The sequence below is a fragment of the Schistocerca piceifrons genome, chromosome 2 (genome assembly GCF_021461385.2).
Source record: "Schistocerca piceifrons isolate TAMUIC-IGC-003096 chromosome 2, iqSchPice1.1, whole genome shotgun sequence".
Lineage (NCBI taxonomy): Eukaryota > Metazoa > Arthropoda > Insecta > Orthoptera > Acrididae > Schistocerca > Schistocerca piceifrons.
This window is the reverse complement of record NC_060139.1, coordinates 1,008,986,609-1,009,058,697: the sequence shown is the minus strand read 5'-3', so window position 1 is coordinate 1,009,058,697 and position 72,089 is coordinate 1,008,986,609. Positions and strand designations below refer to the sequence as shown.

General features: G+C 44.1%; 1 protein-coding gene and 1 non-coding gene across 2 annotated transcripts; both read right to left on the bottom strand.

Annotated features, from left to right (window-relative positions):
- Positions 1 to 15,403: 15,403 nt before the first annotated feature.
- Positions 15,404 to 15,475, bottom strand: Trnag-acc. The gene has a single exon. It is a non-coding gene; the product is annotated as a tRNA-Gly (tRNA).
- Positions 15,476 to 30,648: 15,173 nt separating this feature from the next.
- On the bottom strand, positions 30,649 to 31,266 carry LOC124776055 (jerky protein homolog-like). Its single transcript, XM_047250897.1, has one exon. It carries the CDS (start codon positions 31,264 to 31,266, stop codon positions 30,649 to 30,651), a length of 618 nt encoding a protein of 205 aa, XP_047106853.1.
- Positions 31,267 to 72,089: the final 40,823 nt, after the last annotated feature.

Sequence of the window (72,089 nt, the reverse complement as noted above, 5' to 3'; positions counted from 1 at the left end):
ATATCGGACCAATGACGATATGGCACACCACACAGTCACCCTTTAGGATGCATTGGTGAGACGACACTGAGATGAGGGTTTTCCATACCCCAACGGCGCCAGTTTTGTTTGTTCACGTAAGCATTCAACTGAAAATGGGCCTCATCACTGAACCAAGTCTTGTGGTCTCTGATAGCATCGTTTCCAAGTTTCTCGATCATGTGGTTTGCGGAGTCTCTCCACCGCACAGTGTCCGCCTCATTGACTGCCCGGCACATTTGGATCTTGTACGGACGCAACAACATCGCATTCGCGAGCCTTTGTAATAATATTTTGGATATGCTTAACTGTTCGCACGCCTGTCGAGTGGATGCGGTTGGCTGATTCTCAAAGACTGCGCGGACATGCTCCCTGTTGTCATCGGTAACGACTGTGGATTTTCGTCACGACGCCTTGCTTCTTGCATCCCAAACACTCCCGGTAGATTTAGATCTGGCCATCAACCTGTCAACAAAGAAAATCATTATGAGATGAGGACCAGAACGTCGACCATCTGATGGCTTCAAAATTACTGCGACTTTCGAGTGCTATATGTTACCGCGTGATAGCCACTTCACTAGGTGCTCTTTTCTTTCCGAATTCTGAGAGACATGTCCGTCGAACGGTGACATTACTGTGGCTATTCTCACAAAAAAAAAAAAAAAAAAAAAAGAAATGATCGTATGGCATTGTTGGCCGGGAGGCCCCATCCGGGGAAGATCGGCCGCCGAGTACGAATCTTATTCCTGTGGACGCCACACTGGACGGCTCGCATGCCGGTGATGAAGATGAAATGATGACGAGGACAACAAAACACCCAGTCCACGAGCGGAGAAAATCTCCAACCCGGCCGGGAATCGAACCTGGGCCTGTTGCATGGAAGCGAAGTACGTTACCATCCAGCTAAGCAGGGGGACTTTTCTCATAAAATTTTCTTACGATAAATAATCGTTCCTTCAAGGTCAGTGATTCCATATTGCTTCCCCTTTATTTCTGATGATCATACATTTACCTGAAATGTCAATATATGCGTTAGTAAAATATGAAAGAATTATATCAACACATGTGAACTCAGGGACTTAACATACTTTCTATTATGTTTTTTGGACCACCCTGTACGTTCTAAGTGAACTCATGTGGCATGGAACTAACTATAGGTTGTACTACCACCAACTATTCTTCAGTAATCCGTTGTTGGAGATGATAGCTCAGAGCATTTGACTTGTCCTGCATCATGAAATATTTCAGTTCGTTTTGTTGTTGTGCTGTAGTGTATAGCACCATTTTAAGAAAAGCAGTTACACTATGATGGGTAGTCGTAAAGCTCTGATTATCACCTCACCTGAAGATGGCATTAAAGAGATGCCGAAACTGGTCGTGTAAATAAAATAACAATTTATGAAAACATACGGTGGTTGGTGATTTTTCTTTGGTAAATATCTGACCGGCCACTGTCCTGAACTCACGTTGGATCAACAGAGATCGAAAAAAATCAAGCTACAACCATAAAAATTGCTGATGATCAGCCCTTCTCCTCATGTTCACTCTTCAATGTGATACACTTTCTTCCAACGGCAGGTGACTTGGCGGCGACCTTTGTTCTGTAAGTCTGCATTTTGCCTGTTCGAGAAGCGTTACGCGTTAAAACGGACTCGTTCTCAACATGGAAATATCAGTCATGCAATGATTTCTTCATGCGAGGAAAGTGGAAGAAGTCACTGGGGGCCATGTCTGGAGGACACGGTAGCGAGGCAAAATTTGACAGCTCAGACAAGCAGCATGTGCGGCTGTGTACGTGCATAATGGGCTGGGGTTTGTTGTCGAACACAAGGATCACCTTCGACAATCTCCCGTGAGTCTTCGTCTTGACAGCCTCTCCTATTTTCGCCAGGGAATTCTGGTAGTATGCTCCTGTTTTCGTTTGCACTGGCTAGCATAATCTGTGAGCACCACGCCATAGACGCCCCAAAAACCACTCAGCATTACCTTGCATGATAATGGTTGATGCTGTGCTTTTTCCACGGTGACTCAACATGTTTCCACTACTTGCTTTGTTTCTTTGTCTCAGAGCCATAGTGATACATTCAGTACTCGTCCATGATGAGTAGGCGACTAAAAAAAGTCATCTGGATTGGCCTGACACAGCCACATTTTCACTGCTGCTGTGGATCGCTGGGCTTTCATAATAGGTGTGAGCAGTCACGGTACACAAATGACAACAACCTATCCATGATCAAAATGTCATGCCAAACACTGAAAACTTACCCTTGACTGATTTCCTTTTTTCCCACTATTACCTCGATTGTGATACACTGGTCTTTCAGCACCTGGGCATCAACTTCTCCGCAAGGAGATGGTCTGCCACTTCATTATTCGTCCTTCAGACATGTCTGACCATACTGGAAACGTCTGCGGCGCCATAGTAGGGTGTCATATGATGACGTATTGTTACCGTACGCTTCTACGAACTCGGTATGGATATTTGCTGTGTTTTCCCCTTCTGATACAGAAACCAAATCACCGCACAGTACTCCGTTATTTCAATGGGCTGCGCCCGGTTTGTTACACTACTGGCCATTAAAATTGCTACACCATTAAGATGACGTGCTACAGACGCGAAATTTAACCGACAGGAAGAAGATCTGTGATATGCAAATGATTAGCTGTTCAGAGCATTCACACAAGGTTGGCGCCGACGGTGACACCTACAACGTGTTGACCTGAGGAAAGTTTTCAACAGATTTCTCATACACAAACAGCAGTTGACCGGCGTTGCCTGGTGAAACGTTGTCGTGATGCCTCGTGTAAGGAGGAGAAATACGTACCATCACGTTTCCGACTTTGATAAAGGTCGGATTGTAGCCTGTCGCCATGGCGGTTTATCGTATCGCGACATTGCTGCTCGCGTTGGTCGAGATCCAATGACTGTTAACAGAATATGGAATCGGTGGGTTCAGGAGGGTAATACGAAACGCCGTGCTGGATCCCAACGGCCTTGTATCACCAGCAGTCGAGATGACAGGCATCTTATACGCATGACTGTAACGGATCGTGCAGCCACGTCTCGATCCCTGAGTCAAAAGATGGGGACGTTTGCAAGACAACAACCATCTGCACGAACAGTTCGACGACGTTTGCAGCAGCATGGACTATCAGCTCGGAGACCATGGCTGCGGTTACCCTTGACGCTGCATCACAGACAGGAACGCCTGCGATGGTGTACTCAACGACGAACCTGGCTGCATGAATGGCAAAACGTCATTTTTTCGGATGAATCCTGGTTCTGTTTACAGCATCATGATGGTCGCATCCGTGTTTGGCGACATCGCTGTGAACGCGCATTGGAAGCGTGTATTCGTCATCGCCATACTGGCGTATCACCCAGCGTGATGGTATGGGGTGCCATTGGTTACGTGTCTCGGTCACCTCTTGTTCGCATTGACGGCACTTTGAACAGTGGACGTTACATTTCAGATGTGTTACGACCCGTGGCTCTACCCTTCATTCGATCCATGCGAAACCCTACATTTCAGCAGGATGATGCACAAGAGCATGCTGCAGGTCCTGTACGGGCCTTTCTGGATACAGAAAATGTTCGACTGCTGCCCTGGCCAGCACATTCTCCAGATCTCTCACCAATTGAAAACGTCTGGTCAATGGTGGCCGAGCTACTGGCTCGTCACGATACGCCAGTCACTACACTTGATGAATTGTGGTAACGTGTTGAAGCTGCGTGGGCAGCTGTACCTGTACACGCTATACAAGCTCTGTTTGACTCAATGCCCAGGCGTATCAAGGCCGTTATTACGGCCAGAGGTGGTTGTTCTGGGTACTGATTTCTCAGGATCTATGCGCAATCCAAATTGCTTGAAAATGTAATCGCATGTCAGTTCCAGTATAATATATTTGTCCAATGAATACCCGTTTATCATCTGCATTTCTTCTTGGTGTAGCAGTTTTAATGGCAAGTAGTGTAGTTTTCGCTACTGGCCTGCTGCAGTTTTGTGTCACAGCGGTTTAAAAGTGTTCCACTACTGCAGACTTTTTGGAGATGATAGTAAAAACATCATGACTATATATGTACTCTCACGGGGAGATAAGGGTATGAGTGGCATAGAATACGGTGCTGTATATCTCAGTACCATCATTAGCCCGCTGCTCCCAACGAAATGGCATAAATACGGCCACCCATAACAAGTATTTCTTACTATACCGTCTTCGATCCCATTGTATAGACTAGAAAAAAAATTCTAGTTCACTGTTTCCTACCTTCTTATCTCTATACTTTGAGTGGAGACGTACCATGTGCAACATAGTCACTTGCCGTTGGCGACCTCTGCGCAGAGTAGCCAGAATACTGCCGTCCTAGCTCCGCCTGATGCATATGCAGCCAAGTGGTTACCTGTGGCTGCCGGATAGTCTATGCACTAGAGGTTGTGATGTGGGTCACAATTTTCCTCCCTTCCCCTCCCCCCACATTCCCCCTAGGGAGAGAGGCAAAGCCTGTTCTTCTGCAGCCAGTATGATGCGCAGATGAGGTCCATTTCCATCCCGACTTCAGAATTATCCCGGCTAGGCTCCAACACCATAAATTCCATTCATGGTGGGCAACAGCAGTTATTGATGGCTGCAGTTCTGCGAATCCTTCTTCCCCTTCAAAGCATATGTGATGACTTCACAAGGGACATCGCCATCTGCAGCCAGTTTGCAGATGACAGTCCCAGGATACCATTCTATTTTCCTGACACGCACCTCAGAACAATATCGCTTCCTTAATCTCGACTTTATGCCAATAGTTCTTCCCTGTATTTGAGGTGCAGTGAGGGAATGGCGGGTCCTCGTGTTCCTATCACAAAGCATCTCAGTGGAGCAAGTTTCAGAAGACTTTGGAATGTCCTTACGTTTCAGAATTATATGTACTTGTGAAAGGCTGTCCTCATGTGAGAGCCCTCGTACTGGATGGGAAATTAATCTCAGGGTCACTTGTTAGATTTAGCTACTGGCTCTAACCTATTGTTGTAGCAAGACGTGGCTAATGTGCACTCTCTTCGGTAGCTCGTGTGCCAACCCTTGGCAATAGGTGGCATGAGGAGGCCAGTAAAATGATTATATTGAATTTCTGTAGCCCAATGGATAATGACTTTACAACGCGTGAATACACTATGGGCATACAGGCTCAAATGGAAGATAATCTCGTGAGCAGTGCAAATAATAGTAACAAGGTGAGGGGACAATCCTCCTTCAGTTATCAGTAACTACAAAGCTCATGATCATTGTTATTCTCATTCGGGATTTTATTAAAAAGACTGGGACAAAGAAATGGCGAAGAAGTTTAGCGAACGTTTACTAAATTGCATGATTATATTGTTGATTTATTACTCCACACATCATGATCCTCTCACTACTTCACAAATATCTATTACTAGTGTCAAGTGGACTCTATCATTTACCTAAAACGACATATACATTTCGGAATGAAACAGCTGGGCTATAAATTAATCAGATACAGGTCGATTTATCAGAGTGTCGATGACGAGGCGGATGTCAGGATCAGAGCCACACGTGTGACAAACACAAGAGATGCATGCTTCTGTGATCTGACTAAATTGGAACTTATGATATGACCTAGAGCACACCGCGGTGCAACAAAGAGGTTTGCGTTGTTCGCGAATTTGTCACTGACACATACTGAAGTACAAAAAGGGCACGAACCTTCCACATATGTGCGTAACCAACTTCCTACTAGCTCTTCTTTAAAACATGGCCCGATTAATATTATGGGAACGGGCACACTTACCATAGGGCACTTGGTGGTGGATGGACAAAATGCACGTCACGTAGAACTCATAAATCCGTCAAAATTCGATTTACGTGGGGCATATGGGGATTCATTGACCGCTGAAAATGTGGGTCCGCGTAAGAAACACTGTTAAAATGACATAGCGTGTAGTTGGAGTATAAACGGTGTTTGATACCCAAAATCTTTCAGGTGCGTAAAAATATTACAGCGCCGTCAAAATGCGATTTAGATGGGTATACGGGGACTCACTGAACTCCGAAAGAAAATATCTGTCTTATAAACTTAGTTAAAAGGAGTTTGCAGGAATCTTGGGAACATGTGGTGCTGATGGCCAGAACCTATCAGTTGCATAACATCATATAAAATCGTCAAAATTCTTTTTAGGCAGATGTGCAGGGACTCAATGAATCCAGAAAGAAAAGATCTGTGGGACAAACTTAGCTGAAGTGGATTAGCATGAACTCTGAGTACGCGCGATGGCTGATGGCTAGAATTGGGACCAAACGAATGAATAATAATGCAATTTGCAATGCAATGCACTGCTACATCTTTACGCTGCAGATTCTAGCACAACCCTTGGGTCTAACGGTCACTTCTTACAACAAAGCATGATACGATCAGTCATATGAATTTACACCGAAAATGCCGAATAACCACGATTCGCGAATAGTACAAATTTTCACAATGAACGACTTATTGAACGACTTATACGAACTAACTGAAATACCAAGTAAGATACAGTGGGCGTACAAAAGTTTGGAAACACTAAAAATACAACACATTACAACCCATAATGTGGAGCAGGAAAACCGTTGGCATTCAGAACAGTTTCCAGACGCCTCGGTTAAATGCAGGCCTGATGCCTTTCAAGGGAATTTTATACCATTCTCCCTGCAAAACAGTGACAATTTCGGAGAACGATGATGGACGTAGACAGCGATTACGCACCTCCCTCTCCAAAGTAGACCACAAAGACTCAAAAATACTGACATATGGGAGTTATGATGGCCAGAGGAGATGGGACAACTCACAAACCCAGACCTGGATTATGCGAGCTGTGTGAACAGCTACTCTTTCTTCTTAGAACAGCATCACCATGGGGGAACAAACATTGTACCATGCGATGGACCTGGCCAGCCAAAATGGACATATAATCCTTGGAAGTAATGTCATCTTTCTTCTGAGAACACAGCATCACCATGGGGGAACAAACATTGTACCATGCGATGGATCTGGCCAGCCAAAATGGACACATAACCCTTGGAAGTAATGTCATCTTTCTTCTTAGAACACAGCATCACCATGGGGGAACAAACATTGTACCATGCGATGGACCTGGCCAGCCATAATGGTCACATAACCCTTGGAAGTAATGTCATCTTTCTTCTTAGAACACAGCATCACCATGGGGGAACAAACATTGTACCATGCGATGGATCTGGCCAGCCAAAATGGACACATAACCCTTGGAAGTAATGTCATCTTTCTTCTTAGAACACAGCATCACCACGGGGAACAAACATTGTACCATGTGATGGACCTGGCCAGCCAAAATGGACACATAATCCTTGGAAGTAATGTCATCTTTCTTCTTAGAACACAGCATCACCATGGGGGAACAAACATTGTACCATGCGATGGATCTGGCCAGCCAAAATGGACACATAACCCTTGGAAGTAATGTCATCTTTCTTCTTAGAACACAGCATCACCATGGGGGAACAAACATTGTACCATGCGATGGATCTGGCCAGCCAAAATGGACACATAATCCTTGGAAGTAATGTCATCTTTCTTCTTAGAACACAGCATCACCATGGGGAACAAACATTGTACCATGTGATGGATCTGGCCAGCCAAAATGGACACATAATCCTTGGAAGTAATGTCATCTTTCTTCTTAGAACACAGCATCACCATGGGGGAACAAACATTGTACCGTGCGATGGACCTGGCCAGCCATAATGGTCACATAACCCTTGGAAGTAATGTCATCTTTCTTCTTAGAACACAGCATCACCATGGGGGAACAAACATTGTACCATGCGATGGATCTGGCCAGCCAAAATGGACACATAACCCTTGGAAGTAATGTCATCTTTCTTCTTAGAACACAGCATCACCATGGGGGAACAAACATTGTACCATGCGATGGACCTGGCCAGCCAAAATGGACATATAATCCTTGGAAGTAATGTCATCTTTCTTCTTAGAACACAGCATCACCATGAGGGAACAAACATTGTACCATGCGATGGACCTGGCCAGCGATAATGGTCACATAACCCTTGGAAGTAATGTGATCATGCAGAGTAATCATGGGGCCCATGGGATACCATGATATGGCTGTCCAAATCATCACCGAACCCCCGCCATTGTTCACTCTCAGGATGCAAACTCGACCAGAAGATGGAAACAGTGTGAAACAAGACTCATCCGAGCGACTTTCTTCCATTGCTCTATAGCCCAAATTGTACAGCTTTGAACCACATTTCCTATTACCAGCTATTGCGTTACTGATGTCTGATTTTAGAAAACCAGGCGAGCCTGCAATTATCTGCTTATGAAGCTCTCTTCGTGTTGCTTTTGTGCTGACAGGGTTTGTGAGTGCGTCATTCAGTTCTGTAGCTAATTTTTCAGTTTTCATCTTACTTTTCGTCACAATTGTCTTGAAAGATCATCTGCAACAAGCGCGTAAAAAACACATTCGACCTCATTACGACTTAGCGGACGATGTTTTTCCAGTTTCCCAGTATGTGTTACAAACATTTGATATGGTTTCTTTTGATATACTGAACACTTCAGCTAGTTTGGTTATGGGACCACACACTATAAGAGTACCAACAATTCGCTCACATTCGAATTCATTTAGCTCCAACATAATGCACAGAACAGTTACTACGACGGACACTTGAAACATATTGATAATATTGCACAGGTGCTGTTTGTGGTCAAATGGAACAGTACAAAATGAAGGCTTGGGTAGATTCTGCGTTTATGTTCAAGCATGTATTTCTCACAGTGTTTCCATAATTTTGTCCAACCCCTTTAAGTTCACAAAATACCTTGTTCATGATCTGAGACCAGAGCAAGCCAAATACATCCGTTACTTGTCAACCCCAGGTGTACAGTGAGTTATCAACGAGATGACGAAAACACAGCCATTGGCCGTTATTTCGTCTAGGTGAAAAGAGATTTACACACACACCCACACACACACACACACACACACACACACACAAAATGGTTCAAATGGCTCTGAGCACTATGGGACTCAACTGCTGTGGTTATCAGTCCCCTAGAACTTAGAACTACTTAAACCTAACTAACCTAAGGACATCACACACATCCATGCCCGAGGCAGGATTCGAACCTGCGACCGTAGCACTTGCACGGTTCCGGACTGCGCGCCTAGAACCGCGAGACCACCGCGGCCGGCACACACACACACACACACACACACATATATATATATATATATATATATATATATATATATATATATATATATATATATATATGACCTGTGTCTCGCCAGACTACACACATTTTCTTCAAAGTCCACACCTTTGCGAACCATGTGCGGAAACATTTCGCAGTATTCATACTTCGGTCCGAATCGTCCTCGTCCATCGTGTGTAGCAGTCTTGGAATTCACAGGTTCCACTTTGCATCCTTAAGAATGCTTCTTACACTTGGCTACATCATGCCACTTTCACGAGCCCCGTTGGTTCAACAATTTTTGTGATGATGAGATATAATTTCTGCAACATCGCATACTGGACGCTGGAGTTGTACCTGTTAGTAATCTACCACGTGTTGGCTACTGGACAACTGTAACAGCTCCGTCGGCTTCGAGGTTGTCATGAATAGAGGCAACTATTCGACTTGTTAGTGGCCGTGTTAGAAACTTTGTTCTGCCACTGCCGTTCTACGTCGTGAATGTCCTAATCCTTCCAGTACCGCTTCAGTATAGCCCTGTGTTTGGCAACTACAACCAACCTAAGCCATTATTGCCACTCAGCGGTCTCCCATAGTTGCGTCATCTCTCACCACCCTCACATATGAGGCGCAATTTGTCAGCACCCATGGAATATTTAATAGTTACACTGCACTTGCGCATGAGATTAGTTACTGTAGGTAATTTTTATCCGCAATTTTTAAATTACAAGCAATGAGTACATTTACGCTGATCCTCCTTCCACATCTTCTGAGTGAAATTGATCTCAAGAATATGGAAAACGTAAAACACTTCAAACATTTTTTTTTCGTTTAAACATTAATCAAGAAGTTTACTATAAACGTCTAAATATATACATTTTAAAGTTCATAATATAACTCCTAGCCTTGCCAAGCACCGTCGAAACAGGAGGTGTTTGCAAGACTTGCTTGAAAACGTTACATTTCTGCATTGCATCTCTGGTGAAGTCAGTCATAACACATCTTTCATATCACGCGATATAGTGAACGTGCCTGAATTGATTCTGCTAAGAGAGATATCAATAGAGTACAGAGACTCAGCAACATATATTAGTGGCTAAACTATTTATGGTTGCTGACAAATAACTAAGAAGTGTATTTCTGGATAATGGACACTTTCCTGGACTGATGTAAGCGTTTGAAGATTGTACATACTTATTATGATTGTTGTTGTTGCTGTGGTCTTCAGTCCTGAGACTGATTTCAAGCAGCTCTCCATGCTACTCTATCCTGTGCAAGCTTCTTCATCTCCTCGTGCTTACTGCAGCCTACATCCTTCTGAATCTGGTTAGTGTATTCATCTCTTGGTCTCCCTCTACGATTTTTACCCTCCACGCTGCCCTCCAATGCTAAATTTGTGATCCCTTGATGCCTCAGAACATGTCCTAACAACCGGTACCTTCTTCTTGTCAAGTTGTGCCACAAACTCCTCTTCTCCCCAATTCTATTCAATACCTCCTCGTTAGTTATGTGATCTACCCATCTAACAGTCGGCATTCTTCTATAGCACCACATTTCGAAAGCTTCTATTCTCTTCTTGTGCAAACTATTTATCGTCCTAGTTTCACTTCCACACATGGCTACACTCCATACAATTACTTTCAGAAACGACTTCCTGACACTTAAATCTATATTCGATGTTAACAAATTTCTCTTCTTCAGAAACGCTTTCCTTGCCATTGTCAGTCTACATTTTATATCCTCTCTACTTCGACCATCACCAGTTATTTTATTCCTCAACTAGCAAAACTGCTTTACTACTTTAAGTGTTTCATTTCCTAATCTAATTTCCTCAGCATCACCAGACTTAATTCGACTACATTCCATTATCCTCGTTTTGCTTTTGTTGGTGTTCATTTTATATCCTCTCTTCAAGACACTGTCCATTCCGTTCAACCCGATCTTCCAAATCCTTTGCTGTCTCTGACAGAATTACAATGTCATCGGCGAACCTCTAAGTTTTGATTTATTCTCCATGGATTTTAATACCTACTCCGAATTTTTCTTTTGTTTCCTTTACTGCTTGCTCAATATACAGATTGAAAAACATCGGGGAGAGGCTACAACCCTGTCTCACTCCCTTCCCAACCCCTGCTTCCCTTTCATACCCCTCGACTATTATAACTGCCATCTGGTTTCTGTACAAATTGTAAATAGCCTTTCGCTTCCTGTATTTTACCCCTGGCACCTTTAGATTTTGAAAGAGAGTATTCCAGTCAACATTGTCAAAAACATTCTCTAAGTCTACAAATGTAAGAAACGTAGGTTTGCCTTTCCTTAATTTATTTTCTAAGATAAGTCGTAAGGTCAGTATTGCCTCACGTGTTCCAACATTTCTACGTAATCCAAACTGATCTTCCCCGAGGTCGGCTTCTACCAGTTTTTCCATTCGTCTGTAAAGAATTCGCGTTAGTATATTAAACTGATAGTTCGGTAATTTTCACATCTGAAACACCTGCTTTCTTTGGGATTGGAATTATTATATTCTTCTTGAAGTCTGAGGATATTTCACCTGTCTCATACATCTTGCTCACCAGATGGTAGAGTTTTGTCAGGACTGGCTCTCCCAAGGCCGTCAATAGTTCTAATGGAATGTTTTCTACTCCCGGGGCTTTGTTTCGACTTAGCTCTTACAGTGCTCTATCAAACTCTTAGCGCAGTATCATATCTCCCATTTCATATTCATCTACATCCTCTTCCATTTCCATAATATTGTCCTCAAGTACATCGCCCTTGTATAGATCCTCTATGTACTCCATCCACCTTTCTGCTTTCCCTTCTTTGCTTGGAAGTGGGTTTCCATCTGAGCTCTTCATATTCATACAAGTGGCTCTACTTTCTCCAGAGGTCTCTTTAATTTTCCTGTAGGCAGTATCTATTTTGCCCCTAGTGAGATAAACCTCTACATCCTTGCATTTGTCGTCTAGCCATCCCTGCTTAGCCATTTTGCACTTCCTGTCGATCTCATTATGATTATACATACTTATATTAATGGCAAGCTGAGTACTCAGCATTGACTGGGTATGTATTTACTCCAGTCTGCTATTAGTTCGCCTCCTACTTTCCCCCCTCTGTCCGTCTCCTCCTCCGCCCCTCTCTTTCCACGCTATCATGCTCACTCCAATATGAGGCTGATGTTTCTAATCCCATAGGATTTCTTTCCACACCATAAATAAATGTGTGCCAAATTTGACTGAAATCGTTCCAGAGGTTTAGGATGAGCTCTTTACCCATGGATTTTCCCGCGTACCCACACATCAAATGTATTTCATGTGTAATTATAATTAAAATATTTCATCCTGCAATTTTGTTTTCAGGTACCTGAATGTTTATGACGTGATATTTCCTGAAATGAGTGCTGCACAAATGGTTCAAATGGCTCTGAGCGCTATGGGACTTAACATCTGAGGTCATCAGTCCCCTAGAATTAGAACTACTTAAACCTAACTAACCTAAGGACATCACACACATCAATGCGGCCGGCTGTGTGCTGCACAATGATATCATTTTGCAGGTACATCCAGTGGTACATTTGGCTACTGTTGGCGAAATGTGTTGCGAATAGAGTTATTAGTAAAGAAATAATAACTTAAATCGTCACTCCCACCCTTGCCCGTGCTCCAACCCCTTTGATAGGTAGGTGGTTCTTAGCGCCACAGAGATTATTTCCAGACAGTAAGTGATGTGGGTCCCGAGTTTAGTTGAATTCACACCATTGGTTTAGGAGGACATGTAGAACATACATACATACATATATCCACTTTTATAATATGTGTGGATTCTGTGAACTGAGCTATTTATTTGAAAGAGAGATGATGATGTTTGAGGGTGTTGAAAGAGAGAGATACACCAACTATTGCAAATTTCATTAAGGAAGAAGTACGAGGGCCTGCAGAAAAGTAATCTTTCGGAATTTGTTATGTGAAAACACATACGACTCATTACATAAAGAATTTTTGCTATCGTTCTATAATATATCTTTGTTGTTCAGTTCTATATATTTCCAGTCCTCTACCGCTAGAGAGCTCCGAACTGTAGCGTGTAACATGGCGGTGTGTAATGAATCTATGTCGGGTCGGTGCGCGAGGAACAGCGTGCTGTAGTTGAGTTACGAACACGAAGAGTTCGTCCACACATGGAAGACCCTCAATTTCAGCATGGCAATGCCAGACCACGCACGAGCGCTATCACATCGGCAATAATCCGACGCTTTCGGGTCATTATCTTCGATCATCCTCTATACAGTTCCGACTTGGCTCCATCCGATTTTTATCTGTTTCGAGAAGTTAAATGGTTCAAATGGCTTTGAGCACTATGGGACTTAGCTTCTAAGGTCATCAGTCCCCTGGAACTTAGAACTACTTAAACTTAACTAACTTAAGGACATCACACACATCCATGCCCGAGACAGGATTCGAACCTGCGACCGAAGCGGTCGCACGGTTCCTGACTGTAGCGCCTAGAACCGATCCAGAAGTTAAAGGACGCCTTCGAGGACTTCACTTTGATAGTAAGCACAGGCGAGGTTGTGACTCGGTCATCAAAGTCAAGCATTCTGCAGTGATAGTATTAGCAAACAGATATCTCGTTGTGAGAAATCTGTTCGTCGCCAGGGTGACTATGTCGAGAGACAAATATGTAGATGTGAGGAATAAAGATGTAAATGTTAATAAAATTTGTTTCATTTAAAAAATCTTTACGAGTTTTCACATTACTTTTCCGCTGGCCCTGCTAAAATTAAAAGCAGTAGTTAGTGTACCTAGTTATTTCAGTACGTTCCTGAATTCAAAATCCAACAGATGAGACAGGTTCAATAAAACTACATTTTCAGCACAGAGAGACATGTCATTGATGCCACAGCTCAAATTACAGGAATGCTTAATTGACCACAATAAGACCTATTACATGAATCAAGTGAGTCAAAGGAGGACCACGTCACTTAAGATCTTTGAAGGAAGCAGTAGAGTATCTGTTCTTTTGTAAATTTATATTACGTAACTTTTTTATGACATGTTCTACATTCCTGTGAATCTATACATGTCATGGATCTATAAAACGAGAAGTCTTTCTGTCTACCTCTCTACAGTTAGTTAGAGATGGTACTTTTCACTATACGACAGCATCAGGATCAGTCTGAGGCTCTTGATGATCAGACCTGATAACTTCTATATGTACACTGTTACGTTTTGTTGGAGTACATGCAATATTGCTTTCGTTTGTGGTCGACATTCGCATCTAGTCAAACTTACTGGCTTTGAAGAGTCAAAAGTTCTTCCAAACAATTATAAATTTCAAAAATTTCTCCATATGATCAGATTTTCATTATTAGACGCCAGTGTGTCGCAACGGAAACGCCTTTGAGCAGTGTACGCAGACGAAACGTAGCTATTCTGTTTGAAAAATGATGCGCGTGAAAAAGCTGTGTTTCCTGAGTCAAAGCTGATTCTGTCAGATGTGGCCGAGCGGTTCTATGCGCTTCAGTCCGGAACCGCGCTGCTTCTACGGTCGCAGGTTCGAATCCTGCCTCGGGCATGGATGTGTGTGATGTCCTTTGGTTAGTTTGGTTTAAGTAGTTCTACGTCTATGGAACTGATGACCTCAGATGTTAAGTCCCATAGTGTTTAGAGCCATTTGAGCCATTTTTTTTTATTTTGTCAGAGGAGGGACTTCTTTCAGAGCAACACCATTAAACTTAGAATAAGCTCTAGGATTCTGGAAGAAATATACGTTTGGGTATATGTGTTTCTTTGTATACGCCCTAAACTTTTAAACGTAATGCACCAGCGTTTTTTTCCAGTTGCGTTAGATTGTTTGCTGCATTATAGATCTTTGATGTGCCTGAGTTTGGAAAGGGGCTAATTCGACATCATGTTCGATTATAGAAAGTAATCGAAATTATGTCGTACTGGCGCCTTGTTAGCCCTGAGCAGTCTAAGCAAGTTTTTTGTGAATAGAGAGAGATGAGACGATCGTATGGCATTGTTGGCCGGGAGGCCCGATCCGGGGGAGTTGGGCCGCCGTATTGCAAGTCCTCTTTATTTGACGTCACATCGGCGACTTGCGAGTCAATGATGATGATAATGATGAAGAAGGACACACAACACCCGTCCCCTGCCGGGAATCGAACCCGGGCCCCCTGCGTGGTAGGCGGTAACGCTACCGCTACGCTACGGAGGCGGACTGTTTGTCAATAGTAATTGACCTTATTTCAGTATTTCCCATTTGAGAATGCACGTGGGACTCGATGTATGTAGTGGTTGGATCGTTATGGTTAATTGCATTTTCAAACACAGAATTTTTCTTTCTATTTCTGACCCAGTAAATCAACCTAAGTCTCGCAACTACGGGAAATCGCCATTTTGCTGTGCTGTAATGTGCAACTGAACTAACTGAGACTGGTTTTCATGTGGTAAAAAGACAAGAGCGTCGAGATGGACAAAATGTCATTCACCGGCGCATGATGAATTTAATCACACAATTTCTTTCTGGCAAGTTCGGTAAAATTGTCAGAGATCTGCCATTGCCACGGACATGCAATTCACCGTGTGCTGTACAAGCTCTTTCCGAGATATAAGCCGGTCCTTCAGTCGACGATGTTTCCCGAACACTGGTTTTGCTCATGTGGGCAGTTTTAGAAAGAGCGTCAGGCCCCGAGGGAGTCCCATTTACATTTAAACTACGATTCTCCGCGATCCCTTTCTACATCGCATAAACGATCTAATTCAATTTGTTTCTGACTTGGCCCTGCGGCTTAGCTTATTCTTTGAAGATGCGGACTTGTTTACACTTGGCTGCCCGCCGGCGATTCGTCGGACTGCGCGAGGGCCGGACGATAGATGGAAATTGAATTCAGCTAAACGATTACTTGGGGTTTTATCTCTTTGTGCGCCGACTTCCACGGAATTAATCACGACAGACGAGCGAGCTCGCATCCGAGTGGGCGTTCTTTCTGCTGCACTGGCTTTGACACAGAAGAGAGCCGTCCATGCAAAGAGTGTAAAGGTAGAGACACTCAACTCTCGCCATGTGCTGACGTTTGCAAAGTGTGATACGATCTATGCGTTACCTGTTAAATTGTCTTCCAAGTTAATGATCTTTCCTTCGTGGTGGACCACATTCATGTAGAATTTTTTTGACAGAAATTTCCGCCATTTGGCTTTTAATTGTTCATTTGTTATACACAATCATGATTTTAGCTTATAGCCATTCGCAAGTGCACATTGAGAAGTCAATATAAATCTGACCCGTCTGCAACATGTCATCGTTGAAAAAAACAGATTTATGGTTTTATAGACCAGCTGTCGTATTACAGGATGTGAGTACATATCTAAGATACGTAATATGGCTGACATTGTTCACAGTATAGCGTATTTAACAGCCAATGCATTCTCGTGACCTGCATTTGTCACTCTTTTCATCAACTGACAAATATGCACCTGGGAATGGCTACAAATCCGAAAACATGATTGTGTAAAATAAATGAAAAATTAACAGTCAAAGGCAGAAATTTCTTTCAAAAATTATCTTTTGAGTGATTGCTTGCTTGCTTGCTTGCTCTTGAAACATAGTTGCGAAATTCACTCTTTCATGTAAACAACTATAGTTCGTTTTTTGGGTATAAATGAAATATGACACATAAGCTGTTGTCAGAAATTTAATAAGATTTTATACCAATTCAAGACTAACACTGATAACGACACTACAGGGAATAAACACAAAGAGAAAGGAAGTAGCAATCAAGTTACACTGAGTGACACAAAAACTTCACGAGTTTGGAAAAGAAAGTTTACTGAAACAATAAGGATAAAAATGGAAAACATGCTCTAGTCACAGTGAAGGTGATATCACGAGAAATAAGTAGGAGAGGCATTCTGGTATGTGAATTACATTATGGTGTGGTTCTGCTGGAACTCCTATACTTTTTTGCTGTGCAACACTGTCCAGGTGATGACAGCCACTGCAGAACACTTCGTTTCCTTATTCCAACAACAAACTGTGACAGGTTATATGACACATTTTTGATAACAGAAGTAAAACTGCAAGAATTTAATGGAAAATGAAACTGACCTCTCATTTACAAGGCATTAAGCAGTAATGAAGTAAAGAAATTAATTTTTAACTATTTAGGTAACTGGAAAAAATATTTCTTGGATTTATACTTTCTAAAAACCCTTGCTTTTAACATAATCAATAACCTACAAAAAATGGTTTATGATTTTACTGTACAGCAAGAAACAAGAAATATTTTTGTTTTATATGCCAAACCACTCTAAAATCATACAACAAAAATTGTAACAGAGGATGTATGAGCTGAATTGGCATGGAATTTTTACCTTGTCTTGTATCATGCTCATGAAGATCCAAGTTCTTTTTTTTTACTCACTTGTTTGCTATTGCACAAATGTGCAGAATCAAGTGATCTATGCTGGTTTCACTTTCTTGAAAATGATGTATTGCTCTCAATACTGTCTTCTTTATTCTTACAAAATATCTAGCCTAGTTGGTATTCTTCCCAACAGTATGATTTTGAGGTTAAAATTTCATGCTGAAAAACACTGGGCAAATGAGCATGGTAAGCAGTTTTAAGAGTGTGAAAGGTTGTTTCATTGGAAAGATATGTAATAATTAGATTGGAATCCGTATGGTCCCATTACATGCAGCGATCACTGAATGTACACAATAGAGAGAGAGAGAGAGAGAGAGAGAGAGAGAGAGAAAAACAAAACAAAACAGCTATCGATCGCGAAACCCGTCGTTTTATTACAACAGATATATATTTTATCTTCAGTGTTAAAAATTACACAACAGGAGCATCTGGAACAAATATAAGATAGTGAGCAACGAAACTTAAATGCAAACATAAGCACGACATTGTGGAATATTGGTTGATGTAGATCGTACAGGAGTGTAACAGGAACTAAATCTGATACTAACATCACTAAATAGGAAGAAAATGTGATGTCAGAGATGTGTGGCGCCCTCTATTGAAGGATTGGGGAATAGCTAAATAACAGTGGAATTATGGCGTTAATATGTTTTTGCAATCTGTATGATTATGATCAGGGAGGGCGCATGATGTTTTATTGTACTATCTTATTGCCTTTATTTTACTTATTTGCTCATTTTTATGCGCCACTGGCTAGCCAGACAGCTGCAGTTATTGTAGTGTTTATACTGTAAGCTCACAGATGGTGATAATGTATTTTTACGATCTCTATGATGTTAATTTATGCCCAGGAAGGGCACAACGTATTTTATTGTGCTATTTTCATTCCTTTAAATTTTAATTATTTTGGTACACTATTTTTAATATTGTTCTTTTGGAGTGTATCGAATTGTAAATGGATGTTCTTCCATTAGTTTGTAATGCAAAAATAAATTACATGCTATCCTGAATTAATTGTTATTGAGCATGCTATACTTGTGGCTCCACATATGTGATTTTTTCCCCATAGTTTAACCATTATTTGTTGTTTTATTGCCCAGAAAATTTTAAAAAAATTTAAAAGTTATATCACTTTACTAGTATTTAATTATTCACCGGTGTCTCAACAGAGGGCACCACACATCTCTGACGTAAAATTTTTTTCTGTTCAGCGATGAAAGTAATAGTTTCCATTAATATTAGACGCCCATATGTTCTACATCGACCAATATTGTTTACTGTGTGACGCTTGTGACTAATGTCACCTGTTTTTATGGATTGTAACGGTGTGGTGCTCATATTTGTACTTACGTTTTGTTGTGTGCCAGTGTAAAACCAAGTGTAGCTACATACTGTGTTTATTTGTGTAAGTAGCTTAATAATGGACGTTAAGAAGCAATCTGATGTGAATACACAAGGCAGTGCACTCATCAGAACTGTATACAGGGTGCTCCATTGATAGTGATAGGGCCAAATATCTCACGAAATAAGCATCAAACAAAAAAACTACAAAGAACGAAACTCGTATAGCTTGAAGGGGGAAACCAGATGGCACTACGGTTGGCCCACTAGACGGCGCTGCCATAGGTCAAACGAATACCAACTGGTTTTTTAAAAAATGGGAACCCCCATTTTTTATTACATATTCGTGTAATACGTAAAGAAATTTGAATATTTTAGCTCGACCACTTTTTTCGCTTTGTGATAGATGGCGCTGTAGTAGTCACAAACATATTGCTCACAATTTTAGATGAACAGTTGGTAACAGGTAGGCTTTTTAAATTAAAATACAGAACGTAGGTACGTTTGAATATTTTATTTCGGTTGTTCCAATGTGATACATGTAACTTTGTGAACTTATCATATCTGAGAACGCATGCTGTTACAGCGTGATTACCTGTAAATACGACATTAATGCAATAAATGCTCAAAATGATGTCCGTCAACCTCAATGCATTTGGCAATACGTGTAACGACATTCCTCTCAACAGCTAGTAGTTCGCCCTCCGTAATGTTCAAACATGCATTGACAATGCGCTGACGCATGCTGTCAGGCGTTGCCGGTGGATCACGATAGCAAATATCTTTCAAATTTCCCCACAGAAAGAAATCCGGGGACGTCAGATCCGGTGAACGTGCGGGCCATGGTATGGTGCTTCGACGACCAATCCACCTTTCATGAAATATGCTATTCAATACCGCTTCAACCGCACGCGAGCTATGTGCCGGACATCCATCATGTAGGAAGTACATCGCCATTCTGTCATGCAGTGAAACATCTTGTAGTAACATCGGTAGAACATTACGTAGGAAATCAGCATACATTGCACCATTTACATTGCCATCGATAAAATGGGGGCCAATTATCCTTCCTCCCATAATGCCGCACCATACATTAACCCGCCAAGGTCGCTGATGTTCCACTTGTCGCAGCCATCGTGGATTTTCCGTTGCCCAATAGTACATATTATGCCGGTTTACGTTACCGCTGTTGGTGAATTACGCTTCGTCGCTGAATAGAACGCGTGCAAAAAGTCTGTCATCATCCCGTAATTTCTCTTGTGCCCAGTGGCAGAACTGTACACGACGTTCAAAGTCGTCGCCATGCAATTCCTGGTGCACAGAAATATGGTATGGGTGCAATCGATGTTGATGTAGCATTCTTAACACCGAAGTTTTTGAGATTCAGGATTCTCGCGCAATTTGTCTGCTACTAATGTGCGGGTTAGCCGCGACAGCAGCTAAAACTCCTACTTGGGCATCATAATTTGTTGCAGGTCGTGGTTGACGTTTCACATGTGGCTGAACACCTCCTGTTTCCTTAAATAACGTAACTATCCGGCGAACGGTCCGCACACTTGGATGATGTCTTTGGGCATTTTGATCACAATAGCCATACATCAACACGATTTCGACCTTTTCCGCAATTGGTAAACGGTCCATTTTAACACGGGTAATGTATCACCCAGCAAATGGCATCCACACTGACGGAATGTTAGGTGGTACCGCGTAATTATACGTTTGTGACTATTACAGCGCCATCTATCACAAAGCGAAAAAAGTGGTGCAACTAAAACATTCATATTTCTTTACGTACTACAAGAATATGTAATAAAAATGGGGGTTCGTATTTAAAAAAAACGCAGTTGATATCCGTTTGACCTATGGCAGCGCCATCTAGCGGGCCAACCATAGCTCCATCTGGTTTCCCCCTTCAAGCTAGACAAATTTCGTTCTCTGTAATTTTTTCGTTTGACGCTTATTTCGTGAGATATTTGGCCCGGTCACGATCAGTGGACCACTCTCTGTAGCTACACTTGGCCCACAAGATAATGTTTCTGTAACACCTCCATCTGAAGATGAGCCTGCAGTGGCTCGAAAACATGTTCGTGGTTGAATAAATCGCAAAAAAGCTACTGGTAGCATATTTATTATCAGATAAACGCCAATATTGAGTGAGGTCGTATCGAAAATCTACTAAAGGTATTTCAATTGACACTGTTATCAAAACCAAAACTGTATACTGACACGATATAAACTGAACTGCTGTAGCTAGGCAGTGATTCCTATTTGCCGGATCACTTCCTCAAAGTTAAACCTCAATATCACACGTGAATTACGTGGCTGACATGGATACGAGCGAATGCAAATAATTACTCCAGTGTAATATGGACCTGAAGTACCCTTCGACATTAAACGCCTGAGGAATGCGTCATTTACCTTTCGCAGAATGCAGCGATAAACTCGGCGGCGGTCGGTTGTTACGTGAGTCGCCTCTCGTACCCGCTGACTGAATTTATAAAGTCTAAAGCGTCCGGGTGTTTTCGTGAATCGGAAAACTGTATGCGTCCCCGGCTAAGACAAATGGTTTTGTACATTCGTCAAGGTTGGACGACGTTCACTATGTTGCCCTCAAAAATGCTCACAAGAACGTCAACAGCTCTTCTCGTGTCCTCTACTGCGGAGACGTACGAGGAATCCAGCACAAATTCCGATGGCTCAGAGCTTCGTGAATCAGCAAAGTGTTCACAGAAAAATACCTCTGTCGGCGTCACAACAGAACGTGAAGTGCTCCGTGGAACACACGACACCCCCAGAGAGAGAGAGAGAGAGAGAGAGAGAGAGAGAGAGCCCTCAATTATTCCTACGTAATTGACTATATTGTCGCTAATTTCCCTCACTGTACTGCAGCTTCGCTTCTTTCCACAACTGGTATCGGCCAATGACAGTCATCACTTACTCGACCAATGAGGATCTCTGAAACGAGGCCAGATGCTCAGCCTGCGAAGCACACGCACTATCCTCGGTAGTATAATGTGATTTTACTGTTTACTGAAGGCCCATGACGCTGCAATTTTTGCCTTCGTCTCTCACAAATCCAAGGGCTGCGTCCACTGTCCATTAATTGGTCTCCTGCTGTGAGAATCGCTGTGTTATGATTCGCTGAGTGCATTTCCCTGTCGCACTACTGCATTGTCAACTGGCAAAACCTCTTTCACTTCAGTTCCACTTTATAACCAAAATGTTACGTATTTATCTGCATACTAAAGATGTAGGAACTGTTAGTACTGCATACATGCAAGCCACATATGTTCTTATTACACTTCATACTAAGCAAATTACCTGATTGCGTTCAAAGTGTGGCTTGTGGCACATCAAACAAATCGGCTTAACGAGTAGAATCAACCTAACGAGACAATTAACACGTTGGGTGGTAAATATTACCCTTCCACATTACAGGTGGATGCTAATTGGTGCCCAGACACTTTTGATGAGATAGTGTATAATTAGAAATATTCTATTATATTAGAGCTTCACCAACATTCCTTCACAGAAGTTATTGAATCCCCCATTACTTTGAAACGTTGTAGGAAATGAAGGTAAGTGGGAGTACTGCAATATATCGAAACAACATGGTAATATTTTGATCAAGGTCTCACTTATAATTGTTTTCCTCTGACCTGTTTTACAGTGCTAAGAGAGTATCTTTAATACTAATACAGATACAGAGAGTATCTGTAATACTATTAAAATGTGCTAACTTGTCCATGTTATATGGATGAGGCTAAAATGACAAAAATAGGGAGGATGAAACCCAGAGTTGGTACATAACGTACTAATATGGAAAAATGATAAGGGAACCTCCAATCATTACCTAACCATCTGATGAACTGAACACTCTCCCCCGTGTTTCCTCATCCTCTGTAATCAACATAAGGTAATGTGTAGCTATTTTTATCTGAACCTTTGACAATGTCGTAAAATATGATTGAGCATTTATGAGTTCTTTCCCACAAGATTTCTTCATACCTCGATGTCGAACCAAGTCTTTGGGCGCATTATTACACTGAAGCGCCAAAGAAACTAGTATAGGCACGCTTGTTCAAATACAGAGGCATGTAAACAGACAGAATACGGCGCTGCGGTCGGCAACGCCTATGTAAGACAGCAGTGTCTGGTGCAGTTGTTAGATCGGTTACTGCTGCTACAATGGCAGATTATCAAGATTTAAGTGAGTTTGAACGTTGTGTTATAGTAGGCGCATGACCGATGGGACACAGCATCTCCGAGGTCGCGATAAAGTGGGGATTTTCCCGCACGACCATTTCACAAGTGTACCGTGAATATCAGAAATCCGGCAAGACATGATATCACCGACATCACTGGGCCGGAAAAAAATTCTGAAAGGATGGTACTAACGACGATTGAAGAGAATCGTTAAACGTGACAAAACCGCAACCCTTCCGCAGATTGCTGCAGATTTCATTGCTGGGCCATCAATAAGTGTCAGCGTGCAAACCATTCAAGGAAACATCATCTGTATGGGCTTTCGGAGCCGAAGGCCAACTCGTGTACACTTGATAACTGCACGATACAAAGCTTTACGCCTTGCCTGGGCCCGTCAACACCGACACTGAAGTGTTGATGACTGGAAACATGTTGCCTGGTCGGACGAGTCTCGTTTCAAATTGCATCGAGTGGATGGACGTGTACGGGTATGGAGACAACATCGTGAACCCATGGACCTAACATGTCAGCAAGGAACTGTTGAAGCTGGTGGAGGCTCTGCAATGATGTGGTGCGTGTACAGTTGGAGAGATATGGGACCCCTGATACGTCCAGATACGATCCTGACAGGTGACACGTACATAAGCATCCTGTCTGATCACCTGCATCCATTCATGTCCATTGTGTATTCCGATGGATTTGGGCAATTCCAACTGGACAATGTGACACCCCACACGTACAGAATTGCTACAGCGTGGCTCCAGGTATACTGTTCTGAGTTTAAACACTTCCGCTGGCCACCAAACTCCCCAGACATGACCATCTCTGGAATGCGTTGCTACGTGCTGTTCAGAAGAAATCTCCACCCCCTCGTACTCTTATGGATTTATGGACAGCCCTGCAGAATTCATTGTGTCATTTTGCTCTTGCACTACTTCAGACATCAATCGAGCCCACTCAACGGCGTGTTGCGGCACTTCTGTGTGCTCGCGGGGGCTCTATACGATATTAGGCAGGAGTACCAGTTTCTTTGGCTCTTCAGTGTATGTTGGTGTCTCCAGTAGGCGACCTGGATGGTGAGGTGTTCCAGTAAGGATACCAGAAGTAATTATTAACTGCTATTTCCAAGTTAACTGGACGACCCACATTATCTCTACACAGTTTGATAACTGAAGCATTCCTATTTATTTTTTCCTTGTGAACAATAAGTTGATGCTTTGTATGAAACCATTTTACTGAGAATACTTGTACACATTATGACGTTGCCATACTTTGGCCTGAGCACCGACGTTCGTAGGGTAAGTAGAGTTTAAAGAGAAATTCGAAAAATGTTGTATCTCACACACAAAGCAATGTCACAGATTAAAATCACGGGAACCAGTCTATTGCATTAGCAGTCCTCAGGTAAAAAAAAATGTATTTGAAGTCTAACCACTAAAAATTGCATTAGACTTCCTCATTATGGCGTGTAGCGCAGATAATGTTTACCTTGCAACTTAAACACTTGCATCGAAGGATATGAAAGAGCTCACGCCACAAAAAAAAGAAAAACAGTGTGTAGATAATACCTCCTCCATACTCAGTGGGACTGCTCAAATAGAAACCAATTTTGAGCAGATACCACTAAAAGGAAAAATCCGTGACAATATCGAAAAATTACAAGTCGTTGTGTTGTTTATATTTGTGACATACTATCTGCTTGTGAAAAAAATCTTCAGTTTTCCATCTCTACTACAACCATGCTGTACTTTCGGTAACGCAAGCATGCTTTTGAACACTCAGAAAAATCTATTTCTCGGTTATTATTAATTAGTCTTACAGTTAGTTTAACGTTTCCTTATATCCACTACTGATTTTTTAGTCTGTGGTAGTTTAATGTTTCCTTATATCCTGTACTGCTTAGTCTGTGTCTTTGAAGATCGGTTTAGTACATTCCAAACTTTGCCACTACCTTCAGATTTCTCCATCTCCAAGTCTTAGCATGGGTTTGTGAAAATTTCCCTTACAATATGGACGCTCCACAGAATTCTTCCTTTGTCTACCTCTTCAGCACTCAAATCTCCCTGTAGAACCCTTCTACGACATCAGAGATGTATCTTCTTTTCCTTCCCCAGTTCTTAAGTGTTACATATTCACATAAATATTCAATATTAATACTGCGCCATATGTATAATTTGCTCAAGTAGTAAAGGAAACAAAAGAAAAAAGGAAACAAAAGAAAAATTCGGAGTAGGTATTAAAATCCATGGAGAAGAAATAAAAACTTTGAGGTTCGCCAATGACATTATAATTCTGTCAAAGACAGCAAAGGACTTGGAAGAGCAGTTGAATGGAATGGACAGTGTCTTGAAAGGAGGATATAAGATGAACATCAACAAAAGCAAAACGAGGATAATGGAATGTAGTCGAATTAAGTCGGGTGATGCTGAGGAAATTAGATTAGGAAATGAGACACTTAAAGTAGTAAAGGAGTTTTGCTATTTGGGGAGCAAATTAACTGATGATGGAAGACGTAGAGAGGATATAAAATGTAGACTAGCAATGGCAAGGAAAGCGTTTCAGAAGAAGAGAAATTTGTTAACATCGAGTATAGATTTAAGTGTCAGGAAGTCGTTTCTGAAAGTATTTGTATGGGGTGTAGCCATGTATGGAAGTGAAACTAGGACGATAAATAGTTTGGACAAGAAGAGAATAGAAGCTTTCGAAATGTGGTGCTACAGAAGAATGCTGAAGATTAGATGGGTAGATCACATAACTAATGAGGAAGTATTGAATAGGACTGGGGAGAAGAGAAGTTTGTGGCACAACTTGACCAGAAGAAGGGATCGGTTGGTAGGACATGTTCTGAGGCATCAAGGGATCACCAATTTAGTATTGGAGGGCAGCGTGGAGGGTAAAAATCGTAGAGGGAGACCAAGAGATGAATACACTAAGCAGATTCAGAAGGATGTAGATTGCAGTAGATACTGGGAGATGAAGAAGCTTGCACAGGATAGAGTAACATGGAGAGCTGCATCAAACCAGTCTCAGGACTGAAGACCACAACAACAACATGTATAATTTTTAGAGACATCTTGCTTAATTTATGGACGATGTTCGATGTTCATAAATATATTTAATATATGAATGTTATTTTTCTGTTATGCTAGTCTGACGATAATGTCTTTCTTACTTCAGGAACCTTTTTCTCGCATTTTCCTCTGATCCTTTAGTTCAGCTTTTGCTATTGCACAATTTACTTCTCTCCTTAATGATGCTCGCCATATCTGAACTTGGTGAGATGACCGTAACTATAGGTGTTCTTCTCTAGGCTGTTCGATAGTTCGCATCTTTCTCTAGTCCATTCGAGTGAGTGATCTCACGGAGATACTTAAAATTAAGAACTGTGCCAATTGCACCTATTAACGAGGGCGAAATGTCGGTAGTTCTACCAATTTTTGACGCGGTCACACACCCAGAAGAATTTAACTGAAATGGACTCCGTCGGGTCCGTAGGCGACTGCAAGTGGGTAGGGGCGATGGCAAGAAATGGCTGGGGGAGGCACTTCCCTCGTCTGGAATCTGGAGGTACAGATTTTAATTGTTAACAGAGTTCCCAAGTACATCTAGGAATAACTGAGTGCAATTCCACTAAACGGTAGGTTCAACATTGATGAGCGGAACGAGCAATACGGTGGCTTCAGTAATCACTTGATAAATTAGCTTTGCATATCTTTTAGGGTATCCACGAGAACTTGTGCAGTTTCCTTGCTGCGATGACACTTTCAACGCTTTCTTACGGTTAAGACTGTTGAGAACCTTCACGCAACTGTGCCGAAATAGTGTCCCCCAAAGTTTCCTCTGTCAAGTCCTCCGCAGAAAAGGACCGGTCGAATAACTGTATCCTGTCTGTTCTGTGACTTGGATGCCGCCTCGTGGCAGTGAGTTGGCTCACGAGTGGCTGCTTGTCCGCAGCTGTCTAGCAAAACATCACATACCCATCGTGCCCCATCCACCATATTGTCTGGACCTAGCCATTTCTTAAACTTGAAAGGACGTCGTTTCCAAACCAGAGGAGGTTCAGGACAATGCGACCAGTGAACTGCGCGCTATCGCAGAAAATGCGTTGCAGGAGGCTTTCCAGAAGTGGAAGCAACGAGGGGAACATTGGAGCGCGGGATTAGCCAAGCGGTCTGAGGCGCTGCAGTCATGGACGGTGCGGCTGGTCCCGGCGGAGGTTCGAGTCCTCCCTCGGGCATGAGTGTGTGTGTTTGTCCGTAGGATAATTTAGGTTAAGTAGTGTGTAAGCTTAGGGACTGATGACCTTAGCAGTTAAGTCCCTTAAGACTTCACACAGATTTGAACATTTTTTGAAACATTGGATTGCAGGTAGAGGTGACTATTTTGTGGGGGACATTGCTTCAGATGTTGTACGATAAGCAATAAGGGCGTTACAGCAAAAGCTCGGTTTCTTTTTGAACAACCCTCGTATGAATAGCAATATAATTTATGAATATTTTGTAGCTCTATTTCCTAACTCGATGGATACTCTTGGTTTAGTGATACGAGAACGTAATTTCGAAACATTGACTCAGAAAATGGTGACATCCGGAATCATATGTAAAATACAGAATGATATACTGTGCGTAGAGTTGCACTCTAGCAAAATTAAGTTTCGGTAGTTTTGGTACACCACATAAATGACATTTTAAATGGTAGGATTACCGATTTTGTTGGCAGTATTGGTAGGTAATGAAATAGAAATGAAAGTGTAAGAGAGAGAATTGGAGCCACCGACTATGTTTTTTTTTGTTTTTGTTTGGTAGGTTGTTTGTTTTGCACATAATTAGAGCCGCACGTCGTTCAGTGTAAGTCCATTGTGTATTTCATATTCTTACAGAATATGAATTGCCTTTTATAAGTAATAAAATTTGTTGATCACGTAACTTCTGCGCTTTTGTACAACCAAAGCAATTACTTTTAATGCCAGTACAATTTACATGCACAGACGTTATGTATATTATTATTATTATTATTATTGGTGTTTTCCCTTAAAGAGCGCAGTTGGACTAAACTACGTGGCAAATTCCTTTTGCTGCCTTCCTTGCTGCCCAACTTCCCTCATTCACTCGCTGTGTTTCTGTTTCCGGTCCTCTGTCCATGCTTCTTGTCGGCTTCGTGTCTTCGGCTTCATCTTGGTTTCCTTTTTGGTTGTCCATATTTCTTTCATCTTCCGGCTGTGATCTTGCTTGCGTTCTATGGTCCATTTTACGCCTGTTAGTTTGTCACTGTGTATCTCATGTAGTTTACTTTTCTTAAAGATGTTTCTGAATTTTATTCTGTCGTTTATTATGTCTGGTGTGATGCTGAGTTCGTTCAGGTCGTTTTTTTACCTCTGCCACCCATTTGTTGTTTCTAGTGGTTACCCAGTCAAAGATCTGTTTGTTCAGTCTGAGTGATGGCATTCTGCATAGGTGTCCATAGAATTGTAGTATGCGTTTACTAATCTTTTCTGTGATTGTCTCTGTATGTTTGTGTAGTTCATCTGTAGATTTCTTGGTCCATCTTTCATTGTTGTTAGTTGCACCAAATATTATCCTAAGTACACTACTGGCCATTAAAATTGCTACACCAAGAAGAAATGCAGATGATAAACGGGTATTCATTGGACAAATATATTATTCTAGAACTGACATGTGATTACATTTTCAGGCAATTTCGGTGCATAGATACTGAGCAATCAGTACCCAGAACAACCACCTCTGGCCGTAATAACGGCCTTCATATGCCTGGGCATTGAGTCAAACAGAGCTTGGATGGCGTGTACAGGTACAGCTGCCCATGCACCTCCAACACAATACCACAGTGCATCAAGGGTAGTGAGTGGCGTATTGTGAGGAGCCAGTTGCTCGGCCGCCATTGACCAGACGTTTTCAATTGGTAAGAGATCTGGAGAAAGTGCAGTCGAAGATTTTCTGTATCCAGAAAGGCCCGTACAGGACCTGCAACATGCGGTCGTGCATTATACTGCTGAAGTGTAGGGTTTCGCAGGGACCGAATGAAGGGTAGAGCCACGGGTCGTAACACATCTGAAATGTAATGTCCACTGTTCAAAGTGCCATCAATGCGAACAAGAGGTGACCGAGACGTGTAAACAATGGCACTCCATGCTATCACGCCGGGTGATACGCCAGTATGGCGATGACGAATACACGCTTCCAATGTGCGTTCACCGCGATGACGCCAAACACGGATGCGACCATCACGATGCTGTGAACAGAACCTGGATTAATCCGAAAAAATGACGTTTTGCCATTCGTGCACCCAGGTTCGTCGTTGAGTACACCATCGCAGGCGCTCCTGTCTGTGATGCAGCGTCAAGGGTAACCGCAGCCATGGTCTCCGAGCTGATAGTCCATGCTGCTGCAAACGTCATCGAAATGTTCGTGCAGATGGTTGTTGTCATGCAAACGTCCCCATCTGTTGACTCAGGGATCGAGACGTGGCTGCACGATCCGTTACAACCATGCGCATAAGATGCCTGTCATCTCGACTGCCTGTGATACGAGGCCGTTGGGATCCAGCACGGCGTTCCGTATTACCGCCCTGAACCCATCGATTCCATATTCTGCTAACAGCTATTGGATCTCGACCAACGCGAGCAGCAACGTCGCGATACGATAAACCGCGATAGGCTACAATCCGACCTTTATCAAAGTCAGAAACTTGATGGTACGCATTTCTCCTCCTTACACTAGACATCACAACAACGTTTCACCAGGCGACGCCGGTCAACTGCTGTTTGTATATGAGAAATCGGTTGGCAACTTTCCTCATATCAGCACGTTGTAGGTGTCGCCACCGGCGCCAACCTTGTGTGAATGCTCTGAAAAGCTAATCATTTGCATATCACAGAATCTTCTTCCTGTCGGTTAAATTTCGCGTATGTAGCACGTCATCTTCGTGGTGTAGCAGTTTTTATTGGCCAGTAGTGTAATTTCCGTTCTACTTTTTCTAGTTGTCTGATACGTGTATGCCCTAGGATTAGTGTAGTCTGTGCTGCATGTAGTGCCTCGGGGTGCACCACCGTGTCGTATTGGCGTAATTTGGCTTTTTGTGAGATAGACTTCTTGTTGTAATGATTCCACACTACAGTGGAAACTCGATTAACCGTCATCTTCGGGACCGTGGTCGTGACGGTTGAGCGAATAGACGGATAACAGAAACACTGTATTCCTCCAAAACATAACCTCAACCAATTATTTTATGTATAGACACATATCACTCTCACAGTAATATAATAATATTTCGGAGCGAAAACAAATTAAACACGATTGTAATAGCAAATAAAACTATTTATTACATGGTGAAAACATCCGTAGAGTAGCTACAAAAGTTGCAAAATACGTAATGTACAGTACTGTACTGTACTATAAACTTACAGGTGAAGTAGTTTATCTCGCTTGGAAATAGTCAATTTCTTCTGCCCTTTTGATGTTCGAGCTCTCACCGCGGCAATATTTCGTATTTTTCGGAGCAGTAGTGCCTGCGTTGCATTAGCCTCTTCTTGACTTTCAAGCCATGCTATACACTTGGACAGCATTGTTTCGGCCTCTGAATGGCTAATAGTTTGTTTTTCTTCATGGTTTGAACACTCGTCTTCATCAGCCCCTTCTTCTTCTTCTTTCGTGGCATTTACGCTGGCAACAATTTCGTCATCACTCAAAATTTGAAAACCCCCGTCCACTTTGTCATACTCTAACCACTCTGATACTTCTTCTGACGTCAAATTTGTGCTAATTTGTAAATTATTGCACAAATTGACCATCTCGTCAACTGTAACACACTCAGGTTCCTCCGATTCTTCACCTCTAGGTTGAGGCCAAAGTTTATTCCAGCCGTTCTTGAGATTTGACACTGACAAATCACTCCATGCACTGGCAACATTGAAAATGGTATCTTTAATATTGTAAGACCTCCAAAACTGTTTTACAGATGTTGATTCATCAGATGAGAGCAAAAGTTCGATAAATATTTTTCTATAACGACGTTTCATGTTTTCGATCATTCCCTGATCCATGGGCTGTGAAGTTGTGTTTGCTGGAAGGAAGAGACATGTTATGTTGCTGTCATTACTTTTCATTTCACAAGTAGGGTGCGTTGGGGCATTGTCTAACAGCAATAGCGCTTTCTGTGGCAAATTTTTTTTAGCCAAATCTGCTCTAACTTGAGGTAGAAATTGTTGGTGAAACCAGTCAGAAAAAATTGATTGATCCATCCAAGCACTCTTCTGGGCGTAGTATTGTGCAAGGAGAGCATTCAAATTCAAATTCTTGAATGCACTAGGTTCTTTTGATTTCCCAGTCACAAGCAGGGGTAGCCTATGATTGCCGGTCGCATTTGCGCAAACCACAGCAGTGATGCGATCTTTTTGTACTTTGGAACCTGGAGCAGCTTTTTCAGAGAGTGATGCTAATGTCTTTTGTGGTAAAGCCTTCCAATGAAGCCCAGTTTCATCACAATTGTAAACTTGCTCCCTAACAAGATTCAATTCAGCCATTTTTTCTTTAAATTGTTCCCGGAACTCAGCAATTACTGAGCTATCCGCGCTGAGTTTTCCTCCACTGATAGCAAGTTGGCGAATGCCATGACGAAATTTAAACTTGTCGAGCCATCCGATACTTGCTTTAAAAGACGAGTCACCATCAAGTTTGCTGTTCATTTCAACAGCCTTGGCCATTATTATAGGCCCTGAAAGTGGAATCCCCTGACTTCTTGCTTGTATAAGCCATCGGTACATTGCAGTGTCCAATTCATCATATTTTGCAGGTTTCATTGTCTTTCTTGTTCTCACATCTCCATCCATGCTCTGCATTGTTGACACATGTTGTTCTATTTTATCAGCATCACGTTCTATATCGTTAACTGATGTTCTTCCAATACCATAAATCAGCGCTACACTTAGTCGCAGTTTCGCTCTTTCTTCAGCGTTTTATAATTTCAAGTTTCTGATTAAGTCCTAAAACAACACGTTTACGGTTTTCAGACATTTTATCAAGTCACTGTACCACACACACCTGCACTACATGCGGTAGTGTAAAATATTAGTCAATAAAGCTTATTCAAGTGGAAAACACGTAACACGGCACAGCCCGCTAGATACACTGCGACAATTACAGTCTTCTCGCCACAACTGGAAACCGATCCAGTGGTGATTGTTGACTCACAAGTGAGACAAAGACAAGAAAAGGGGGAGATGTGTTAGCACGTCGACTGAAGGTCATATTTTATGTACCATTCTACGGCGGGCGGGTACATTCACTTCCCACCAAAATAGAGTAAACAAACAAAGCGAACGTGTCACTGCACCTTAGAGCATTCTGTTATTACAGTATCATTATGCTGTTACAGCAGTGACGGTTTAAAGAGTGACGGTTGATCGAGTTTTTACTGTACTTTGTATGCCTTGTCCAGTTTAGTTTTTCTTTCTTCGTTTGAGTCGCTGTTATGTCCGCTCATTTGTAGTGCCGTAGACAACGCTTACTCATGTCAGTCTTCGGTAGCCTATGGTAGTTATACAACTCTTAACTCTGCATATACAAATGAAATATGCTCACCTTGTAGATACTAACGTAATTTATCTTGAAAAACATATTGAGCGGCTAACTATCACTCGTTTAAGGTAGAATAAGTTTGGTGCAATTCGTGTTAAAGTTCTAGGCGGCTGATGACCTCAGATGTTAAGCGCCATAGTACTCAGAGCAGTTTGAACCATTTTGAACAGTCTCGTGTGTAAGCACGATGACATCTAAGTTGGGACGGAAGCTTTTTCAGCCACTGTCAGAGGCAGAACCGTGACGTCTTGCTCGTGTCGCCGCTCAACTGTAGGGCGACCTTTCCCTCTGCAGAGGTACGTCACCCGCTGGCCGCTCCCCCCCCCCCCCCCCCCCCCCCCTTGATCGCAGTGAATTGGCCGGAACTGCCGCAGCGAGTGCAGTGAGTTTTTCACCAGACTGGCTCCGTGCGTGACGTCGCGGGGGCACGTCCGTGCGATTCGGCCCGTCTCGGGGCCCAATTGCAGGGCTCGCAATTTATGTGGGCCGGCAGCGGGCTTACACCACGCTCCCCCTGCTGCCTGTGGTGGATGTCCGTTCCTCGGCGCTCGCTGAAGATTTAGAAGCGTTCGAAACGCAGTGAGGGCGTAGGGCGCTAACCCCTTGTTCACCCCCTCCACTCCGGCCGCGAAAAACAAAGCGGTGTAAATTATCGATGACTATGACGCATGCTATCCATTTAGCCCTTTTTAAAGTGGCAATTTCCTAAAATTTCTGACCGGTAGGGCGCATATAGGCGTGCTTTGAGACTTAAGGGAGGGGCGGGGGGGAGCTGTTACAGGCTTGCGACTCGCTACATAGCTTTAGCAATACGATATCTCTTCCGTGCGAGAGCCAGGGAACAAGACAAGGGAAAAAGAACAGAGCACAGACTAGATGCATTACTGTAGGGCAGGGCCGGCCACTCTGTGCCAAACTTCAAACGGGCCGAGTGAGTGGAAAGCGTGCGAGCCAAGGCTGTTCCTATCTTGGCTTTGCTCGTTCCCTTGCGGAAGTACACGGTACAGCGCGACATTTCATTTAATACTGCGGTGTGGCTGGCTCTGAGCACTATGGGACTCAACTGCTGAGGTCATTAGTCCCCTAGAACTTAGAACTAGTTAAACCTAACTAACCTAAGGACATCACAATCATCCATGCCCGAGGCAGGATTCGAACCTGCGACCGTAGCGGTCTTGCGGTTCCAGACTGCAGCCCCTTTAACCGCACGGCCACTTCGGCCGGCTGCGGTGTCGCATTTTTCGATTGGCACAATTCTCTTCAGATCGACAGAATGGTAGTTTCAGTGCTGTCTGCCGCGCGGAGTGGCCGTGCGGTTTGGGGCGCCACGTCACGGATTGCGCGGCCCCTCCCGCCGGGTGTTCGAGTCCTCCCTCTGGCATGGGTGTGTCTCTTGTTCTTAGCATAATTTAGTTTAAGTAGTCTGTAAGTCAAGGGACTGACGACCTCAGCAGTTAGGTCCCTTAGGAATTCACACACATTTGAACATTCAGCGCTGTTTACCTCACCGGTCTACTGGCTGTTTGCACAAAAAAGACGCAATCTAGCGATACACTATGTGATCAGAAGTATCAGGACACCTGGCTGAAAATGACTTACAAGTTCGTGGCGCCCTCCATCGGTAATGCTGGATTTCAATATGGTGTTGGCCCACCCTTAGCCTTGATGACAGCTTCCACACTCGCAGGCATACGTTCAACCAGGTGCTGGAAGGTTTCTTGGGGAATGTCAGCCCATTCTTCACGGAGTGCTGCATGAGGAGAGGTATCGATGTTGGTCGGTGAGGCCTGGCATGAAGTCGGCGTTACAAAACATCCCAGAGGTGTTCTATACGATTCAGGTCACGCCTCTGTGCAGGCCAGTCCATTATAGGGCTGTTATTGTCGTGTAACCACTCCGCCACAGGCAGTGCATTATGAACAGGTGCTCGATCGTGTTGAAAGATGCAATCGCCATCCACGAATTGCTCTTCATCAGTGGGAAGCGAGAGGGTGCTTGAAACATCAATGTAGGCCTTTGCTGTGATAGTGTCACGCAAAACAACCAGGGGTGCAAGCCCTCTTCATGAAAAACATGACCACACCATAACACCACCGCCTCCGAATTTTACTGTTGGCACTACACATGCTGGCAGATGGCGTTCACCGGGCATTCACCATACCCCAACCTGCCATCGGATCGCCACATTGTGTACCGTGATTCGTCACTCCACACAACGTTTTTACACCGTTCAATCGACCAATGTTAACCCTCCTTACACCAAGCAAGGCGTCGTTTGGTATTTACCGGCGTGATGTGTAGCTTATGAGCAGCCGCTCGATCATGAAATCCAAGTTTTCTCACCTCCCGCCTAACTGTCATAGTACGTGCAGTGGATCCTGATGCAGTTTGGAATTACTGTGTGATGGTTTGGATAGAGGTCTGCCTATTACGCATTACGACCCTCTTCATCTGTCGGCGGTCTCAGTCAGTCAACAGACGAGGTCGGCCTGTACGCTTTTGTGCTATATGTGCCCCTTCACGTTTCCACTTCACTATCACATCGGAAGAAGTGGACCTAGGGATGTTTAGAAGTGTGGAAATCTCGCGTATAGACGTATGACATAAGTGATACCCAATCAACAGACCAAGTTCGATGTCCGTGAGTTCCGCGGAGCGCCCCATTCTGCTCTCTCACGATGTCTAATGACTACTGAGGTCGCTGATATGGAGTATCTGGCAGTAGGTGGCAACACAATATACCTAATATGAAAAACTTATGTTTTTGGGGGTGTCCGGATACTTTATATCACATAGCGTATATCGTCTCAAGACGTTAAAAATGAATGGAAATGCCAGAAGAGATGGATGAGACTTTTGTATATACATTACGCAGTTACATAAATGACAAGAACTGCAAATCTGCTAAGAAACGATATTTCAGTATCATACAGAAAGAATTTAAATATTAAGTTGACAATCAAAGAGCAAAAAATTACAGTGATCGACGGATAGGATTCGTTGTTCAGTACATCAAGAAACACTTTGTGCCAAATTTGCAGGCATGCACCACGTGAAGATATTGGTGGTAAAATTGCTGAAGTTGCAGGCATTGTTCCACTGTTGCAACAGTTTCCAATGAAGCTGAACGAATAGCATGGAGACCCTAAACGCTATGAGAACACCGTCAATCTGACATCCGATTTCGATCTGTTTGCGAGACCATTTGCCGTTTCAGTTGGAAGCACCCCTGTGCGTGTGTAAGTGTACCTGACTGAACTGCAACGTAATTCCTCTTTTAATGACAAAGCCTTGTACGCTAAAACTGTCCAGGATGTCTAACAACAAGTGGATCAGGTAAAGTTTCCACGTCTCCATAACGAGGTTGAAAAAGTGCTAAAATATTCCAATCGGAAAATTTCCATTGTAAAACTACTATAAAAAAGTCACAATTATGTGGTAATTTGAGTGCGAAAATGTTTGAAATTGTCTACGTCTGTCCGCATGCCGACAGTTTGTACCAAATGAAAACTATATTATGTCTTTAGCGAGCCAAAAATAATTAAATAATACTGATTTGTTTCATTTGTTATTTGTATTGTTGACAAATGTGAAATACAAAATTAAGTGGTGGGAATTGTGTCTGGTTCAAATGGATCTGAGCACTATGGGACTTAACTTCTGAGGTCATCAGTCCCCTAGAACTTAGAAATACTTAAACCTAACTAACCTAAGAACATCACACACATCTATGCCCGAGGCAGGATTCGAACCTGCGACCGTAGCGGTCGCGCGGTTACGGACTGTAACGCCTAGAACCGCTCGGCCAGAATGTGTCTGCATTTGCCATTTAAATGCTATGTGTTCGCAGTCCCCCCCCCCCCCCCCCGCCCTTCCCCCCTTTACCCCCTTCCTCTTGCTGAGACAGCGTGGCGTGGGAGTGGGGGAAGTGTGCAAAAATGGTTCAAATCGCTCTAAGCACTATGGGACTTAACATCTGAGGTCATCAGTCCCCTAGATTTAGAACTACTTAAACCTAACTAACCTAAGGACATCACACACATTCATGCCCGAGGCGGGATTCGAGCCTGAGACCGTAGGAGCAGCGCGGTTCCGGACTGAAACGCCTAGAACCGCTCGGCCACAGCGGCAGGCGGGAAGTGTGCAGAAAGTTTGAGCGCACTTACCCCAGGACACAGCTGGTGGGCTGAATTCTTGGCCGCCCCTGGTGTAACGAATAGTCTGGCGTCATGGTGTATGTCTTGTTGCTTCCACAGCTGATAGACCATATACGCTCGTACAAAATAGATACATGTTTCAAAGTTTCACTGATCTTCAAAATAGTCACCAGCATTGTGTATAACACGTTGCCAGCGATCTGGAAGTCGTAGGATAGTCTTAGTAGTGCCAGATGTGTTGACAGATCGAGCGGCAGAAAGAGTCATCACTTCTGTCTCTAAGCTGGTCGTAGGTTGTGTTTCAAAAATGATCAGCTTAGGGACAGACGCGATGACACTTTGTGCAGGACCTGACCATCATTTTGCAGGACATTGCTCAAGCACGTATAATGCAAACTGTTACTGATTTGTTTGACTGATGAGGCTGCTAAGCGCTACACCACCTGCTTCACTCCCCTGACTTAAGCCCTCGTAAGTTCAGCTCGATTTCTAAACTGAAGGAAACACTTCACGGTATTTGCTTCAGAACTGCCACAAATTCGTCGGGCAATATAGACCGCGCTGCTCGAACTGTCATCACAACTGGCACTGCTAAGAGTATCATACGACTTCCACATAACTGGCAACGGGTTATTAATAATGCTGGTGACTACTTTGAAGGTCAGTAAGACCTCGAAACACGTATCTATTTTGTACGAGCTTTAAATAAATAGTTGCCACTATTAAAGTTCCCTTTATTGTTCTGCATTTTTGTATCTAACAAACTGTACTTATTGTTTACTCTACTTGCAGTTGTCTGGGGATGAAGCCCTCTGGTTTTGAAGCCAATTAGTGTAAAAGAATAAATAAATCTGAATGGACATAAAAAATTAAAAAATAGTAGAAAAAAGAGAATATTCAATATTTATTCTGTGTAGTAAGTCATGATGCATGTGTAATGCCAGGAAGATGAGAGTCGAACCTGGAAATGAGGAGAACGTTTGTGGGAAAATGTTTGGAAAAGCTTCCTTAGGAGCAGAATGCTACTGGCACAACTGGAAGTTCTTTTTTTCGAAGATTAGTCCATTCTTGTTGTGTAAAACCTTTAAATGCACGAACATGTTTATGCCCTCAATCAAAATACTGAAAGCAGTTCGACTAAACAGACTTGAAAACTGTCTTCAGAGTTAAATGTGATTTGTCGCTGTTCCTTGTGTGTCTTATTTCTTTCGCTGATGATAAATAGAATGTGATCTTGGTAAATGTTAGTAACCAGTGGCTTTCTGTTGTTGAAAAGAACTGTTTTTTTTTTTAAATTTGCTTCACAGATAACTAAATTACTTAATTTAATTTAAATAATTTGTGACAGTCATTTTGTTGTGCCTATCTGCGACTCAGCATTTTATCTATATAGTGTTACATTCCATCCTGGATTTTCTATTGTTTGAGTTACTTCACTATTTGTTACATAATGCCGTTTTCGGTATTATATTTGTTGTTCTAGTTTTCCTGCTTGCCATAGCTGTTTCTTCTTCTTTTCGTCGTCGTAACTATTATACTTCGCAGTCAGTCGATTACAGATATTCACGCCCCCTAGTCTTCAGTCAAGGGTACTTGGGCGAAGAAGCATCTACATTGCTATCCTCAACTACTGTTCATGCACTGTGAATTCTATCTCATAATACGTATCGAACTTTCTTTTATTTCTGTTTCGCACCTTCCGTTGCTTCAAAGTGGATTTCATGCCTCCCTTGTTCGGCAATTATGTTCAAGAATTTTAAAATTAGTTTCCTGAATTAAATTTTGTTAGAAATAACATATTTACACTTTTAATATCCTCGTATCATTTTTGTGGTATATTAATGCAAAGGAAACTTTGCAAATTATTCTTAATACAAATTTTTCTATTTTCCCTTTGAACCACAAAATATTAAACGGGTGGACGAAAGGGTATCTTTCAAAGACTAAATGTTCCAGGGTAACTATTAGGAAAAGTCTGTAACGAAGCTTGATCTCATGTTACAAATTTATGCCGTCTTACTCTAAATATATGTGAGTGGCTCAAAAACTTATGAGTTCATCAGCGGCAAGGGTATCGTCAGGAGTGCTATAGGGAAATGTGATAGGATTGCTGTTGTCCTCTGTACACACAAAAGACCTGTTGGGTCGGACGAGCAGCAATCCGCGACTGTTTGCTGATGACGCTGTTTACGAGGGAGTGTCGTTTTAGAGTGACTGTAGGAGGGTACATGACGATATGGATAGAAATTCTGTTTAGTGTGAAGAATGGCAGCCTGCTCTAAGAGTGGGAAAATGTAATGTGATGCAGATGAATAGGAAAAACAATCCTGTAATGTTGGAATACAGTGTTAGTGGTATGCTACTTGACAAAGTCACACGAATTAATTAGGCGTAACGTTGCACAGCGACATGACATGGAACAGGAACTGCTACTTCACACAGTCACATCGATTAAATTTGTAGTGGTAACATTTCAAAGTGGCATTAAATGGAACGAGCACGTATGGCCGGTAATTAATCTTGAGCACTGTTCGAGTGTTTGGGATTCCCACCAGGTCGGAGTGAAGGAAGACACGGAAGCAATTCAAAGATTTACTGCTAGATTTGTTACAGGTGGGATCCGTCAACACGGGAGTATTACGTAAATGCTCCGTGAACTCAAATGGGAATCTGTGGAGGTTAGAACACGCTTTTTTTTTTACAAAATACTGTTGAGAAAGTTTAGAGAACTGGCATTTAAGACATCTGTAGAATGATCCTACTGCCACTAAGATACGAGGAATATCCGGAAAGTAAGTTCCGATTGATCGCGAAATGGAAACCACTTTGAAAATCAGAAATATTTTATCTGCAAATGTTAGCTACAGCTTCCAGCCACTGCTCCACATAGTCACCATTCCGACTTAGACATTTGTCGTAGAGTTTCCAACACCCTCGTCATAGAAGGCAGCCACCTGTACTTCCCGGCAATTCTCTACGGTCATCTATTGCTTGTTGTCTGTGCGAATATGTTGTCTTCATAACCAGTAGTTAATGTCAGCAGAGATGAAACATGGAGGGAACCAATTACGGGCTGTAGTGCGGGTGATCAAACACTTCCCATCGAAAAAGCTGCAGGAGCATTTTCACTGCCCCTGCAAATTGCGACCGTATGACAGTTCTGTAATGTGGGCTGCATAACGTAAGGCGAAATCCTCACCAGGACCTCATACTTGGCCGGAGACACTATTTTCTACGCATCTTTATGTGCTCACCATGCGCTCAGAACTGAAAAGAGCGAAGTGATGTAACCGACAGGCATACTACAGACACTGTCGAGCACATACACTACTGGCCATTAAAATTGCTACACCAAGAAGAAATGCAGATGATAAACGGGTATTCAATGGACAAATATATTATACTAGAACTGACATGTGATTCCATTTTCACGCAATTTCGGTGCATAGATCCTGAGAAATCAGTACCCAGAACAACCACCTATGGCCGTAATAACGGCCTTGATACGCCTGGGCATTGAGTCAAACAGAGCTTGGATGGCGTGTACAGGTACAGCTGCCCATGCAGCTTCAACGCGATACCGCAGTTCATGAAGAGTAGTGACTAGGGTATTGTGACGAGCCAGTTGCTCGGCCATCATTGACCAGACGTTTTCAATTCGTGAGAGTTCTGGAGAATGTGCTGGCCAGGGCAGCAGTCGAACATTTTCTGTATCCAGAAAGGCCCGTACAGGACCTGCAACATGCGGTCGTGCATTATCCTACTGAATTTTAGGGTTTCACAGGGATCGAATGAAGGGTAGAGCCACGGGTCGTAACACATCTGAAATGTAATGTCCACTGTTCAAAGTGCCGTCAATGCGAACAAGAGGTGACTGAGACGTGTAACCAATGGCACCCCAGTATGGTGATGACGAATACACGCTTCCAATGTGCGTTCACCGCGATGTCGCCAAAGACGGATGCGACCATCATGATGCTGTAAACAGAACCTGGATTCATCCGAAAAAATGACGTTTTGCCGTTCGTGCACACAGGTTCGTCGTTGACTACACCATCGCAGGTGCTCCTGTCTGTGATGCAGCGTCAAGGTAACCGCAGGCATGGTCTCCGAGCTGATAGTCCATGCTGCTGCAAACGTCGTCGAACTGTTCGTGCAGATGGTTGTTGTCTTGCAAACGTCCCCATCTGTTGACTCAGGGATCGAGACGTGGCTGCACGATCCATTACAGCCATGCGGATAAGATGCCTGTCATCTCGACTGCTAGTGATACGAAGCCGTTGGGATCCAGCACGGCGTTCCGTATTACCCTCCTGAACCCACCGATCCCATATTCTGCTAACAGTCATTGGATCTCGACCAACGCGAGCAGCAATGTCGCGATGCGATAAACCGCAATCGCGATAGGCTACAATCCGACCTTTATCAAAGTCGGAAACGTGATGGTACGCATTTCTCCTCCTTACACGAGGCATCACAACAACGTTTCACCAGGCAACGCCGGTCAACTGCTGTTTGTGTATGAGAAATCGGTTGGAAACTTTCTTCATGTCAGTACGTTGTAGGTGTCGCCACCGGCGCCAAACTTGTGTGAATGCTCTGAAAAGCTAATCATTTGCATATCACAGCATCTCCTTCCTGTCGAATAAATTTCCGCGTCTGTAGCACGTCATCTTCGTAGTGTAGCGGTTTTGATGGCCAGTAGTGTATGTTTAAAGCTTTATTAGATTTTCACAGTGGTTTCCATTTCTTGACAGATCGGAAATTACTTTCCGGATATCCCTCGTACATCATCTCGCCTAAGGACCCCGAAGGCAGAAATCAGGACTCGTGCGACAGCATTTGGGAATCCAACAGGAAAGGAAATGACTATAGGAGCCCTCACAAAAATAGGCACCGCAAGGTCATGTCAACGTCTGACAGCATTATCAGTATGTGATAATTTCAAATGTTAGTAAACAATGCCGAAAAAATATTAAACAGCTATATTTTTAGTCTAGGAGAAGTATTTTCCAGAGAAAATTCTTGTCAGCTGCTACGGATAAGGAAAACTAGCGTTTCAAGAAATTTCAAAGAAGAATAATTTTTCACTTAAGCCTGTAGAAAAAAACAGAACCACTGACATACATGGACTTAGAAAAAAATGAACTTTCTTAAAGTTCATAGCTGCATGTGATACAAGTTTTACCGTAAAAACATAAAAGTAATCACAGATAGGAAATAAAATACCGTAAGAGGTGTGAAAGTGTTCCGTCTAGCCGGCCGAAGTGGCCGTGCGGTTAAAGGCGCTGCAGTCTGGAACCGCAAGACCGCTACGGTCGCAGGTTCGAATCCTGCCTCGGGCATGGATGTTTGTGATGTCCTTAGGTTAGTTAGGTTTAACTAGTTCTAAGTTCTAGGGGACTAATGACCTCAGCAGTTGAGTCCCATAGTGCTCAGAGCCATTTGAACCATTTGTTCCGTCTACGTAAGGAAAAATTTGCAATTTATTGGAGCTTGGAGAAACTTCCAGCGAGAAACTTGTTAAGAAACCCATAAAATTAATTTTGGTATCATCTGAGACGTGTTTATTGTAGCACATCACCAATGAACGCATTTTACTTACGAAAGACTCAGTGCGCGCGACTACTTGCACGCCCCCGCCTGGATTTTAGTTCCGGCGACTCAAAAAAAGGAAGGAAGATTGGGCTTAACGTCCTGTCGAGGTATAAGAGACGGAGCACAAGGTCGGAATGTGTCAAGCGTGGGGAAAGAAGTTGGTCGTGCCCTTTCAAAGGAACCTTCCCGACAGTTGCCTGGAGCGATTTAGGGAAATCACGGAAAACCTAACTCTGGATGGCCTGACGCGGGTTTGAACCATCATCCTCCCGAATGCGAGGCCAGTGTGCTAACCACTTCTCCACATCGCCTCGTTCGACGGCTAACCCTAATATGATCGCCAGTATTCCCCACCTCTCGAATTGTTTTTATTTGGAGCTCTTACTGATCCTTCGTCAGAGCACGCATCACCCAACCCGCCAATACACACTATACAGAAGTAACAGTAGGTACATTCATGCCAATATTTCCGCTCGAGTCGAGCAAAATATAATTGCACGTATGGTTACGTGAAACTCAAGTTTTATCGAAATATCGTACAAGCATACTGTCATTAGTTCGTAACACGTGCATTATACATAAAATTTCGTTTGTACTGCTGGAATGTCTCTGCATTACATTAAAAATTTTCGTCCATCACTATACTTGAATCAAAAACCAAGTAAACGGAGAAGACAAAAACTGATGTCTGACCCAGAATAATTATTTTCTTTTTTTCGTGGAGATCATCCTGTACTTTTCTAATCGTCTGGTACTCTCCTCTGTTGTAGTATCGAAGTACAATTCTACGTACTAACTTTTAGGCAAAATCGTCAAATTCCGTAGATTTCCGTTTCCATTTACATCCCTTTCTTGCAGAATCAAAACACGAGCTCCCATGTCGAGATTCTGACCATGTTACTGCACAGTTACGAGTAATACGGAATATAGTCGATTCAGAAATACAACGAGATTTTTTGTCACTTATACAAAATTTATGCTATTCTCGGCGTCTAGGATGTTGGCCAGATCACTAAAAGACTTTAGTATATTTAATACGACAATTTTAGATCGTCTTCGATTGTATTTTCGCCCTGTAAGAATTGACGTGCTGACACATTATCTGCGTATCCAGTAATGCTGGCAACTGATGTGATATATATAGGGATCATATCAACAACAGCCTGAAGATGACGCATTGAAGCGTTGTAAGTGGTTGCAACAAAATCAAATCAAATCATGAGGACGGCCGTAGGTGTTTATCTTTTATCACAACAGGAAACGGCCGTCGTCCCAGAGACCTCCTGCCTATAGGATGGACACACAAAAACGTTTTTCATTACCGGTTTCAACGTCAACATAACGAATGCTATATCACTGTAACTGTGTTCTCAAGACCTATCAAATGCATTTATAAAAAGCATACAGTTCCGTTTAAAAAACATACTTGTTTCAGTATCTCTGATGATACCAGCGCTAAAAGTATTTAACCAAGCAAAATAATACACTACTGGCCATTAAAATTGCTACACAACGAAGATTAGGTACTACAGACGCGAAATTTAACCGACAGGAAGACGATGCTGTGATATGCAAATGATTAGCTTTTCAGAGCATTCACACAAGGTTGGCACCGGTTGCGACACCTACAACGTTCTGATATGAGGAAAGTTGCCAACCGATTTCTCATACACAAGCAGCAGTTGACCGGCGTTGCCTGGTGAAACGTTGTTGTGATGCCTCGTGTAAGGAGGAGAAATGCGTACTATCACGTTTCCGACTTTGATAAAGGTCGGATTGTAGCCTATCGCGATTGCAGTTCTGATATGAGGAAAGTTGCCAACCGATTTCTCATACACAAGCAGCAGTTGACCGGCGTTGCCTGGTGAAACGTTGTTGTGATGCCTCGTGTAAGGAGGAGAAATGCGTACTATCACGTTTCCGACTTTGAAAAAGGTCGGATTGTAGCCTATCGCGATTGCAGTTTATCGTATCGCGACATTGCTGCTCGCGTTGGTCGAGATCCAATGACTGTTAGCAGAATATGGGATCGATGGGTTCAGGGCGGCAATACGGAACGCCGTGCTGGATCCCAACGGCCTCGTAACCCTAGCAGTCGAGATGACAGGCATCTTATCCGCGTGGCTGTAACGGATCGTGCAGCCACGTCTCGATCCCTGAGTCAACAGGTGGGGACGTTGGCAAGACAACAACCATCTGCACGAACAGTTCAACGACGATTGCAGCAGCATGGACTATCAGTTCGGAGACCATGGCTGCGGTTACCCTTAACGCTACATCACAGATAGGAGCGCCTGTGATGGTGTACTCAACGACAAACCTGGGTGCACGAATGGCAAAACGTCATTTTTTCGGATGAATCCAGGTTCTGTTTACAGCATCATGATGGTCGCATCCATGTTTGGCGACATCGCAGTGAACGCACTTTGGAAGCGTGTATTCGTCATCGCCATACTGGCGTATCACCCGGCGTGATGGTATGGGGTGCCTTTGGTTACACGTCTCAGTCACCTCTTGTTCGCACTGACGGCACTTTGAACAGTGGACGTTACATTTCAGATGTGTTACGACCCGTGGCTCTACCCTTCATTCGATCCCTGTGAAACCCTGCATTTCAGCAGGATAATGCACGAACTCATGTTGCAGATCCTGTACGGATAATTCTGGATACAGAAAATGTTCGACTGCTGCCGTGGCCAGCACATTCTCCAGAACTCTCACGAATTGAAAACGTCTGGTCAATGATGGCCGAGCAACTGGCTCGTCACAATACGCTAGTCACTACTCTCGATGAACTGTGGTATCGTGTTGAAGCGGCATGGGCAGCTAGCTGTACCTGTACACGCCATCCAAGCTCTATTTGACTCAATGCCCAGGCGTATCAAGGCCGTTATTACGGCCAGAGGTGGTTGTTCTGGGTACTGATTTCTCAGGATCTATGCACCGAAACTGCGTGAAAATGTAATCACATGTCAGTTCTAGTATAATATATTTGTCCATTGAATACCCGTTTATCATCTGCATTTCTTCTTGGTGTAGCAATTTTAATGGCCAGTAGTGTACAAAGACATTATTTTATTACAGGTTTCAACGTCAACATTAACGAATGCTATATCACTGTATTTGTCTTCTCAACACCTATCGAATGCATTTATAAAAAGCACACAGTTCCGTTTAAAAAACATACTTGCTTCAGTATCTCCGTTGATACCAGCGCTAAAATTATTTAACCAAGCAAAAAAATACATGCCTCTCGACGCTCTAGCATTTGCTGAAAACCACGTTTCGGTCGATATGTGTAACCGTTCACGAAACGAAAGGGGTCTTACGTGACTTCTCCTGTACAGATATAAGAGTGGATGCAGAAAGGGACGTGTCAGAGAAGAACTAGTTTAGTACCACAAATTCTAGAACAGGGACATGAATGAAGAAATTTGTAAACGTGTGGCGGTCAAGAGAGTGGGAACATCTGGCTACCCAGCAGAGTGAGATGTCAGGCCCCACGCGAGTGCATGTGGTCGCGCGGCTAGTGCGCAGCGCGCATGCGCAGCCGGTGATTTACTCGCCGCCCGCGGCCCCGGCGTGGCGCTCATAATTCCTGGCGTAATCGGGAGACGCGCGGCGCTCGCCGCTGCCCTTTTCGCCCCGCGCTGCAAAACGCGTGTTTGCCATCCCAACAAAGTCCGCCGCTGCGTTTTCGCGATTCGCACTCCGTGTTCGCTGCAACATTTAAATCGCCGCGGCGCGCCGATGGCGGGGGCGTATTTACGATATAATTTCGTTAAGTAAACACGGCGCGCAGTCAGTTTACTCTAGGTGCGCGCATTAATTTAAATTATCCGGCGTCAACAAGCGGTGTATGTTCGTCTCTCTCACTCCAGTCGGAACTCCGTCACAGTCCCTTTCTCGCACTTTTTCCACCATTTCGACGCCAATAAGATCGATTGTCACCGCACTATGGACCCTCCACTATGTACTTGATTACTGTGATTCAGTCACACAAGATCCACGTTTATTTACTGTATTGTTAAAATTCATGGTGAACCTATAGCTGTCCTTTATTTTACACAATTCGCAAAATAAAGGACAGCTGAATGTTCACCACGAATTTTAACAATTACTGCCGGTCGCGTTGGCCGAGCGGTTCTAGGCGCTTCCCTCCGGAACCGCGCGGCTGCTACGGTCGCAGGTTCGAATCCTGCTTCGGGCATGGAAGTGTGTGATGTCCTTAGGTTTGTTAGGTTTAAGTAGTTCTAAGTTCTAGGGGACTGATGACCTCAGATGTTTAAGTCCAATAGTGCTCAGAGCCATTTGAACCATTTAACACTTACTTGACGGCTGAATATCCCCACGTGCAAATATATATATAAGTATGCACTGTACATAATAGCAAACTCCAAATCGCCCATTCGATTCAGCAGCTGCTGACTTTATTGCACCGTCATATGCATCTACACTCTATTGTACGATACGGTAGAGCGCATTTTTTGTCTCATATCATACTTTAGAACATTTTTCTGTTTCGTTCAACGATTTTACATGGAAAGAATGGTTCTTTAGAAGTCTCAATACTTCCTGTTGTTGGTACGGGGTGTTCAAAAAGTCTCTCCGCAGTGCCGTATGATTGTTAGCCGCGGGTGCTGTATGATTCTTCGCCTGCCTGGGTTTTTCAACGAAACACTAAACGCACAACGATACTGCAATGATGTTCTGTACCCATTCAAAAATGGCTCTGAGCACTATGGGACTTAACATCTGTGGTCATCAGTCCCCTAGAACTTAGAACTACTTAAACCTAACTAACCTAAGGACATCACACACATCCATGCCCGAGGCAGGATTCGAACCTGCGACCGTAGCAGTCGCGCGGTTTCGGACTGAGCGCCTTAACCGCGAGACCACCGCGGCCGGCGTACCCATTCAAAGGAGAACTTAAGTGAAATAATGAACGGTTATTTTCGAAACAAGATGGTGCAGCCGCGCATACAGCTCGCGTTTCAATGTCACTGCTTGCTGATGTTTTTGGTGATCGCATAATTTCATAGGGACTTGCCCTCCACGATCGCCTGACATAACACCACCTGACTTTCTCTTCTCGGGTGCAGCGAAAGCAACTGTCTATAAAAACCGTCCAAAATCCATCGATGAATTGAAAACTGCAATATCCACTTTCACTGCTTCTGTTACGGAAGAAATGTTGCAAACATGATTAGACGAATTGAATTGTGTATTCAAGTACAGGAGGGATACTGTCAACATTTAATGTGAAAATTTGTAAGTAAAAATGAGTATTCAATAAATTAATAACTTATATTTCACTGAGTTTCATTTCGGTATATTCACTGCAGGATACGGCACGCGCGGCTAACAATCATACGGCACTGCGGAGAGACTTTCTGAACAACCCGCGTAATTTTGTACACCGCGGAAGAAAATAGTACACCCTTTTAGAGGTCTCCAATTCACGCAAGATTTATTGTTGCAACAGTGCAAATGGTGTGCGCGAAATGATTACATTTACAGATCAATAGGACAGGTGCTTCTCAGGTACCAGGTATCGACGCATGCTGAAACATCCATTTTAGTAATTGGTGTTGCCCCTACAGGTGGCAATGCAGATGCTGACTCTGGCATCAAATCGATCGCACAGATGGCGAAAACTGTCGTGGGATACATTATGCCATGCCTGCTCGACCTGTTTACGTAGTTCTATAATAGTTGTCGGTTGCCGTATGGCACGAGTCACTGCTCGTCCCATCATAGCTCACTCGTGCTCGATTGGAGACAAGTCCGAAGTTGGAGCTGCCTAGGGAAGTTGCTGCACGTCTTGCAGAGCAAGGTGAGTTTCACGGGCAGTGTGTGGGAGAGCAGCAGAAGAACGGGACTAACAACATTCTCCACGTACCGTTCGCTGGTTAGCATCCCCTGCAGAAATACCAAGGGTGAATACCAGGTGCGACAATAAAGTAATGAGGCTGATTTTCTTTGCAAGATGTGGCATCCCTGCAGACTTGTGTAGGCACAATATCTTTGACCTTGGTCTATAAGCTGCTTCTAGTCCAAGCGGCCCATCGATGCAACTGCTCAGTCGTGAGTTGTGTTGTAATAAGTTGACACGTGTTCGTGTCTCTCGTCACGGAAATGGAACCGCATAATACTCCGCAACGGTTGCCATCTCTTTTTGCGTTAAGTTGGGTGAAAACGCGACGGCAACTTACGGTAAACTTCAGAAGGCTTTTGGAGAGGAGATTATGTCAAGAGCTCAAGTTTTTCGTTCGCATAAAATATTTAGTGAAGGCAGAACGAATGTTGAAGATGAAGACCGCAGTGGACGACCATCAACCTCACGGACGGATGTCAACTTGGCCAGGGTGCATGAACTCTTCCGATCTGATCGAAGATTATCCGTGAAAATGATTGCAGAAGAACTGAACGTCAGTCGAGAAACGGTTCGTCTAATAATAACTGAAGATCTTAGTATGAGAAAGATTTGTTCAAAAATGGTCCCAAAAAATCTCACACTACAACAGCGAGAAGTACGGGAAAATGTGGCAGTCGATCTATTAGAGCAAACGGAAATCAATCGAGAACTGTTGAGCCGTGTTATCATTGGTGATGAAAGTTGGTTTTTTCACTACAATCCAGAGACAAAACGCCAAATTTCGCAGTGGTGCTCAAAGGGATCACCCAGACCAAAAAAAGCTCGCATGTCAAAATCAAAAGTGAAACGCATGCTTGTGTGTTTCTTTGATTCCAAGGGAATTGTTCATAAAGGGAGGGTGCCTCCTGGACAAACAGTTAACCAATGTTACTACAAGGAAATTTTAGAAAGACTTCGCAAAAGCGTTCTTCGTGTCCGTGCCAACATTGCTGATAACTGGATTCTGTATCGCAATAATCCCCCCCCCCCCCCCCCCATGAACCATGGACCTTGCCGTTGGTGGGGAGGCTTGCGTGCCTCAGCGATAGAGATGGCCGTACCGTAGGTGCAACCACAACGGAGGGGTATCTGTTGAGAGGCCAGACAAACATGTGGTTCCTGAAGAGGGGCAGCAGCCTTTTCAGTAGTTGCAGGGGCAACAGTCTGGATGATTGACTGATTTGGCCTTGTAACATTAACCAAAACGGCCTTGCTGTGCTGGTACTGCGAACGGCTGAAAGCAAGGGGAAACTACAGCCGTAATTTTTCCCGAGGACATGCAGCTTTACTGTATGATTAAATGATGATGGCGTCCTCTTGGGTAAAATATTCCGGAGGTAAAATAGTCCCCCATTCGGATCTCCGGGCGGGGACTACTCAAGAGAACGTCATTATCAGGAGAGAGAAAACTGGCATTCTACGGATCGGAGCGTGGAATGTCAGATCCCTTAATCGGGCAGGCAGGTTAGAAAATTTAAAAAGGGAAATGGATCGGTTATAGTTAGATATAGTGGGAATTAGTGAAGTTTAGTGGCAGGAGGAACAAGACTTTTGGTCAGGTGATTACAGGGTTTTAAATACAAAACCAAATAGGAGTAATGCAGGAGTAGGTTTAATAATGAATAAAAAAATAGGAGTGCGGGTTAGCTACTACAAACAGCATAGTGAACGCATTTTTGTGGCCAAGATAGACACAAAGCCCATGCCTACTACAGTAGTACAAGTTTATATGCCAACTAGCTCTGCAGATGATGAAGAAATAGATGAAATGTATGACGAGATAAAAGAAATTATTCAGGTAGTGAAGGGAGACGAAAATTTAATAGTCATGGGTGACTGGAATTCGTCAGTAGGAAAAGGGAGAGAAGGAAACATAGTAGATGAATATGGATTGGGGGGAAGGAATGAGAGAGGAAGCCGCCTTGTAGAATTTTGCACAGAGCATAACTTAATCATAGCTAACACTTGGTTCAAGAATCATAAAAGAAGGTTATATACGTGGAAGAATCCTGGAGATACTAAAATGTATCAGATAGATTATATAATGGTAAGACAGAGATTTAGGAACCAGGTCTTAAAATGTAAGACATTTCCTGGGGCAGATGTGGATTCTGACCACAATCTATTGGTTATGAACTGCAGATTGAAACTGAAGAAACTGCAAAAAGGTGGGAATTTAAGGAGATGGGACCTGGATAAACTGAAAGAACCAGAGGTTGTAGAGAGTTTCAGGGAGAGCATAAGGGAACAATTGACAGGAATGGGGGAAAGAAATACAGTAGAAGAAGAATGGGTAGCTCTGAGGGATGAAGTAGTGAAGGCAGCAGACGATCAAGTAGGTAAAAAGACGAGGGCTAATAGAAATCCTTGGGTAACAGAAGAAATATTGAATTTAATTGATGAAAGGAGAAAATATAAAAATGCAGTAAATGAAGCAGGCAAAAAGGAATACAAACGTCTCAAAAATGATATCGACAGGAAGTGCAAAATGGCGAAGCAGGGATGGCTAGAGGACAAATGTAAGGATGTAGAGGCTTTTCTCACTAGGGGTAAGATAGATACTGCCTACAGGAAAATTAAAGAGACCTTTGGAGATAAGAGAACGACTTGTGTGAATATCAAGAGCTCAGATGGAAACCCAGTTCTAAGCAAAGAAGGGAAGGCAGAAAGGTGGAAGGAGTATATAGAGGGTTTATACAAGGGCGATGTAATTGAGGACAATATTATGGAAATGGAAGAGGATGTAGATGAAGACGAAATGGGAGATAAGATACTGCGTGAAGAGTTTGACAGAGCACTGAAAGACCTGAGTCGAAACAAGGCCCCGGGAGTAGACAACATTCCATTAGAACTACTGATGGCCTCGGGAGAGCCAGTCATGACAAAACTCTACCATCTGGTGAGCACGATGTATGAAACAGGCGAACTACCCTCAGACTTCAAGAAGAATATAATAATTCCAATCCCAAAGAAAGCAGGTGTTGACAGATGTGAAAATTACCGAACTATCAGTTTAATAAGTCATAGCTGCAAAATACTAACGCGAATTCTTTACAGACGAATGGAAAAACTGGTAGAAGCCGACCTCGGGGAAGATCAGTTTGGATTCCGTAGAAATGTTGGAACACGTGAGGCAATACTGACCTTACGGCTTATCTTAGAAGAAAGATTAAGAAAAGGCAAACCTACGTTTCTAGCATTTGTAGATTTAGAGAAAACTTTTGACAATGTTGACTGGAATACTCTCTTTCAAATTCTGAAGGTGGCAGGGGTAAAATTCAGGGAGCGAAAGGCTATTTACAATTTGTACAGAAACCAGATGGCAGTTATAAGAGTCGAGGGGCATGAAAGGGAAGCAGTGGTTGGGAAAGGAGTGAGACAGGGTTGTAGCCTTTCCCCGATGTTATTCAATCTGTATATGAGCAAGCAGTAAAGGAAACAAAAGAAAAATTCGGAGTAGGTATTAAAATTCATGGAGAAGAAGTAAAAACTTTGAGGTTCGCCGATGACATTGTAATTCTGTCAGAGACAGCAAAGGACTTGGAAGAGCAGTTGAACGGAATGGACAGTGTCTTGAAAGGAGGATATAAGATGAACATCAACAAAAGCAATACGAGGATAATGGAATGTAGTCAAATTAAGTCGGGTGATGCTGAGGGAATTAGATTAGGAAATGAGGCACTTAAAGTAGTAAAGGAGTTTTGCTATTTAGGGAGTAAAATAACCGATGATGGTCGAAGTAGAGAGGATATAAAATGTAGACTGGCAATGGCAAGGAAAGCGTTTCTCAAGAAGAGAAATTTGTTAACATCGAGTATATATTTAAGTGTCAGGAAGTCGTTTCTGAAAGTATTTGTATGGAGTGTAGCCATGTATGGAAGTGAAACATGGACGGTAACTAGTTTGGACAAGAAGAGAATAGAAGCTTTTGAAATGTGGTGCTACAGAAGAATGCTGGAGATAAGGTGGGTAGATCACGTAACTAATGAGGAGGTATTCAGTAGGATGGGGGAGAAGAGAAGTTTGTGGCACAACTTGACTAGAAGAAGGGATCGGTTGGTAGGACATGTTTTGAGGCATCGAGGGATCACAAATTTAGCATTGGAGGGCACCGTGGAGGGTAAAAATCGTAGAGGGAGACCAAGAGATGAATACAGTAAGCAGATTCAGAAGGATGTAGGTTGCAGTAGGTACTGGGAGATGAAGAAGCTTGCACAGGATAGAGTAGCATGGAGAGCTACATCAAACCAGTCTCAGGACCGAAGACCACAACAACAACATCGCAATAATGCGCCATCCCATATTGCTCTGTCAGTACAGACATTTTTAACCTCAAAACAAATTTCAGTACTACCACAGCCACCTTATTCACCAGATGCCGCTCCATGCGACAAGAGTCAAAACGGTGGAAAAGGGACACCATTTTCAAGCAACACAAGATGTCCAAAAAGCTGTGACGAGGTTCTTGGAGAATATTACAGAAGATGTGTTACAGAAATGTTACCATCAATGGCAGAAGCGCTGGAAAAAATGTGTGCAATCAGAAGGAAACTACTTTGAAGGAGACAACACTAAACTTGGCTAAAACGGTAAGCAACATTTTTTTTCCACATCAGTCTTATTACTTTATTGTCGCACCTCGTAAGTGTTGTAGCTTATCGCACGCCAGAACACAAGGCCTGCGGTAGAGTCAGTGTGTCTTGGACATATGCACTCTACGAGACATCGCTCACCAGGTCTATGTCGTATGCGCAGACCACCATCACTTGCGTACAGACAGAATGTGCTTTCGTCGCTGAAGTCCACTGCGCGTCATTCTGTCCTCCAAGTAACCCTCTGACGGCACCAGTTGAGCCGTGCTCGTCGACTTGTGGCGTGAGTTGACGGGCTAGAGGTATGCGTGTCCACAGTTCCCCTGCTAATAACCGGTTCGCAAGAGTTCGTGCTGTGCTAGCTGTATGATCTGCCACTGCTTCCCTTAAATACGACGATCCTGCGTGGACGTGCAGAAGAACCTCGTCTACGGGTGTGAGAATGATCACGTGACCACTGATACCAGCATCGTTGCACGGCTGACGCAGCACGACCAATTTGAGTGGGAGCTCTCCGAAAGGACCATCCCGCCACTCGGAAGGCCACAATTTGACCCCTCTCAGGGTCCTTCAGCTGGCTAGAGGAAGAACGATTGCGTCTCCGTGGCATGGTCGCCCGCTTCCTTCATATGTTATGCTCCACAGTGAGCCTCTGGATATGAGCAACCCCTGTTAAAGTATAGGCACGCTATCTGCTGGCGGACTACGTTGAAACCGTTATCAGTACTACATCTACTGTTCCACAGGTGGCATATTACGTCATCGGATCGAAATCGACGTCGTCTTTCCAGGTGTACTAATCTTTCTCCCGGCAGTGTATTTGCGGTCTACGCCTATACCTACATCGACATCTATATTATGCGAGTCACCTTTAGCTTGTACTGCCGGCCGCGGTGTTCTCGCGGTTCTAGGCGCGCAGTCCGGAACCGTGCGACTGCTACGGTCGCAGGTTCGAATCCTGCCTCGGGCATGGATGTGTGTGATGTTCTTAGTTTAGTTTGGTTTAAGTAGTTCTAAGTTCTAGGGGACTGATGACCACAGCTGTTAAGTCCCATAGTGCTCAGAGCCATTTGAACCATTTTAGCTTGTACTGCTATAATTTTCCTCTTTATCTGTCCCATTTGCGAATGTTTATCAATCTAATTGATGTGGGACGTGGGTATCAGCCTGGTATTCATACGGTGGCATTGCTATCCTGAGTGAAAGTGAAGAAGAATTACATGATCTGCTGAACTGTCTAATGAGTACAGAGTATGGATTGAGAGTGACTCAAAGAAAGACGAATGTAATGAGAAGTAGTAGAAATGAGAACAGCGAGAAATGAGTACAGAATACGGAATGAGAATAAGTCGAAGAAAAACGAAAGTAATGATAAGTAGCAGAAATCAGAACAGCGAGAAACTTAACATCAGGATTGATGGTCACGAAGTAATTGAAATTAAGGAATTCTGCTACCTAGGCAGTAAAACAGCCAATGACGGACGGAGCAAGGAGGACATCAAAAGCAGACTAGCAACGGCAAACTCGGCATTCCTGGACAAGAGAAGTCTGCTAATATCAAATATCGGTCTGAATTTGAGGAAGAAATTTCTGAGAATGTACATCTGGAGTACAGCATTGTACGGTAGTGAAACATGGGCTGTGGGGAAACAGAAACGGAAGAGAATCGAAGATGTGGTGCTACAGACGAATGTTGAAAATTAAGTGTCTGATAAGGTAAGGAATGAGGAGGTTCTGCGCAGAATCGGAGAGGAAAGGAATATGTGTAAAACACTTACAAGGAGAAGGGACAGGATGATGGGAAATCTGTTAAGACATGAGAGAATCACTGCCATGGTACAGAGAGAGCTGTAGAGGGCAAAAACTGTAGAGGAAGACAGAGACTGAAATTCATCCAGCGAATAATTGAGGACGTAGGTTGCAAGTGCTACTTTGAGATGAAGAGGTTGGCACAGGAGAGGAATTCGTGGCGGGCCGCATCAAAACAGTCAGAAGACTGATGACCAAAACAAAAAAAAAAATCCGTCTGGTCAGATGTGAAAAAGCACTAAAAAGCAGCTCCAGGTTGGCCAGCACACTCGCCCCCGTCGTTAATCCGCCAGGGCGGATTCAATGCGAGGGCAGTGCGCCTCCCCGAATCCGGGAAGCGGGGTGCTAACTTGTACGGCTATTCAGCTGGGTCTTCGTAACGCTCTCGCACCGACTAAACATCCCTTGACGAAACGTGCCGCCCTTCGTTGGATCTTCTCAACCTATTTTGTTAATCAGATTAATTAAGGGTCTCAGACTCATAAACAGTAATCAAGAATCTGTTGCTTTTTGTAGGCCTCTTCTTTGTCGATTTATTACGTTTCAGCAGGTGAATAAGACAGCCAACCATTGCAATAAATGGTGGTATTCAATTGGCCTTAACGATGGTTTTAACGTATTTAAACACCTCATCTTCATAAAGACAAGAAAGCCGCATACAACGCGACAACATAAATTACAATCAAAAACCTCATGGGCCAATATTACGTGTCATATTACGTGTCATTATAGAGAAACTGCTGACTGCAACAAATGTAAGCATGCCACAAATAAAATGATATATACCAACATAGGAAAAATAGTAGTTACAAACTTCACGTTAGCAAACAGTCAGTTAATAAACCGATCTAACATCTCCACGTGAAATATGTCGGCAACGGTCTGAACATCCATTTGTGAAAGTTGATGCCCCTAAAATAAAGGGCTTGTCACATCAGTAAAATCAATCACATACGAGGGTGAGTCAAATGAAAATCTTAAACTTATAATAACAAATCGAAATTTCGCGCCGTTATCCTGTAAGCTGGTAAGCGTGCTACAAGCAGAGTGCAGAATGACCTGTAGATGGCAGCTCAGTGGAGATGCACACACACCGTCGCAGTATCAGTATAAAAGATGCGACTTGCTATTTGCACAAGGGAAGAACAGCGTTCTGTTATTCGGTTTTGCGTAGTGAAGGTGTGAAACCTATTGAAATTCATCGACGTATGAAGGTTCAGTACGGTGATGCATGTCTGTCACAGCAGGAAGTCTACGAATGGAGTAGGAAGTTCGCAAATGGTGTGACTTCAGTGGAAGATGCTTCTCGTCCAGGTCAGGCTCAACGAGTTGTGACTCCACAGAACATTGCAGCAGTTGAAGCCATAGTGAAGGAAAACCACCGAGTGACACTGAATGACATTGCAGCATGTTTACATATTAGTCATGGGTCAGCACACCACACTGTGCATGATGTGCTTCAGTTTCACAAAGTGTCTGTGTTTTGGCGTAACAAGACAGCTAAGCCACACTGAAGTTGCCGAAAGGCACGCGTAATCTCAAGTAGGCTAGATAGAGGTCCGAAACAGGATACTTATTAATGTTATAAAGCAAAGTATGTAGCTGCTGGAATACTTAACTTTTAATTTTTCCTTGTTGTATACATCGTTCTTGATGAGACATTTCATACGATAACTATCAAACTATGTAAAGCTAATGGCGACTTGCTAGGTCGTAGCCATGGACTTAGCTGAAGGCTATTCTAACTGTCTCTCGGCAAATGAGAGAAAGGCTTCGTCAATGTAGTCGCTAGCAAAGTCGTCGTACAACTGGGGCGAGTGCTAGTCCGTACCTCGAGACCTGCCTTGTGGTGGCGCTCGGTCTGCGATCACATAGTGGCGACACGCGGGTCCGACATGTACTAATGGACCGCGGCCGATTTAAACTACCACCTAGCAAGTGTGGTGTCTGGCGGTGACACCACAGTCTGCAAGATGGGTGCCACGGCAGCTGACTCCTGAAATGAGAGAACGACGTGTTGATGCTTGTGAAGAACTTCTTCGGCGCTTTGAACGAGAAGGTGATGGCTTCCTTGCAAGAATCTTTACTGGGAACGACACCTGGGTTCACTTCCACCAACTGGAAACGAAGAGAGCGAGCAAGGAATGGCACCATTCCTCATCATATCAAAGAAGTTTCGAACAGAACCATCAGCAGGGAAGGTTATGTTGACTCTCTTTTGGGACGAAAAAGGCGTCATTTTGGAGCATTAAATGCCTAGAGGTACCACTGTCACCAGTGCTTCATACACAGATCCCCTAAAAAATCATCTGCGGCCTGCAGTCAAGTCAAAGCGACGTGGATTGATGTCAGCAGCTGTCCTTTTGCAACATGACAATGCAAGGCCCCACACTGCCCGTACAACAGTTGCAATAATCACATACCTGCATTTTGAGTGTCTTCCTCATCCACCATACTCACCAGACCTTGCCCCAAGTGACTTCCGTATGTTTGGACCACTCAAAGACGCAGTGTGAGGAAAGAAGTTCCATTCTGATGAAGAGGTATGCCACGCGGTGCATGAGTGATTGCGCGGACCACCAAAAGAATTTTTTTCTAAAGGAATTTGTGCACTTTGTAAGCGCTGGAGGACTTGCATTGAGCGTGGGGGAAATAATGTTGAAAAGTGGTACAGCTTTGTACCACTTGAGCACAATAAATAATATTTAAAAAATATTTAAGGTTTTCATTTGACTCACCCTCGTAAAATGCCAGACCATGTTAAGAGCTACAAGACGACTGAGGGAGAGGGAAGCACCCATGTTTCATCGCCCGTGACGATGTTCGATAGCAAAATCTAACTATCAGCCTCTTAACGCGTAAGCAGTTCCTCGTGGCTCTTGATGGTCTTCTGTTAGGCGGTGTGGAACCTGCCTTTGAGTACCCCAATTGGTGGACGACTTTCAGCTCTACCAACAAAGATGTCCTGTTGAGCTGCGAGGTGTTTGATGGTGAAGAGTTGATCACCTCGAATGAGGGTGTCCGCCCGTTCGAACATTGTGGGGGTCACAGCTGTTTGCGGCCGGCGCCACGCGGGACTTTGTTGAGATGATGACAGACGCCTTGCCCAACGAATTCCCCATACTTTTGTTGACTGCCAGGTCTCCGTAGACATTCTGAAAACGCCTATGAATATCTGTGATGCCCTGGTTTTCCGTCAAAAGAAAATCAAAGACGCCTATCTGCTTTTAATGCACCTCTGTTACAGATGCCATTTTGAATGCTACAAATAGCGCCGCCACCTATCAGAACTTTATGAAATTAAACAGACAGCAGTGGGTGTATTCCACGATGTCCCACAACAAATTTTGCATTTTTTCAACCGAAACTGATCGAGAAAAAAATATGTTTCATTAGATACTAAACGCTCCTCGTAGTAATAATCTTTATCGGAAGGGTGTAGCAGGTACTGGTTGGTATGTACAAGAATAAGGAATCTTCAGATATTTACTGTATCGAAATTACAATAAATTTAATACCTTCAGCTGCTGACGGGCATTGATATAACTACTGGCCATTAAAATTGCTACACCACGGAGATGACGTGCTACAGAGGCGAAATTTAACCGACGGGAAGAAGATGCTGTGATATGCAAATGATTAGCTTTTCAGAGCATTCACGTAAGGTTATCGCCGGTGACGACACCTACAACGAGCTGACATGAGGACAGTTTCCAACCGATTTCTCACACATAAACAGCAGTTTACCGGCGTTGCCAGGTAAAACGTTGTTCTGATGCCTCGTGTAAGGAGAAGAAATGCGTTCCATCACGTTTCCGACTTTGATAAAGGTCGGATTGTAGCCTATCGCGATTGCGGTTTATCGCATCGCGACATTGCTGCTCGCGTTGGTCGAGATCCAATGACTGTTAGCAGAATATGGGATCGGTGGGTTCAGGAGGGTAATACGGAACGCCGTGCTGGATCCCAACGGCCTCGTATCACTAGCAGTCGAGATGACAGGCATCTTATCCGCATGGCTGTAACGGATCGTGCAGCCACGTCTCGATCCTTGATTCAACAGATGGGGACGTTTGCAAGACAACAACCATCTGCAAGAACAGTTCGACTACGTTTGCAGCAGAATGGACTATCACCTGGGAGACCATGGCTGCGGCTACCCTTGACACTGCATCACAGACGGCAGCGCCTGCGATGGTGTACTCAATGACGAACCTGGGTGCACGAATGGCAAAAACGTCATTTTTTCGGATTAATCCAGGTTCTGTTTACAGCATCATGATGGTCGCATCTGTGTTTGGCGACATTGTGGTGAACGCACATTGGAAGCGTGTATTCGTCATCGCCATACTGGCGCATCACCCGGCGTGATGGTATGGGGTGCCATTGGCTACACGTCTCGGTCACCTCTTGTTCGCGTTGACGTCACTTTGAACAGTCGACGTTACATTTCAGATGTCTTACGATCCGTGGCTCTACGCTTTATTCGATCCCTGCGAAACCCTACATTTCAGCAGGATAATGCACGACCGCATGTTGCAGGTCCTATACGGGCCTTTCTGGATGGAGAAAATGTTCGAATGCTGCCCTGGCCAGCACATTCTCCAGATCTCTCACCGATTGAAAATGTCTAGTCAATGGTGGCCGAACAACTGGCTCGTCACAATACGCCAGCCACTACTCTTGATGAACTGTGGTATCATGCTGAAGCTGCATGGGCAGCTGTACCTGTACACGCCATCCAAGCTATGTTTGTCTCAATGCCCAGGCGTATCAAGGCCGTTATTACGGCCAGAGGTGGTTGTTCTGGGTACTGATTTCTCAGGATCTATGCACCCAAATTGCGCGAAAATGTAATCGCATGTCAGTTTTAGTGTAATATATTTGTCTAATGAATACCCGTTTATCATCCGCATTTCTTCTTGGTGTAGCCATTTTAATGGCCAGTAGTGTATATCAACGGAGACAGGTGAAAATGTGTGACTCGACGGGGACTCGAACCCGGGATCTCCTGCTCACATGGCAGACGCTCTACCTATCTTTTTTTTTTAAAAAAAAATCTCATTTTGTTCGCTTTTGTTCGTTGCATCTGCTCGGGGCTGACGTCGTAAGACATCCCTTTAAGTTCGTTGTTGATCGATTAACTCAGTTTTTTTTGTTACTGAAGGCAGCTAACCCTCTGACCGAACACGCTATTTTTTAATTCCACGAAAACAATAACAAAAATGGCTACAATGAAATGACGTAAATAAAGTAACAGATAATTGAAGTCATAAATAACAGCATTCAAAGAGTGAGTTTTTAGCAGTAGCACAATTTAGCACCTTCACTGTCGCGTTTAACTGGTGGCAGTTCAGCATGCACTTTTTCTTCTTCTGCAGCCTGAGGTTCCTCATCATCACTTCCCAGACCCAAATCAATCATTCAGTAAATCCTTGATGTGCGTTCCTTCCAGGGTAAATTACGTGGACAGAAGAGAAGTCCCGAACAGCGACATCGCAAAGTCCTTCACTGCCTTATTATTTTTGTTAGTTCCAGTCTTCTAAACGCATCCTTAGGGAGTTCAAGATCTTCCTTTATATCAGACACCAGATGTTTATCTCCATACTCTTGTATCTGCTGTACTACTGATTTATTTTTCATGTGTGACTTGCAGGTGAGGTTAGGGTCGGGAACGTGACCCAACCCATTCCCTCTCTCCTAGGAATCCAGTTCCTAACCTATACCCATTCTGTTGAAGACAGGTATGTTACCATATTTCTTATTGTGATTCTGATATTTTAGTATTTTTTCGAATTCGTTTTCCATATACATCTTGTATTCAATATGTTCATCGCTCCCAATATTGTTAAAAACGTAACTTGTATATTTGCCCATCAACCAAATCACTGCGTTATTTTTTGGGTGAGGGTAGTAACTTTCCTCTGGTCTGAAGAAAATGTTAATGTTAGTCGGTACATTATTTGTTGAATTTCTTGATATTTGAGCAATTTTTTCCCTGGTCCACCTCCAGTTGATTATCCGATCACCACATGTGTAACGACGAGGCACACTATCAACGAGGTTGCATTTGCTGCAGAGGTTTGTGTCACTTAAACCGATGGCAAAGAGACGCTCATTAGTGCTGATGATGTTATTGACTACCTTGTACCACGGTGTTCTCACGTCAGACGAAAAAACATCACTACTGATGTTTTTCCAGACTACATTCCATGCTATTCCAGCATATTAAGTTTCTATGTTATTTTTCCTTTCATGTTTCCATCTTTCAGCTAAAATCGCCTTTGCTGTAACATTTTTGGAGTTTAAAAGCTTTTTGCTGAGATAACTTAGTTCAAGATAATACTCCCTGATGTGTTTTAGCTTAAAACTTATTTTTTTTATACTTATCGGCGGCTCTACACTTTCTGGCCTGACAATATCGTATAGTTTTGCTGTAATGCACCCTGGATCATTACACATTATGCTCCATGTTCGTTTGACATACAATGCCATCGCTTTAGACTTGATGTCGGTAAGACCCATTCTTCCATTGCTTGGGTCCAAAACTGCTGTCTTCACCGGCACTCGAAACAATTCCCCTTTCCACAAGAACTTTTCTAAGGTGGACATGCTCGTTCCTTGCCACCATTGATGGAATGGGGAGAACCTGTGCTATGTAGTAGGCCTTGGATAATATATACGTGTTGATAAACAATATTCTCTGGTCTATGCTACGTTGACAGTTTTCAATCAAAGCTCCCTTGATTTTTCTTGCCACCTCCCTCCAATTTATTGCTATCATTTTTAAAAGGGGAGTTGTCAATGCCATTCCAAGAGCTTTGTGTTCATTAACATGGTTCGGCCACTCAATGCGCAAGTTAGCATGCCGCTTTATATTTAGAAATTTAATTTTGTTTTCATTTACCCTCGCACCTGATGCGGAACACGCTGCGCTACCGTGCCGGCAAGCCATCTGGCTTACCGAGGGCACAGAAGATATTGCGGCTGCAGGGACTAGCTCGCCGCACACCTCCCGCGAGACCCAAATTCTCACCTTGTATGTCCACACACTACATTCGTAGTGTCCCATCCCAACACACTCATTACTCGTGGAAGACATTCTTTCCAAGTCCCGTAAGAGTTCGGGGAATATGTGTGCATCTGCACGGAAGAGGAAGGTCAACAAGCAAAGCAAAGGCGCAACAAACTTATGCAGCAACCCAATAAAACCGATAATAAAAGCATTTCAGCGACAGCGATATTATAATCAGTTGAATAGGACACAAAAGTCTGTACAGAGGAGACATGCCAGTTTCTCACGCCGGACCAATCTATGTCTGGGCACACTAGCTGCACCAGCGTCCACCCTCGAATGCCGCCAAAGGAGAAGTCTCTCTTGGATGTCGATCCCGTTCTCATCCCTCTAGCGGTTGCCGCCTCAACGTCATTTTATCGTTACCTTGTTGTTGCCAACTTAGACAAAGAAAGCACCTACAGCTTCGCAAACTTTTCTTGTCCAAGACTGATGGGTAGAACTACTTAATCAAAGATATGCTGCACAATTCCATTTGAAGAAACTTCCTGGCAGATTAAAACTGTGTACCGGGCCGATACTCGAACTCGGGACCTTTGCCTTTCGCGGGCAAGTGCTCTACGATCTGAGCTACCCAAGCACGACTCACGACCCGTCTTCACAGCTTCAGTTCTGCCAGTAGCTCTTCTGCTAACCTGAGGTTCTGTGAGATTTGGAACGTAGGAGATGAGGTACTGGCAGAACTGAAGCTGTGAAGACGGGTCGTGAGTAGTGCTTGGGTAGCTCAGATGGTAGAGCACTTGCCCGCGAAAGGCAAAGGTCCCGAGTTCGAGTCTCTGCCCGGCACACAGTTTTAATCTGCCACGAAGTTTCACATCAGCGCACGGTCCGCTGCTAAGTGAAAATCTCATTCTGGAATTCCATTTGAAAGTTAGCGGAATTGCTACAAGTCGCTAAGAGAAGAACTTGCCTGCCATTACCGTCCTGATAGAGCAAAAAAAATAAGGAATATGCTTTCATGCCTACTAGAAGTTGACATTATTCCAAATACATGGCTCTCTTTATCATTTTAGTCTGGGGGAGCTTAATGTGGCTCTGTTTATGAAACCTGTCGGCACTTTAGTGGCCGAGATGCGTCACAGTCTTGCGGCGTTACCGCCTTCTTGCAGACAAAGTATCGCCTGCAAAAAGCCTCATGGAGCTTCAGGCGTTATTCATTTAGTCATTTATAAAGCATAAGTAACACCAAATGATAATTTAAAATCACGAACCTTGTGTTACAGAAGTTGTTTCTAACCTGGAAAACAAGGGAGAAAAACAGTAACATACTTGTAACTATTAGGTTAGTACATAAGTTCATAGCCAGCCGTTGTGGCCGAGCGGTTCTAGGCGCTTCAGTCTGGAACCGCTCGATCGCTACGGTGGCAGGTTCGAATCCTGCCTCGGGCATGGATGTGTGTGATGTCCTTAGGTTAGTTAGGTTTAAGTATTTCTAAGTTATAGGGGACTGATGACTTCAGATGTTAAGTCCCATAGTGCTCAGAGCCATTTGAACCATACGTTAATAGCATTTTCCATACGTTTAATAAACACAACAGATACACATAACGGAGAGTTTCGTCATTAATAAGATATTCTCCTTCACTATTTGCAACAGTCTCTCAACGATGGGGTAACTTTTCGATACCGCGACTGTAGAAATCACGTGGTTTTGGGATGAAGAACTCATCGAGTCATGATCGGAGCGCATTTTCATCCGGAAACGAAGGTCCTTCAGCGCTGTTCGACAGCGGAAAATATGAAAATCTGTTAACATTATACGTGGAGGCGTTATCGTGGAGTCGCATCATTTCACACAGCTCGTCCTTCTTGGATTGCGACTGCAAATGTCTCATTTGGTAACTTTACATGTCAACAGTAGATATTACACAACTGCTAAACAAATACTTGAGTACACCACTACCTCGCTCTTCCACCATATCCATAACATTATGTTTTCTGGCTGCGAGTAGCTCTTTGTTAGGGGAATTGTTGCTTTGTTTGGTCTCAACCATTCCTTTCTTTTCCTTACGTAGCATGAAGAGACCATTTCTCGTCACCAGGAATGATCGGTGTTATTCACAAGCCAATTGATGACGAGCAAGCAGAGACGCACGCAAGTGTTGCACGGTGGTGGAATGGTCACAATTCAGCACATTTGCCAGTTCTCGAGTACAGTGACGTTGATCGTTGTGGATTAATGTGGAAGGTCTTGCTGAACGTGGAGTCACTAACGTCAAAACCGTCCTCTTTAAAACGCGAAAACCATTTCCTGTGGTGCTCTGTCCAGTGGCATTACCCCCATACACGGAAGAGATGTTTCTGGCTACCTCCGCTGCTGTCACTCCTTTATTGACCTCAAACAGAACACTACGTCGGAAATGTTCCGATTTCTCCAATTGGCACTCCATTTTCTTGAGTACACAGCTCCACTCACTATCTCGAGATGATAAATGACAATACGTAAACGCAGATAACAAGAGTGAACCACAAATAAAAATTGCCAATTGATAAATAAACCCATAGTAACCAATGAGGAAGACAAAAACGCTACGAACTTATGCACCAACCTGTATGATACAGACGAACGACACATCATTCCCTTTAACTTACACTTACATTCCTGAAAATTCAAAACATCTTGTATAATTTGACATTGTTGAACGATTTTCCTTGGTCGAAAAATCCTACAAAACTTCGATTTTTCGTAAGTCTTGCTTCCCACATCAAGCAGACCTCAAACTGCCTCTTTGCCGACTTTAACTATCCTCTAAGATATAGACGAACGACACTCGAGAAATGATTACTCGAGCGACAGTTTGATAAGTGACATCCTCCCCAAATGAATTGCACGTCGTCATGGTGCTTCCCACGAATCTATCTGATGCTGCCAGATTTATGTGCACATTCTGCCTTAAATGTCTCTGACCAGATGCTCCTCCATGATTGATAGCATTACCTCATTCCACGGATTGTGTAGCCAATGGTATGTGGTCTTTTCATCTGTTTACTCACATTACATTACATTTATACACTACTGGCCATTAAAATTGCTGCACCACGAAGATGACGTGCTACAGACACGAAATTTAACCGACAGGAAGAAGATGCTGTGATATGCAAATGATTAGCTTCTCAGAGCATTCACACAAGGTTGGCGCCGGTGGCAACACCTACAACGTGCTGACATGAGGAAAGTTTCCAACCGATTTCTCATACACAAACAGTAGTTGACCGGCGTTGCCTGGCGAAACGTTGTTGTGATGCCTCGTGTAAGGAGGAGAAATCCGTACCATCACGTTTCCGACTTTGATAAGGGCGGATTGTAGCCTATCGCGATTGCGTTTTACCGTATCGCGACATTGCTGCTCACGTTGGTCGAGATCCAATGACTGTTAGCAGAATATGGAATCGGTGGCTTCAGGAGGGTAATACGGAACGCAGTGCTGGATCCCAACGGCCTCGTATCATTAGCAGTCGAGATGACAGGCATCTTATTCGCATGGTTGTGACGGATCGTGCAGCCACGTCTCGATCCCTGAGTCAACAGATGGGGACGTTTGCAAGACAACAACCATCTGCACGAATAGTTCGACGACGTTTGCAGCACCATGGACTATCAGCTCGGAGACCATGGCTGCGGTTACCCTTGACGCTGCATCACAAACAGGAGCGCCTGCGATGGTGTACTCAACTACGAACCTGGGTGCACGAATGAATCCAGGTTCTGCTTACAGCATCATGATGATCACATCCGTGTCTGGCGACATCGTGGTGAACGCACGTTGGAAGCGTGTATTCGTCATCGCCGTACTGGCGTACCACACGGCGTGATGATATGGGGTGCCATTGGTTACACGTCTCGGTCACCTCTTGTTCGCATTGACGGCACTTTGAACAGTGGACGTTACATTTCAGGTGTGTTACGACCCGTGACCCTACCCTTCATTCGATCCCTGCGAAACCCTACATTTCAGCAGGATAATGGACGACCACATGTTGCAGGTCCTGTACGGGCCTTTCTGGATACAGAAAATGTTCGACTGCTGCCCTGGCCAGCACATTGTCCAGATCTCTCACCAATTGAAAACGTTTGGTTAATGGTGGCCGAGCAACTGGCTTGTCACAATACGCCAGTCACTACTCTCGATGAACTGTGGTATCGTGTTGAAGCTGCATGGGCAGCTGTACCTGTACACGCCATCGAAGCTCTGTTTGACTCAATGCCCAATTTGCGTGAAAATGTAATCACATGTCTGTTCTAGAATAATATATTAGTCCAATGAACACCCGTTTATCATCTGCATTTCTTCTTGGTGTAGCAATTTTAATGGCCAGTAGTGTATATCAAATGATTTTTCTCCAACTTTTGATCTTAGCGTGGGAAATCTTATTGAAAGATGCCATGTTTCCATATAGACTGTCTATTAATTAAAATAAAGTGCCTTCATGTCATTATCGTCTGATTTCAATCATGTGGTCATTTTCAAGTACTTACGTGCATTGTGCGAATGTTGGGAACAAAACACGCGTGGAGTGAGACAAACGCTCATATTCGTACATCAGTATAAACTGGCACTTCAAGCAGAATAGAGTCTACACTACACAGTATATTTTTGAGATAGACAGAATGCTGTGTTCGCTTCTGACTTGTCTCTCCTCACTGAGAATGTCGTGCTGAATTCTATGAAATCTTCATTATAATCACATGCAGGCTCATACATTCCATAAGTCTAGTTTTGTTTACTAGGTGACTGTGTGGAAGTGTGTCGACAGTAACACAGCATCAAGCAAGGCTGAATCCTAGGCAATCTTCATGATAATGACGTGCAGGCTTATACATTCCATAAGTCCAGTTTTGTTTCAAAAAATGGTTCAAAATGGCTCTGAGCACTACGGCACTTAACATCTGAGGTCGTCAGTTCCCTAGACTTAGACCTACTTAAACCTAAGTAACCTAAGAAAATCACACACAGCCACGCCCGAGGCAGGATTCGAACCTGCGACCGTAACAGCAGCGCGGTTCCGGACTGGAGAGCCTAGAACCGCTCGGCCACAGCGGCCGGCCTAGTTTTGTTTACTAGGAGACTGCGTGGAACTGTGTCGACAGAAACACAGCATCTAGCACGACACCCCTGATTGCAGTCTTGCGAGTAGGACAAAACGCATTTCACACCGTCGTCGCTCACAAAATCTGTGTTGATTCCTACAGCGTAACTACTCGGTGTGCAAGAAATTTATTATACACTGTCCAGTTACGTTTATGTGAGCACCTGCCAAAAGCCTGAATAACACCCGTTGCAGTCCGGACCATTGCGAGTCAGTGAGAGTCAATGAGGTTCTGGAAGGTACCGACAAACATGTGGAGCCATGCCGAATCCAGCGATATGGCCAGCTGCTCTAGGTTTCTCAGTTGAAATTACGTGGCGATCGAAGTGGTCCCTCAGATTCTAGGTGGGGTCACATCCGAGCAGTCTGGTGGTCAGGGGAGTACTGTAAATTTATATTTGTGCCGTTAGAACGACGCACGAAATGTCCGACACGTTTCATTGTCTTGCTGGTAAATGCCATCCTGTCGAGGAAAAAAATACTGCCTGTTGGGGTGAACATGGTCCCCGGAGATAGCTGCGTACTTTTGCTGATCTATTACACCTTCCAAAATGACGAGATCACCCAAGGAATTCCACGAAAACATTCCTCAGGCTATAGCTCTCCCTCCTTCGGCCTGGAACCATGCAGGGCGTTTACTGTCGGACGTTTCATGCCGTACACGCCAAGGCCACCTGTCCAGTGGGGCAAAAAACTTGATTCATCTGAAAAGGACACCTTTTTCCAATCAATGGGTTTCCAGTGGCGGTATTGACGTGCAAATTCCGGTTATCGTCGCCGTTAAGCTGCAGTCAGCACGGATAAGTGAAGCAAGCGCCTGCTGTGGAGGCCCATATGCAGCAATGTTCGCTGAACGGTTGTTGGGGAAACCCTGTTGAAAGCCCCATGGTTCATGCGGGCGGTCGGTTGTTCAGGTTGCTCGTCTGTTCGCCCGTTCATATCTCTGCAGCTGTCGTTCACCGGTGTGATGTAAGGTCCACGGTGCACCACAGTTGCCGTGGTGCCGGTTTTGGGTAGCATCATTTCTCCATACACGGTATACTTCAATCATGGCAGCACGGGAATGGTTTATAAATGTAGCCGTTTCGGAAATGCTTACACCCTTGGTCCGGAAGTCAATGATCACTTCCTTTTGGACGTGAGACAAATCGCTCCGATTCCGCATTAGGACGACGACTGCTCTGTATTCCAAGTGGGCCCCTTTCCCCTCCTCCCGCTCAACACGCTTCACATCCCTCCACTGCAAGTGCTGCCACCTGACATCTGTGAGTGGTTATCGTACGTTGCCGCCGAACATAGACGGTGCTCACATTAATGTGACTGGACGGTATATAAGGGATAGTTAAATGGAAATGAGAGACATGCAAAAAAAGTAAATTAACTGTTTATTATTTCAAAAATAACCGCCATCCACTGTGATACAACACAGTTAATGCCTTCATCGAAAAATTTGCGGTCGCCTACAGAACAACGAACTTTCTTCAGGGCTCCAAAAACATAGAAATCACGTGATGAGAGGTCGGGACCTTGTGGAAGATGTGTAACTCCGGCAACGCAGTAGAAACAGCCTTCAAAAAATAGCGTAGTCGAAACAACCTATCAACAAAATGATTGCCCACTTGTTGCGACCGCCCACTTGTTGCTAATGTTGCTTCGACTATGCCGCATAAGTTTTGCAAGGAAGCCCTTGAAAGGAGTATACTGGAGCACACTTGTATGTGGCACCAGAATAAGATAAGAATATGAATAAATTAAAATGAAACTAGTATACTATAAACGATGAATGTCTGTGATAAGCTCGATAATGTGGACCACTGTGCGCGAGCACATATCCAAGGATATTGTAGGCGCCCCGGTGGTCCTGGTCGCCTACGGTGGACTGGAGGCCGAGCGGTGACCTCTCCAGTTGTCAGGATACTAGTAAATGACTGTGGAAGCGTCAGAAACGCCTTTATTCCTGCCGAGTACAGTGTGGCTTGGTGATATCAACGACCTTCCCCGAGTCCTCGCTGACTCGTAGCGATGACACCAGCTCCGGGCCGCACAGTCTTGATAGCGCAGCGCCGCGTGCTGTGACGTAGCGGAGGAATGCCCTTACTTCGGCCGCGCATTGCTGGTGGCGCCTGGCTGGCCGGCTGGCTCGGCTGCGGACAGCAACCCGCTGCGCGTAGGAAGCTCCGGGTTGGAGTCCCGACGCTGTCGGCACGAGAGGCGTTCTCGTAGTGCGGAGTGTACTCTATCCCACCCCGTCTTCTTCCCTGCTCCTCCTGGTGGCTCGTCCACGGTGGACGGAAGGAACGGGCTGCAGTCCCCCAGTGTCGTCGGCTCACCCGCTTGTGACGGCGGATGCACAGGGCCTAGGCCACGCACGATCTCGACGACGGCTCACTGATGTGGTCAGCATTGGCGGCGAGCGAGTCTGCCGCGATGTCTGCTAATCCTGGGTTGATTGACAGTGCCAGCAGAGACGACCAGAGCTGGTACTCTCCCCTCACGTCCGCTGCTGGATGGGCCACCCATACTACAACATCTCCTTAATATAGATTAACATGTCGATCAGCGAGCAGAGCACTACGCAGCGACCCAGTACACATCTAACTGCAAGACTAAGTGCGAGTGCCTTGTTGCTATCAAAGCGGGCGTATTTAAAGAAAGCACGAGCGACGTCCTGACGTCATGCTCGTTTGTAATGAACGCATTCGTTCCACTGTAAGTAGGCTGTTTAGGTTTTTTTATTGGTAACGCCACCTCTGTATGAAAATCACTGGCTGTGCTGTGTGCAGTCTGTGGCTGCTTTGCATTGTTGTAATACTCGCCATTGTAGTGTTGGGCAGCTGGGCTGTTAACAGCGCGTGGCGTTGCGCAGTTGGAGGTGAGCCGCCAGCAGTGGTGGATGTGGAAAGAGAGATGGCAGAGTTTTGTAATTTGTCATGAACTGCTATATATATACACTCCCGGAAATTGAAATAAGAACACCGTGAATTCATTGTCCTAGGAAGGGGAAACTTTATTGACACATTCCTGGGGTCAGATACATCACATGATCACACTGACAGAACCACAGGCACATAGACACAGGCAACAGAGCATGCACAATGTCGGCACTAGTACAGTGTATATCCACCTTTCGCAGCAATGCAGGCTGCTATTCTCCCATGGAGACGATCGTAGAGATGCTGGATGTAGTCCTGTGGAACGGCTTGCCATGCCATTTCCACCTGGCGCCTCAGTTGGACCAGCGTTCGTGCTGGACGTGCAGACCGCGTGAGGCGACGCTTCATCCAGTCCCAAACATGCTCAATGGGGGACAGATCCGGAGATCTTGCTGGCCAGGGTAGTTGACTTACACCTTCTAGAGCACGTTGGGTAGCACGGGATACATGCGGACGTGCATTGTCCTGTTGGAACAGCAAGTTCCCTTGCCGGTCTAGGAATGGTAGAACGATGGGTTCGATGACGGTTTGGATGTACCGTGCACTATTCAGTGTCCCCTCGACGATCACCAGTGGTGTACGGCCAGTGTAGGAGATCGCTCCCCACACCATGATGCCGGGTGTTGGCCCTGTGTGCCTCGGTCGTATGCAGCCCTGATTGTGGCGCTCACCTGCACGGCGCCAAACACGCATACGACCATCATTGGCACCAAGGCAGAAGCGACTCTCATCGCTGAAGACGACACGTCTCCATTCGTCCCTCCATTCACGCCTGTCGCGACACCACTGGAGGCGGGCTGCACGATGTTGGGGCGTGAGCGGAAGACGGCCTAACGGTGTGCGGGACCGTAGCCCAGCTTCATGGAGACGGTTGCGAATGGTCCTCGCCGATACCCCAGGAGCAACAGTGTCCCTAATTTGCTGGGAAGTGGCGGTGCGGTCCCCTACGGCACTGCGTAGGATCCTACGGTCTTGGCGTACATCCGTGCGTCGCTGCGGTCCGGTCCCAGGTCGACGGGCACGTGCACCTTCCGCCGACCACTGGCGACAACATCGATGTACTGTGGAGACCTCACGCCCCACGTGTTGAGCAATTCGGCGGTACGTCCACCCGGCCTCCCGCATGCCCACTATACGCCCTCGCTCAAAGTCCGTCAACTGCACATACGGTTCACGTCCACGCTGTCGCGGCATGCTACCAGTGTTAAAGACTGCGATGGAGCTCCGTATGCCACGGCAAACTGGCTGACACTGACGGCGGCGGTGCACAAATGCTGCGCAGCTAGCGCCATTCGACGGCCAACACCGCGGTTCCTGGTGTGTCCGCTGTGCCGTGCGTGTGATCATTGCTTGTACAGCCCTCTCGCAGTGTCCGGAGCAAGTATGGTGGGTCTGACACACCGGTGTCAATGTGTTCTTTTTTCCATTTCCAGGAGTGTATATGATGATATCAAGGTAAATACATTGTTTGTTCTCTATTAATATCTTTCATTTGCTAACTATCCCTATCAGTAGTTAGTGCCTTCCGTAGTTTGAATCTTTTCTTTAGCTGGCAGTAGTGGCGCTAGCTGTATTGCAGTAGTGGGAGTAACCAAGATTTTTGTGAGGTAAGCGATTTGTGAAACGCATAGGTTAATGTTAGTCAGGGCCATTCTTTTGTAGGGATTTCTGAAAGTCAGATTGCGTTGCGCTAAAAACATTGTGTGACAGGTTAAGCACAGTCCTGTACAATTTTTCAAAGGGGAAGTTTCACCACTTACACTGCTGATTCATCTGTCGTACTGGTCTCTTAGGTGTTCTTGCGACAGAGTTACGTGTTGTTACGGCAGACTTACGCGAAGTTGTGAAATGCAGTACAGCTGACGCTATACCTCTGTCTTGCACTCTACGAAAATCTCTGTCCAACACAAACCCGCGTGCTAAGCAATTCTCTCTCGCCTGTTGTGTGTAACCAGGCCATTGCACCTGCGTGACGACACATTCCGATATATGTGCAATCCTCTAACCTCTTGGCTAATTTACTGCCTCTGGCTCTCGGCATAGGCAACGAAACTTTGAGAATATTCCACGTTTCCAACTCTTTATTATTCCGC

What these genes read in the sequence shown, in the direction of transcription:
- LOC124776055 (XM_047250897.1), bottom strand. Translation starts at nt 31,266, where the DNA reads ATGAAACGTCGTTATAGAAAAATATTTATCGAACTTTTGCTCTCATCT.